This window comes from Cynocephalus volans, chromosome 5 (genome assembly GCF_027409185.1).
Source record: "Cynocephalus volans isolate mCynVol1 chromosome 5, mCynVol1.pri, whole genome shotgun sequence".
Taxonomy (NCBI): Eukaryota; Metazoa; Chordata; class Mammalia; order Dermoptera; family Cynocephalidae; genus Cynocephalus; species Cynocephalus volans.
In genome coordinates, this window is record NC_084464.1 from 164,715,318 (window position 1) to 164,786,659 (window position 71,342).

The 71,342-nt window shown below is 56.0% G+C and overlaps 1 protein-coding gene across 1 annotated transcript; it reads right to left on the minus strand.

The window, feature by feature from the left end:
* Nucleotides 1–393: 393 nt before the first annotated feature.
* FRMD1 (FERM domain containing 1) lies at nucleotides 394–37,750 on the minus strand. Its single transcript, XM_063098388.1, is given in 19 exon segments — nucleotides 394–639; nucleotides 2,394–2,473; nucleotides 3,373–3,693; nucleotides 4,161–4,335; nucleotides 5,364–5,429; nucleotides 6,081–6,236; nucleotides 7,084–7,134; nucleotides 7,136–7,196; nucleotides 7,198–7,293; nucleotides 15,246–15,322; nucleotides 15,746–15,825; nucleotides 26,094–26,184; nucleotides 31,808–31,903; nucleotides 31,905–32,129; nucleotides 33,315–33,411; nucleotides 33,682–33,869; nucleotides 34,240–34,420; nucleotides 37,327–37,411; nucleotides 37,669–37,750. Coding segments are annotated over 19 exon segments (2,454 nt in total).
* Nucleotides 37,751–71,342: the final 33,592 nt, after the last annotated feature.

Genomic DNA, 71,342 nt, shown 5'->3' on the forward strand with positions numbered 1-71,342 from the left:
CACGAGGACTCCAAGGAGCTCTCTGCTTGGTCTGGGCTCCCCTGTAACACCTGCTGTCCCAGACTGGAAGCTACCTCAGGGGCTGCCACCACCACTGACCTGTGACCTCCCAGAAAACCGATGGCCAGACTTTGACTTTTGGCCCCTGGAGGCCTCAGTGGGAGGAGCTCCAGGCAGACCATGGCTGCCACAGGGAGCATGGGACCTGCCCATCACCTCCCAGGGTGACGATGGCAGAGCTGGTGCCACACCTCTTATGGGAGAAGACAGGGAGAGCCAACTGGGGAGGCAGGGAATGTCCAGTGGGCAGGAAGGGGTGAAGCCCTGGCCACGTGCAGTGGTGCGGTAGGGGCTGAGCCACCCCCAGGGCTGGCGGGGCTATGTGGACGGCGTCTACACCACAAACTCCTTTGGCAGCGGCTCCTCCCCGAGCAGGTCCAGGGAGAGGCAGTTCATGGGCCTCTTGCTGTGGAGGGTGGCCCTGGTCTCGCAGGGGGCGGCCAGCCCTCCCTCTGGGGCTCAGCCAAAGGTGCAGCTGTGTGAGGCGGGTGCAGGGCATGGGGCCGGCCGGCACAGACGCACGTCGTCCAGGCTGCAGCTGTGCCGTTGCTCACTGCCGCTGGCTTTCACATCCCCGACCTGCAGGGACAGACCATGGGCTGTGGCCTTCTCCCCTCCGGGGCTGCAGACTCCATCCATGCTGGTCTAGCTACAGAGCTGCACCTGCCTGCCGACGTCCACCTGACCTGGACGGCTTCTCTGCACACGCTCGGTCTCGGCCTAACGGGCCGTCCCACCAGGGATGCTCACTCGGTCCCAGAAGCCAGGCTGCCTCCTCCCTCACCTCCCCCGGCCTCCTGGCACACAACAGCACTGCAAGCCACCTGCCTCAGTTTCCCTATAATATTGCTGACCCTCAACATGTCCGCATGGTCGGGGGGCTGTGAGCTCTGTAGAGCAGGGGCTCAGGCGCTCTGTTCCGATGCACTTCGGGAGCCCCGGGGCCCCCGTCCCCCGCAGAGAGCCCTGAGGGGGCCTCCGGCCCTGGCCCCCGGGGCACTGGCCGCCTGCAGCTTCTCTCCCCAGCTATGCTCTTCCTTCTAACTCACTGGGCCAGATGCTCTCTTTTTGCTGCGCTTTGGGAACAGGCTCCAGGTGGTGTCCCCGCACACAGCTCCAGAGCCACCTGGGACAGCAAGAGCTGCCCTCGCTACACACCGGAGGAGACTGTGTTCAGAGTGGACTGTCCCAGATCCTGTCTAGCTGGGCGCGTCCACCACCCAGAGGTGATGCCTCACACGGGACTTCTCTGCCGCGACAGCCCCGCCATCCTCCTTGAGGACCCCCATGTAGCGCACAGGCAGACGTGTGGCAGCAGCTCTGATCTGCCTTCCACGTGCTTCTCCTGTTTCCGATCAACACTGTTTTCAAGAGCAGACGGTCTCTGGCCACAAGCCCCAGCTGCTTTGGGAAGGCACCATCTCCTCTGCTAAACGAGCTGCTCTGGATTTGGGCTGGCCTGGCCCTGCTGTCATAGCCCCACTCGGGACATGCGGCCTCTTCTCCCCTCCTCCCTGCATCTAGCTCTGACCCCCTCTGAGTTCAGCCTCACGCTTCCTGCTCAGCCACACCACGGTTTTCTCTTTCTTTCTGGAGGATTCATCATGGGGCTCACCGGAGCAGAGGCCCCACTCTCCTGGGGGCAGGGCCCCGGTCAGCTTGGAGCCAGGCCAGGAACCCCAAGCCCACCCATGGGACATGAAGGACAGCCCAGAGAGCCCTGTACCTACGGGGCCCCCCACTGGATGGTGGAGCTGGATGGAGGGAAGGAGGGTGGCCAGTCTGTGTGCACGGCCACACACAGTGCCACATGTAGAGCCACAGGCAGGGCCACATGCAGGCTGCATGATGCTTCCACATGGGTCCCTCAGGCTGGGCTCTGAGCTCCATAGAGCAGGGGGTCAGGTGCTTTGCACACACAGGCCCCCACACAGAGCACACACGGGTCCACACACAGAGCACACGGGTCCACACGCAGAGCACACACAGGCCCACATGCAGAGCACACAGAGCACATGCAGATCCACATGCAGAATACACACAGGTCCACATGCAGAGCACATGCAGGGCACATGCAGGCCACACACAGACCCACATACAGGCTACATGCAGGTTCATACAACCCCAGACCAGGAGGACCCACACTCCTCACTGAGTGGAGGCAGCACTCACTTGGGAGCTGAGGCCGAGGCTGTGAAAAAGCCCCGAGCTGCCTTGTTCCCCAAGAGCCTCACCCTCCCCTCCTGCCTGGTGTCTCCAGGGGTCTCTGTTGAGGGCCCTTGGGTGGGCCTAGGACGGCGGGCCTGGGAGATGGGGTGGAGTGGGGCCCCTACCTGGTGTGGGGCCTCAGCACTCCGGCCTCTGGTCTTGAGCAGCGTGACTCGCGCCACCGCGAAGGGCTCCAAGCCAGCAGCTATGGGGAGGGGGCGTGAGCAGGGGCCTAGGCTTCTGGGTCCCCTCTAACAGGTGGTATCTCCTCCTTGCCTGGGTGGGATCCCACCATGAGCCCTGAACACTTCCCTGTGGGGCCGGTGGGACCCGGGGCCCTCGTGAGGCCGGGCCTGGGGCTGGGGGAGAGGCTGGGCTCATAGGAAAGGTAGGCAAAGGGCCAGGGCCGCTGCCTGTCCCCACGGCACACTCTGCTCTCGTGCCTTGACACTGTAGCTGCTTTGGTTGACAAAATTCTGATGTCTGATAAAACGGGCTGTCACCGAGCAAATGTCGTGTTCTGTTACTATCCCCCTGGACTGTGAGCCACAGAGTGTGGACAAAGCCTCAGAGATGAGGGCCACCGGTCCTTTACCAGTGGTCCCAGCATTCAAAATTTAATGGTGGACACACTGGTGAGTGACAGAAACTACCTGACCCTGGGTGAGGCTGGGTAGTCATCACTTAGGGATGCTGGTGACCTTAGGTGACTCTGGGTGACTCTGGGTGATATTGGTTGATGCTGGGTGGCCATCAGGCCCTGAGGCCAGTCCTCAGATGACTCCATCACATCCACTGTCAAGGATGTGGGGTTGCCCAGGGGCCAGGCCAGTCCACCGTGGGACGAACTGCAGAGAAAGCTAAGGGACCTCAGCCATTCACACCCCAGGACACCCCACTCCTGTCCCTGACCCTGGCCATGTGGCCACCCTGCGCTGGTTGGGATGCTGATGGCAGGTGGCAGGCAGCTCCACCCTCCGGTCTCGGCCACTTCTGGTATGTTCTGGCACACTTCCTGTGACTCATGGTCTCATGTAGCTTGGTCTCTCTCAGGGGACCAACACTTGGGGGGGCAGGTTGGGGCTGGTGGGGCCACAGACTCACCATCCAGCCGGGCCTGAGTGTCAGCCCGGGGCTGGCCTGTGCTGCTGCTGCCATGGCTGGTGCTGCAGCTGCTGGACGATGTGTTCCCAAGGAGCCCCGCAGCCCCCGCGGACTCGTCCACTGACATCTCCCCAGACTCCGGCTGGGAGTCGACCTCGATGCCGGACATGTGGGAGCTGCTGTGGCTGCTGGCGGAGCAGAGTGAGAGGCGGTGGCGGGGGCACCAGCTGCCGTCCCTGCTGCCCGGGGAGCCCCTGTCGACCGGGTCCAGGTCCAGCTCCAGCGTGTCGCTGACGTAGGACTCCCGGTAGTGCTTCTTCTCTGTGCAGGAGGGAAGCACGCGTGAGAGCCAGGCAGAGACGGCTCCTTAGAGCCAGGCAGACACAGTGGGGACAGCCAGGGACAGGCGCGCGAGCTCCGGTCAGGTGAAGATGAGGCAGAATGAGACGCTGGGCAGGGCGGGATGCTGAGGCTGGACCCTTCCATAACCTGCGTTTCTTGCTCTTTCTGGGGCAAACGATGTGAGCAGTGGGAAACCGAGGCCTGGGATTCTAGAACAATGAACATAGAAGGTCACGGCAGCCCTCAAGCTGTCCTCCTCCCCTGGCCCCCATCTACAGAATCCTGCTCCAAGAAGAGCCGGGGATGGTGGGTCACCACTACCCCCTTGACCGGAACATCTTGAGGGACACGGGAGCCACTGGTCACCGCCCATGACAGGAGAAAGAGAAGGTGCAGCCCAGCCGCTGTATCTGAGCATCTGGCCCGACCCGGGCGGGCGTGCCCACCTTCCGCCGCCTCGAGCTGCTGCAGCTGTCGCAGCGTGGGCTGCAGGCCGAGGTGCAGCTGGTGGCTGCTGCGGAGCAGCTGCAGCAGGTGCCGGGAGCGCCAGGCGCAGCCCGTGTAGTAGACCAGCTTCGGCGCCGACGGCAGCCCGTCCGGCTGGATCTCCAGCTTCTTGCCCTGAACAAATGGGGGACACGCAACTTTACAAACTGAGAACCACCGCCCCGGTGACGGGAAAGAATGGAACGTCAGCATAACCCCAGCCGGGAAGTGGCCGAGGGTGTCATTACACAAATTTGATGTCTGTATGCAAACGGGTTCTGTGGCCGCTGCACCCAGGGTGCTCCGCTCTGTCCTTGGGGATGAGAAGATGCCTGAGCATCCAGAGGAGTTCTCCTATGCTAGAACCTTCCTTGCCCACAGCTGCCTAAGGGGGTGTGGAGAGAAGGGTGGGACGTGACATCGTCGGTCTCACTGCATCCCCCGCATCCCAGCCATGGGTGGCCCAGGGAGCCAGCTCTGGGGCCGGGACGAGAGGGACAGAGGCTGCAACAGGTGCGTGTCCGTGATTTGTCCTCTCTCCCTTTATTTTCTCCACTCAGGAGCCAGAAGTCCTCTTTCGATAAGAACAGCCTCAGGACCTCAGCATGGCCCCGTAATGCTGGGCGCCAGCAGAGCCAGGCCAGGCACAGCCCTGAGGACGGGCGGGAGGAGCAGGGTTTGTGCGCTGAGCGGCGGCAGCAGGGGACCGTGAACCTTGTGGGGATGCAGAGCCAGGGAAGCACCCTGAGGACAGACACAGTGCCCAGGCTCTCCAGGGCTCTAGCAGCATTGAGAATCCCCCAACAGACACCCACCAGAAACACCAGCTTCCTGATGTGGGGCCAGGGGAAGTCGCACAGCAGCTGCCGAGAGTGGCTCGCCTCCTGCAAAACAGGAGATACGGGCATGTCCAGGAGGGGCTGGCAGCGCTGTGATGGAAGGAGGGGCAGTGAGGCCCAACCCTTGTGGGGAGCGGGAGGGGAGGAGGAGGAGAGGGAGAGGAGGGGGTGGGAAGGAGGGGGAGGGGGAGGGGAGGAGGAGGAGAGGGAGAGGAGGGGGGAGGGGAGGGGAGGGGGAGGAGAGGGAGTGGAGGGGGTGGGGAGGAGGGGGAGGGGGAGGGGAGGGGGAGGGTCTCCGTGAGGCTGGCCAGCCTGGCCAGTCACCTGATAGATGTGCATTCCTTGGAGCGTCAGTCCCAGGACAATGGTCAGGTGATCTTCCTTTTTATCCTAAACGCACACAGGTCAGAGAGGTGAAAGTCGTGGACCTGGGGAGGGTCCAGCCTCAAGGGCAGGTGGGGTGTGGTCAGTCCGGCCAGGGGCTATGGACCCTCCAGGAACCAGCTGACTGTGGCCCCAGGCTGGCTCCCAGGACCCCTGTCAATGCCAGAGGCTGCTCACTGCCACCTGCCCCCAGCACCTTCTGTCTTTCAATTCACCTAACATACTCAAGCTCCTTAAACCTCAACGGATAAAACGTCAGTCCCCAAATTCTTCCTGTGCAGGGCTGTCCCCTAAGAAATAAACGCCATGCTGCGTGTGGACGCTGGCAGGAAAATAGTGGAGGCCAAGTCTGTTCACAGATAGTCTCCTTCGTTCCAGTATTAGACCAACAACTCATTTATCACAGCAAAAGCTGAGCGGGCTTTGGCTTCCCAGGACAGTCCACAAAGTTTTCATGTCACCCACCCAAACCCACCGGAGGACCAGCAGTCCCACCTCCATGAACAAGCACAACTTAAACCTCCATCACACCAAGCCCAGCCATGTCCTGAAGACTCACTGTCACCCCCTGTCCTGGGGTCCTGGTCATACTGTCAGCCGTGGGGGATCTGTGTGTCCCTGTGCTGGGGTCGGGCCCTGCCCCCTGCCCCCGGCCACCTTGTACAGCCTGAAGAAGTGGACGGGCACGTCCTCCAGCTGGCAGGCCTCCCTGATGACGTGCAGCTCGGCCTCCGTGGGGCTCAGGCCGCGCTGCTCGCGGTGTAGGGCGGGCAAGTGGCTGAGGATGTAGTCGGTCCCCCTCTTAGCGACGATCTGTGGACGGATGGAGGGGACATCTAGGTGCCTCCACCCGGGTGGTGATTCTGCCCCCAACACACCATGGCTCTTCAGAACCTGCCCGTGGGGATGGGACGGACCACGAGCTGGGCACGGGGGAGGCCCAGAGGGACAGGGTGCCGGGAGCGCAGCGGCTGTGCAGGAGGCCCAGAGGGACAGGGTGCCAGGAGGGCAGCGGCTGTGCGGGAGGCCCAGAGGGACAGGGTGCCAGGAGGGCAGCGGCTGTGCGGGAGGCCCAGAGGGACAGGGTGCCGGGAGGGCAGCGGCTGTGCGGGAGGCCCAGAGGGACAGGGTGCCGGGAGCGCAGCGGCTGTGCGGGAGGCCCAGAGGGACAGGGTGCCGGGAGGGCAGCGGCTGTGCGGGAGGCCCAGAGGGACAGGGTGCCGGGAGGGCAGCGGCTGTGCGGGAGGCCCAGAGGGACAGGGTGCCGGGAGGGCAGCGGCTGTGCGGGAGGCCCAGAGGGACAGGGTGCCGGGAGGGCAGCGGCTGTGCGGGAGGCCCAGAGGGACAGGGTGCCGGGAGGGCAGCGGCTGTGCGGGAGGCCCAGAGGGACAGGGTGCCGGGAGCGCAGCGGCTGTGCGGGAGGCCCCGAGGGACAGGGTGCCGGGAGCGCAGCGGCTGTGCGGGAGGCCCAGAGGGACAGGGTGCCAGGAGGGCAGCGGCTGTGCGGGAGGCCCCAGGGCAGCTCAGAGCCCGGGAGGGCACCGTTCCGGGTCACACACGAGGAAACCGAGCAACCGAGACGCAGCGCCGGCGCGGCGGGGCGAGGACCCCACAGGCGGGAAGAGACGGCGCGGCGGGGCGCGGCGGGGCGCGGCCTCACCCAGGGCGGGAAGTAGGCGCTAGGCTCGAAGTAGCGCCGCGCGCACCGGCTCGCTCAGGTCGTCGAGGTCGCCGAGGTCGCCGAGGTCGCCGAGGTCGGCCTGCAGCGCGCACCACCAGAAGGAAGTAGGCGTCCTCCCGGTGCGCGCGCTCGGAACTCGGCACGCGCTCCCGCAGCTGCACGTACAACAGGCGCCGCGCCGCGACGTCCCTGCCCGTGGGCGCCGGCGGTGGGCGAGGGCTCGGGCTGGGGCAGGGGCAGCCACCCCGCGCCCCTCCCCTCGACCCCCTCCACGACCGCCCCTCTGTCCTCCCCGCGACCACCCCTCTGTCCTCCCCGCGACCTCCCCTCTGTCCTGCCCGCGACCACCCCTCTGTCCTCCCCGCGACCTCCCCTCTGACCTCCCCGCGACCTCCCCTCTGTCCTCCCCGCGACCTCCCCTCTGTCCTCCCCGCGACCTCCCCTCTGTCCTGCCCGCCACCTCCCCCCTGTCCTCCCCGCCACCTCCCCTCTATCCTCCCGTGCCCTCCCCATGCCCCTCCTGTCCACCCGGCCAGTGCCCACCCCGCACCCTCCCCAGGGGCCCTTCCTCTCTGCAGGGCCAGCCCAGCCCGCTCCTGCAAGGCGCCCTCCGTGAGGCCCAGACGGAGCTTTACCCTCCAGGCCAGGGCCAGGCACCTTCCCTAGTGGGGGTCGCTGCAGCGCCAGCATTTGGAACCTGCTGACCCCAGGGCAGACCAGGTCTCTAGAAGCGCATTCCCAACAGATGGGCACGGAGCAGGAGACAGGCTCAGGCAATCTTAATTCCAGACTTTTTCTGACACTGTGATATCACCCATCCTGCTGAGCCCCACAGCACAGGGTCTGCCTTCCACACAACCACACATCCCTCCTGCTCCAGACCCTTCCACACAACCACACATCCCTCCCGCTCCAGACCCTTCCACACAACCACACATCCCTCCTGCTCCAGACCCTTCCACACACCCACACCCCTCAATCTCTAGAACCTTCCACACACCCACACATCCCTCCAGCTCCAGACCCTTCCACACACCCACACCCCTCAATCTCTAGAACCTTCCACACAACCACACATCCACACATCCCTCCCGCTCCAGACCCTTCCACACAACCACACATCCCTCCCGCTCCAGACCCTTCCACACATCCACGCCCCTCAATCTCTAGAACCTTCCACACAACCACACATCCCTCCCGCTCCAGACCCTTCCACACAACCACACATCCCTCCTGCTCCAGACCCTTCCACACATCCACACCCCTCAATCTCTAGAACCTTCCACACAACGACACATCCCTCCCGCTCCAGACCCTTCCACACACCCACACCCCTCAATCTCTAGAACCTTCCACAACCACACATCCACACATCCCTCCCGCTCCAGACCCTTCCACACACCCACACATCCCTCCCACTCCAGACCCTCCCACACAACCACACATCCCTCCTGCTCCAGACTCTTCCACACACCCACACCCCTCAATCTCTAGAACCTTCCACAACCACACATCCACACATCCCTCCCGCTCCAGACCCTTCCACACACCCACACAACCCTCCTGCTCCAGACCCTCCCACACAACCACACATCCCTCCTGCTCCAGACTCTTCCACACATCCACACCCCTCAATCTCTAGAACCTTCCACACAACCACACATCCCTCCTGCTCCAGACCCTTCCACACATCCACACCCCTCAATCTCTAGAACCTTCCACACAACCACACATCCCTCCTGCTCCAGACCCTTCCACACATCCACACCCCTCAATCTCTAGAACCTTCCACACAACCACACATCCACACATCCCTCCCGCTCCAGACCCTTCCACACAACCACACATCCCTCCTGCTCCAGACCCTTCCACACATCCACACCCCTCAATCTCTAGAACCTTCTACACAACAACACATCCACACATCCCTCCCGCTCCAGACCCTTCCACACACCCACACATCCCTCCTGCTCCAGACCCTTCCTCACAACCACACATCCCTCCCGCTCCAGACCCTTCCACACAACCACACATCCCTCCTGCTCCAGACCCTTCCACACATCCACACTCCTCAATCCCTAGAACCTTCCACACAACCACACATCCCTCCCGCTCCAGACCCTTCCACACACCCACACATCCCTCCTGCTCCAGACCCTTCCTCACAACCACACATCCCTCCTGCTCCAGACCCTTCCACACATCCACACTCCTCAATCCCTAGAACCTTCCACACAACCACACATCCCTCCTGCTCCAGACCCTTCCACACACCCAGACATCCCTCCTGCTCCAGACCCTTCCTCACAACCACACATCCCTCCCGCTCCAGACCCTTCCACACAACCACACATCCCTCCTGCTCCAGACCCTTCCACACATCCACACTCCTCAATCCCTAGAACCTTCCACACAACCACACATCCCTCCCGCTCCAGACCCTTCCACACACCCACACCCCTCAATCTCTAGAACCTTCCACAACCACACATCCACACATCCCTCCCGTTCCAGACCCTTCCACACACCCACACATCCCTCCCACTCCAGACCCTCCCACACAACCACACATCCCTCCTGCTCCAGACCCTTCCACACATCCACACCCCTCAATCTCTAGAACCTTCCACAAAACCACACATCCCTCCCACTCCAGACCCTTCCACACAACCACACATCCCTCCTGCTCCAGACCCTTCCACACATCCACACCCCTCAATCTCTAGAACCTTCCACACAACCACACATCCACACATCCCTCCCGCTCCAGACCCTTCCACACAACCACACATCCCTCCCGCTCCAGACCCTTCCACACATCCACACCCCTCAATCTCTAGAACCTTCCACACAACCACACATCCCTCCTGCTCCAGACCCTTCCACACAACCACACATCCCTCCCGCTCCAGACCCTTCCACACAACCACACATCCCTCCTGCTCCAGACCCTTCCACACATCCACACCCCTCAATCTCTAGAACCTTCCACACAACCACACATCCCTCCCGCTCCAGACCCTTCCACACATCCACACCCCTCAATCTCTAGAACCTTCCACACAACCACACATCCCTCCTGCTCCAGACCCTTCCACACATCCACACCCCTCAATCTCTAGAACCTTCCACACAACCACACATCCCTCCAGCTCCAGACCCTTCCACACATCCACACCCCTCAATCTCTAGAACCTTCCACACAACCACACATCCACACATCCCTCCCGCTCCAGACCCTTCCACACAACCACACATCCCTCCTGCTCCAGACCCACACATTCACACCCCTCAATCTCTAGAACCTTCTACACAACAACACATCCACACATCCCTCCCGCTCCAGACCCTTCCACACACCCACACATCCCTCCCGCTCCAGACCCTTCCACACAACCATACATCCCTCAATTTCTAGAACCTTCCACACAACCACACATCCCTCCTGCTCCAGACCCTTCCACACACCCACACATCCCTCCTGCTCCAGACCCTTACTCACAACCACACATCCCTCCCGCCCCAGACCCTTCCACACAACCACACATCCCTCAATTTCTAGAACCTTCCACACAACCACACATCCCTCCTGCTCCAGACCCTTCCACACATCCACACCCCTCAATCTCTAGAACCTTCCACACAATCACACATCCCTCCTGCTCCAGACCCTTCCACACAACCACACATCCCTCCCACCCCAGACCCTTCCACACACCCACACATCCCTCCTGCTCTAGACCCTTCCACACAACCACACATCCCTCCCGCCCCAGACCCTTCCACACACCCACACAACCCTCCTGCTCCAGACCCTTCCACACAACCACACATCCCTCCCGCTCCAGACCCTTCCAAACAACCACACATCCCTCAATCTCTAGAACCTTCCACACACCCACACATCCCTCCCGCTCCAGACCCTTCCACACAACCACACATCCCTCAATTTCTAGAACCTTCCACACAACCACACATCCCTCCTGCTCCAGACCCTTCCACACATCCACACCCCTCAATCTCTAGAACCTTCCACATAACGACACATCCCTCCTGCTCCAGACCCTTCCACACAACCACACATCCCTCCCACTTCAGACCCTTCCACACAACCACACATACCTCCCACTCCAGACCCTTCCACACACCCACACCCCTCAATCTCCAGACCCTTCCACACATCCACACCCCTCAATCTCTAGAACCTTCCACACAACGACACATCCCTCCCGCTCCAGACCCTTCCACACAACCACACATCCCTCCCACTCCAGACCCTTCCACACACCCACACCCCTCAATCTCCAGACCCTTCCACACAACCACACATCCCTCCCGCTCCAGACCCTTCCACACAACCACACCCCTCAATTTCTAGAACCTTCCACACAACGACACATCCCTCCTGCTCCAGACCCTTCCACACATCCACACATCCCTCCTGCTCCAGACCCTTCCACACATCCACACCCCTCAATTTCTAGAACATTCCACACAACCACACATCCCTCCTGCTCCAGACCCTTCCACACATCCACACCCCTCAATCTCTAGAACCTTCCACACAACCACACATCCCTCCTGCTCCAGACCCTTCCACACAACCACACATCCCTCCCGCTCCAGACCCTTCCAAACAACCACACATCCCTCAATCTCTAGAACCTTCCACACACCCACACATCCCTCCCGCTCCAGACCCTTCCACACAACCACACATCCCTCAATTTCTAGAACCTTCCACACAAGCACACATCCCTCCTGCTCCAGACCCTTCCACACATCCACACCCCTCAAACGCTAGAACCTTCCACATAACGACACATCCCTCCTGCTCCAGACCCTTCCACACAACCACACATCCCTCCCACTTCAGACCCTTCCACACAACCACACATACCTCCCACTCCAGACCCTTCCACACACCCACACCCCTCAATCTCCAGACCCTTCCACACATCCACACCCCTCAATCTCTAGAACCTTCCACACAACGACACATCCCTCCCGCTCCAGACCCTTCCTCACAACCACACATCCCTCAATTTCTGGAACCTTCCACACATCCACACATCCCTCCCGCTCCAGACCCTTCCACACATCCACACCCCTCAATTTCTAGAACCTTACACACAACCACACATCCCTCCTGCTCCAGACCCTTCCACACAACCACACATCCCTCCTGCTCCAGACCCTTCCACACATCCACACCCCTCAATCTCTAGACCCTTCCACACAACCACACATCCCTCCCACTCCAGACCCTTCCACACACCCATACCCCTCAATTTCTAGAACCTTCCACACAACCACACATCCCTCCTGCTCCAGACCCTTCCACACATCCACACATCACTCCTGCTCCAGACCCTTCCACGCATCCACACCCCTCAATTTCTGGAACCTTCCACAAAACCACACATCCCTCCTGCTCCAGACCCTTCCACACAACCACACATCCCTCCTGCTCCAGACCCTTCCACACATCCACACCCCTCAATCTCTAGAACCTTCCACACAACCACACATCCCTCCCACTCCAGACCCTTCCACACACCCACACCCCTCAATCTCTAGAACCTTCCACACAACCACACATCCCTCCCACTCCAGACCCTTCCACACACCCACACCCCTCAATCTCTAGACCCTTCCACACAACCACACATCCCTCCCTCTCCAGACCCTTCCACACACCCACACCCCTCAATCTCTAGACCCTTCCACACAACCACACATCCCTCCCACTCCAGACCCTTCCACACACCCACACCCCTCAATCTCTAGAACCTTCCACACAACCACACATCCCTCCCACTTCAGCCCCTTCCTCACACCCACACCCCTCAATCTCTAGAACCTTCCACACAACCACACATCCCTCCCACTCCAGACCCTTCCACACAACCACACATCCCTCCTGCTCCAGACCCTTCCACACATCCACACCCCTCAATCTCTAGAACCTTCCACACAACCACACATCCCTCCTGCTCCAGACCCTTCCACACAACCACACATCCCTCCCACTTCAGACTCTTCCACACAACCACACATCCCTCCTGCTCCAGACCCTTCCACACACCCACATCCCTCAATCTCTAGAACCTTCCACACAACCACACATCCCTCCTGCTCCAGACCCTTCCACACATCCACACCCCTCAATCTCTAGAACCTTCCACACAACCATACATCCCTCCCGCTCCAGACCCTTCCACACAACCACACATCCCTCCCACTCCAGACCCTTCCACACACCCACACCCCTCAATCTCCAGACCCTTCCACACAACCACACATCCCTCCCGCTCCAGACCCTTCCACACAACCACACCCCTCAATTTCTAGAACCTTCCACACAACGACACATCCCTCCTGCTCCAGACCCTTCCACACATCCACACATCCCTCCTGCTCCAGACCCTTCCACGCATCCACACCCCTCAATTTCTAGAACATTCCACACAACCACACATCCCTCCTGCTCCAGACCCTTCCACACATCCACACCCCTCAATCTCTAGAACCTTCCACACAACCACACATCCCTCCCACTCCAGACCCTTCCACACACCCACACCCCTCAATCTCTAGACCCTTCCACACAACCACACATCCCTCCCACTCCAGACCCTTCCACACACCCACACCCCTCAATCTCCAGACCCTTCCACACATCCACACATCCCTCCCGCTCCAGACCCTTCCACACATCCACACCCCTCAATTTCTAGAACCTTACACACAACCACACATCCCTCCTGCTCCAGACCCTTCCACACAACCACACATCCCTCCCACTCCAGACCCTTCCACACACCCACACCCCTCAATCTCCAGACCCTTCCACACATCCACACATCCCTCCCGCTCCAGACCCTTCCACACATCCACACCCCTCAATCTCTAGAACCTTCCACACAACCACACATCCCTCCTGCTCCAGACCCTTCCACACATCCACACCCCTCAATCTCTAGACCCTTCCACACAACCACACATCCCTCCCACTCCAGACCCTTCCACACACCCACACCCCTCAATTTCTAGAACCTTCCACACAACCACACATCCCTCCTGCTCCAGACCCTTCCACACATCCACACATCCCTCCTGCTCCAGACCCTTCCACGCATCCACACCCCTCAATTTCTAGAACCTTCCACACAACCACACATCCCTCCTGCTCCAGACCCTTCCACACAACCACACATCCCTCCTGCTCCAGACCCTTCCACACATCCACACCCCTCAATCTCTAGAACCTTCCACACAACCACACATCCCTCCCACTCCAGACCCTTCCACACACCCACACCCCTCAATCTCTAGAACCTTCCACACAACCACACATCCCTCCCACTCCAGACCCTTCCACACACCCACACCCCTCAATCTCTAGACCCTTCCACACAACCACACATCCCTCCCACTCCAGACCCTTCCACACACCCACACCCCTCAATCTCTAGAACCTTCCACACAACCACACATCCCTCCCACTCCAGACCCTTCCACACACCCACACCCCTCAATCTCTAGAACCTTCCACACAACCACACACACCACTTTTTGAAGCCAACGGCCTGAGACCCGTACCTGCTTAGGGGATTCCTGGAAGACCCAGGCCCTGCTCACGTGTCCTATTGATAGCTCTGGTCTCAGAGTGGATCGGGGTCCTCAGGCAGCCCCGAGGGAGCTCTTTCTTTACCTACAGCTCTAAGGAGACGCTGAAGAATGGAGCCCCCAGGTCTACAGCTCACCCATGACCATCCTGGGAACCTCTGTGGCCCAGAGGCCGGCAATGGGGGCAGCAAAGAGCAGGAAAAGCCCAGCAGGAAGCACAGCCCGACTTAAAACAGACTCTCCTAACCCCACACCCAGGTAGAAATACTCGCCCTGGAGAACAAAACACCTGTGTTTGAAGAGCTCTTATCTTCACAGCATAATTTTTATAAGTTTCAATCATGAATAAACTATTGTGCGCGGCCCCCCAAAGCAAACAGCAAATATAATGTGCATTCTTTTTTTCAGAATAAATTCAGATCTAAGTGTTTGGCCTTCCCGTGACTTGTATGTCACCTGGCGGATTTCCACGATCCCAGGGAGTGCCCTTGAAAGCCAGTCACGGTTACCTGATGAGCCTTCCATTCTCCATGTAGAACTGCACTCTCAGGAAGACCACGAAGGGCGCCCTGGGTTTCTCATTTCCCTGTCGAGGAAGGGAAAGGAAGCGGGAAAGGCCACATGAGTGAGTGACTGCGTGGAGCCTGCCCCTGGTATTTTTCCATACCCGGCTGTGAGCTTAAGCTGTGGCGATTCATTAAAGAAAAAAAACTAGTGGAGTGTTGTCTACGGCATTCAAGAGCATTGGCACAGATGGGCGTGGGAGCCCGCTAACCTGCCACCATCAGTCAACTCCCAGGACAGTCACGCCAGGGGACCGTGGGGACAGCAAGCATGTCTATCAGGTGCTTACCTCTGTCGGCAGGGGTGGCCCCTCCAGGAGCAGGTGACCACGGCAGTCACAAGGAATGGTCCTGGTGCCAGTGCCCTTGGGAAGCCTGTCCCAGGGGTGCAGCAGCAGGTCCCCTGTAGTGACCCACCCTCTCTCCCCTCTGCCCTTTACACTTACTTTACATATTTCTCTCTTCCAGTCCTTTGAAAAGTATTTGCTGAGTTTTTGCTCCAAATCCATAAATATATACTCATGGTCTAAAAAGAAAAAAAAAGAACTTCACAGAGCAGTCCCATCATTCCCTGGCGTCACAGTTCGTTAAAAACCAACTCGGCTTTGGGTGAGCCTGTGCGCAGCAGAACCGACGCCGCCGATGCAACTCATGGGCCTTCTCAGGCTGTCGGCCGGAGGAAGCATCTCCGACGTCCACATGTCCAATGCGGCTCATTTGCTAGACTGGTCTTCCCAAGCAGAGGGAGGGATGTCACCGGCTGATACCTAAACGGGCGCGTGCTGCAGGCACACCTTCGGGGACGCAACAGGACAGTGCGTGTCCACACCATCTCGCCCTGCCACCCCAGCACCCTCTCCCGGCTGTAAGAGAGGATAAGTCACTTAAAAGTAGCGATGTCTACAAGCCGGTATGAAGTTGGCCAACTTAACGTGAGCGACCCAAGATTTACCTGTTAACCTGGTTACCCTGGGAGGGGATGGCAGGAGAGCCTGCTTTCTAAAATTAGTAATTTCTCTACTTTTGGAATGTTGCCACCATGTGTTTCCTGTAAAAGCTGGAAAGAAACTAAACGCCTATCCTAGAGAGTAATAAGCCCAGGGAGAGCCCTCCACTACTGTCAAAGCTCAGTGCCTAGAACGGGGGCGAAGCACAGCCCCTCGAATAAACTCGAGCGAAAGGACGACCCCGGGGAGCCCAGGAACAGTTGCTGGTGGGAGCTGTCGGAGCCCAGTCGGCTGAGCTTGACTGCAGAGAGCTGTGTCAGCAAGGCCAGTGTGGCAGGTTTATTCTTGACACTTTTACCCTAGTCTGTGGACACCAACCACCCCCAATTTCAGCTGCCACCTTACAGACGCCTGGCTGTGACAGGTGGAACTGGGGAACCAGCAGACCAGCCCGAAACATCTATCCTGGGCTCCCCAGGAGGCGAGGGTCCTGCAGGCCTGGGTGGTGAGAGACAGGGCCCCCCCAGAAGGTGGCTGCACAGGGGCAGGTGGTCATCCCAGTTTGTGATCTGCCTGCCTCCCTCGCGCCTGAGCCCAGCAGACCTGACAGGCTCTGGGAGTTCCCTGTGTCCCCAGCCTCATCAGAGGCTCCAGTGCTGTTCCTGTCAGGACTGAATTTTGCTCCCCGCCCCAAGTTCATATGTTGAAGTCCTAGCCCCAGGACCTCAGTGACTGATAGTACTTGGAGACTGGGCCTTTACAGAGAAAATCAAGTTAAAATGAGGTCACTAGGGTGGGCCCTCATATGACTGGCATCCTTACAAAGCGTGGAAATTTGACACGGAGAGACATGTGCAGGAGGAAGGCGTGTGAAGACAGGGAAGTCGGCTGCTGCCATGCCAGGGCGGGAGGCCTCGGAAGGGACTCCCAGCCTCGAATGCCTGTAGTGTGAGCTGCCCGTGCATAGCAGCCCGAGCAGACTGACTGGGTCGCCCACTGCACAGAGGACGCTGAGGAGGAGCTAGGAGGCCACGGTGGCCCTGAAGACAGCATGTCCTCCAGAGAGTTCTTGGGTTCTGTGCCCACCCTAGGCCTCTGAGGCCTCCAAGTGCAGCAACTCGCCTGGTGTCCTCAGAGCCTGGACAGACTCCTCTGCTGGCCCCTAGGGCTGACTGTCCCCACCCTGGGCTTTGACAGGCCCGACTGTCCCCACCCTGGGCTTTGACAGGCCCGCAACCCCAGCCAGGTTACCTCCTGGCACAGGCCTTGCTTCCTGCTTGCAGGAGGCAGATCTGGATCAAAATCTTTAATGTGAGCTGAGCTTCAGCCAGTGATGGCCACATAGACTGCAGGGCAGCCGGACTGTGGGATGTGTCAGCGCTGAAAAGAAAGGGAAGCCGCAAAGCCACGTGAGATGTGGACAGACTACCCTCAGATGCAGGTTTCTGCACACCGTATGATTCCAGCCACATGACATTCTAGAAAAGACAAAGCTAGGGAGGCAGTGAGAGGACGCAGGATTGCCAGGGGCTGGGGGCGGGGATGAAAGGTGGAGTGCAGAGGGTCTTCAGGGCAGTGACACTGCTCTGTGTGGTGCTGCAGTCGTGGACACGTGTCATTGCGCGTTGTCCAAACCCACAGGACGTGCACCACCAAGAGAAGACAGTGGACTCTGTGCGATGACAGTGTGCCATTGCAGGTCACCATCTGCAGTGCGTGCACGGCAGGGGTGTGGACAGCAGGGCAGGGGCATATGGGAAGTGTCTGTACTTTCTGCCCCATTTTGCTGTGAACCTATAACCGCTCTAAAAAATGAAGTCCTAATGTCTCTCCCAAGTCTACAACACGAGGCTACTCAGGAGAAGAGGATTTGCAACCCAATTAGTCACAAAGACCTTAAACTGCTCGCGTGTGACTTCAACACAGGGAAGGCCGTGGTCCCCTGCTGACTCAGAGTCCCGTAACCTCAAAGGTAATTCACATGGGACAAAGGGCACAGTTATTTCCCATCCAGGCGGCTGGGAAAGGCCTGAAAAAATCCACGGGGGCTCCTCTTTAGGTCCAAGAAGCCCCTATGGCTGAGGGCGAGCTTCGGGGGAGACAGCAGGGGCTCCACAGAGCCCTGCCCTGGGGTGTTGCATACCCAGGGCCACATCCTGCGTGGGAGGCTGCGTCCAGGTGCTGCAGACATGGCTGGCTGGTTCTCTGTGTGTGGGAGGGGGGACGCCCTCCCCTCCCCTCTGCGTGCCCCCACCCAGGAATGCGGCCACATTCCAGATTTAATGCCATTCCTGGCTGGGATGCCAGCTGGCTGTAATCTCTGGGGCTTGTGAAACAAAGCTGCCCTTATGTTGGGGACAAAGCTCCAGGGTCTGCAAGAGGTCAACTCTGAAGGAACAGGGAGCCTAGGGGCTCCACGCAGCCAGGCCTGGCTCCTCCCAAGGCTTCTAGACCCACCAGGCTGGGCAGAGGTCACAGCAAGGGCTAGACACTGGGTCTGCACTGCCCCAGCCATCACCACAGCCGCTGTGCCTACCCTCAGCCAGGAGGGGACATGCGGGATGGGTGGCACAGCCTCACGCCACCCTCTCAAACCTCTGCCTCCCACTGGGAGAAGAGTGGGGCCTGGGGGATGGAGGGGCTTTTGGTTGAAGACCCCCCTTTTGTGCTGTCTGACCCCTCTGCCACGCTCGTGTCCTGTGCTGCCAATGTCTTAATCCAGTAGATGAGAAACAGTTCCCAGCCGGGGCAGGAAGAGGAGAGTGATGCCGACGTCACACTGGGGTCTGAACGGGGCCCCAGCCCCTCGTGTGGGGCCTCTGCTCGGGGACAGGCCACCTGGCTACCGCTCCCGAGTCTCAACATGCTTGTGACAGCTTTTCACAACGTGCAAAGGAAAGTGTGAAGTGTGGCTCCGTCAGGCTCCAGACAACATACAGCTGCCGTCACGTGCACTTTTGATGGCACCAGGCCCCTTCCAGAGTGTTAGTGCGAGGTCGTGATCTCATGAGCAGGAGAACGTATGATGCACAAGGACGCTTGCGGCAGATGGCCAATGCAGGTCCCCCCACCGCCCACCGGCAGGGGGAACGGCGGCAGGTTTGTCCCCAGCAGACCCTGCACACCTCAGGCCCCCAAGGGCAGGACGGCCTCTTCCCAGCCACGTCCCCACTGTGGACAGACCGCGAGGAGGTGGCCTCGTCAGCAGCCACCATGAGAGCAGGGGACTGTGATAATTCTAGTAGTTAACTCTCGCAGGTGACAAGACACAACGTGTGTTCTTATTTATACTATAAAATTTACAGTCCAGACAATGAAGTCAACCACAGGAGGGTAACACAGTATTTCCTTAAAGCCACCCAAATTATGTATAAACATATACCCTCCCCAAGTGCTGGCATGTTCTGAAGATAAATTGAAGACACGATGGGGAAGACACTCACGCAGAAGGGTCTGCGGGTGGGCACTGTCCTGGAGGCAGGTGCCTGGCCCCACCTGCTGCTCGGCCTTGTCTGTCTTTCCAGTCCTTACATCAGGCTCTTCTCAGCCACCTAAGACCCAAGGCTGGGAAGTCACCGACCCCGGTGTTCTTTTGTGTCAGGGAAGGGTGTGACACGTGACCACATGAGCAGCAGCACCGTGAACACACAGCTTGAACACCGCGTGCCACTCCTCCCTGAGGACTCCGAGCCGGTCCCTACATCTTTAACATGACGGCACTGTTACCTGTCCCCACCTTACAGATGGAGAGGTTGAAAAACACACACAATCACATAGCTCATGACGTCTCGGTAGGGGCCACTGGGGTAGGTTCCCCGCCCCAACCTGTTCCCAGGCCAGGGGTAGAAACTAGGGCCTGGCCCAAACCTGACCAGCCGCCTGTCCTTGTAAATAAAGTTTTGTTGGAACACAGCCCCGATCATTCACTTACTTGAGGTCCATGGCTGCTTTTATGCTGTAAGGTCAAAATATTTACTATCCAGGCCTTTACAGAAAGAGTTTGCTGATCCCTGGTCTAAGCAAACAGCATTTTAAAAAAATCTAGATCGTCATTCTTTGCTCCCGACTCTCCTTAAAGCGGTCGCAGGCTGTGGCCTCCACCACCGCACCTGCTCACAGCCCTCGAGATCGGACCCGGGCAGCGTCTGCAGCCTGAGCTGCAACTTCCAGCGGTATTTGTTAGAGGGCCTGGGGGCTCTTTTTGTCTTGGGAGCTCTGATCCTGAGACTCAGCCTCAGCACAGGCCAGCCAAAGGCCTCTGTCTGCACATTCGTAATCTAAATCGCGCTCCAGCCTCAGCCAGGCCTCCCCTCAGATCACAGTAACCAGGAGGGAAAATGAATTAACCTCAAGTTCGACAAAAAAAGTCCTTGTCATGACACTTCTGGAAGACAATGCCACTTGTTTCTCAAAATTAGAACTGCCCACCAGGTCCCAGCACCCGCGAGGGACAGCAGACATCAGCATCCCGCAATGACACACCCGTCTTGGCTGTGCTGTGGTGCCTGGTGTTTGGCCAAACTCCAGTGCACGTGTTGCCGGGAGGTGCTTTCCGATGAGATGGATGTTTACATCTGTCCACTCTGAGTGAAGTGACGCCCCTCACAGTGTGGGTGGGCCCCACCGTGGGCCCCACCCGATCAGCCTCCTGCCTTGGATGGGAGCTGCAGCCTTGGCACGTCCCCCGGTGTCCAGCCTGCCGCCTGCCCTGCAGCTGCAGACACACCAGTCCCACAACTGCATGAGCAGTTCCTTAAAATAAGTCTCTCTCTGGTTGTGTCCCTCTGGAGGGCCCTGACTGACACACATACTGTCTTCGCTTTAGGAAGGGAATCTTGCAGCTGGGAGGGGAAAGGACTGCCCATGTCCTCTGGCCTTAGCCACAGGCTCCCTCAACCAAGCAGGGGACCACACCCAACTTCAGAGTCTCCCCAACCCTCTCCCCCTCAAGGGTCATCCTCCCAGCCCCTGAGCAGGCAATCAGGGCACGTCGTGGAGCCCAGCAAATGCCTATTGACTGAACAAAAGACCCAGACTTCCTCCACAGTCCCCCGTCACCCTTTACACCAGCATGAAGGACATGAAAGCCCGGGCCACCGCAGGGCGGGCCCAGGGTGGACATGAGGTGACCTTGCTCACAGTTGTAGGATCAAGCACCTCAAACTCAGGACCAGGGCAGGTAAGGCTCAGCTTTGTGCCCCTGTCTCTCTGCCTCTGTCTCTCTTGTCCTGCTCTGCCTCCAGATCCAAGCCCCAAGTTGCATGCAGAGGTCTTATCCTTTGCTTTTTGCTATAGGCCTCAGCTTTTTAAATGTGCACAAATTACACTTTATGAACAAACAGAAGCAAGGAATCCAAGACCTCCCTATTTAAAACGTCCAGATCTCCAGAGTCAGGGCTCTGGCCACATGCCAAGAAGGGTTTTCTGTGGCCAAGCATCAGGTGTATGACAAGCTCCACAGGTGCTGGGCGAGCTGAGTCTGTCCTCCTGGAACAGGAAGGAGAGTCCTGGGTTCTCCTGGGAGGAAAGGTGACCCCAAATTCCTTTCTCAAACTTGCCTGCCCACTTGTTCTCTGAGGCTGGCGAGCTCGGCCATAGGCTGTCTCAGATGTCCAGTGTCACAGGAGATAGCAAGAAAGGGCTGGTTGGCAGGAGTCGAAGAACCCTCTCACCTGGGAACTCCCTCCCGGAGCAAACACACCTTCTCTAAGAAAACACCCCTGCATGCGCCCACCAGTCCCCCTTCTGGGTGCTCACCTCCTCCTGGCAGGGGGTGCCAGGCCACTGGAGCCGAGCCCTAGGGGAGGCTCTCCCTGTAGGTCCCCCTCTGCATGAGGTCCAGCCCCGGCACTCTGGCCCCTCAACCCGGGTTGACCCTCAGGACTCAGGGTCCTCCCTCCTCACCCACTTTTCCATGACTCCTCCCTGCGGGCTCTGCCACGCACACGTCAAAGATCCAATCCAGGAGCTCTACCTTCAATATCTGGGCAGCTCATGTGTGGAATTTGTGCCTCAGTCAACAGAAAACAAGACAGGAGCCGGCTGACCGTGCTCACATCTGGGTTCTGGCTTCGCACGGTGAACAGCCTGCAACTCCCTGACACCAAAGATTGTCGCCGTGCTAGAGACGGGGAGCATCCCAGCCCTCAGGGACCTGCCCCGCCTGAGCCACTCTGCATCCTGGTGGGCCTTCCACGGGCAGGGTTTGTGCCCCCCGCTGAGAGTAATGATCCCGCCTTTGTGAGCCGCAGCTGGACGCCCCCTTCAGTGTGAGGAGCCCACCCAGGGCTCTGCCAAACTCCACTTCCAGGACCCCGACCTATACCACCTGCTGTTTCTAGGCTTCCGGAAGATCAGGGCTCTGCAGTGACCCCCACCTTTACCCTCACACCCGCACCCCTGTAGAACTGCATCCCCAAGAGACCCCTCTTGAGCACAGAGACCCTCTCCCTGCAGAGGGGACTTTGAGGCCACAGCCATCAGTCCCACGGGGAAGGAGGATGCTTTAGGGCTTTCCCCCACTTTTGAAAGCAATACAGTCTCAAAGCAGAGAACTGGGAACACACAGAAAGCAGAACGGAGCAGTGACCCCAGCATTCCCACCACCCAAAGATGGCTGTTTCCAACTCCCCATGTGTGTCTTGCTACAGCTGATCTGACCCACACAAAAGCAGTGACCCTCTCCCCGGGTTTCCTGTGCTGCCCCTAAACTCCCTCATGAAAATACAGGATGCCAAAAATGGGGCCACAACACCGCAACTTTCTCCCCACACTTTCCTCCAGACTAATTTTTATTTTATTCCTAAAGTCACAGAAGGTGACACCAACCACAAATGGAAGGACAGAAACAGACTCCCTAAAGTAAACATCCTGGCATCCCCCGAGTGACTCTCACTGCGATTTAAGAGCAGGGGGCCCAGCATTTCTGCTTATCCAGAGAAGCAGTGTCCCCTGGGGTCCTGAGAGCCACAGGTGCGTGGGGCGGGGAGAACCTGCGGCTTGGCCCAGCGAGGTGTCCAGCCCCAGGGGTCTTCAGGTTTTTCTCTACTCCTAGGTCTGGAGGCCTGGAGTCCACGAAAGCACACCCACCCCCTCCTCCTTTGCCGGGAACTGTGGCTGCCTGAGCCCAGGGCATTCGCTGCATGCCCGTCGGCACACACCCCACACTCAGGTGCCCTGGAGGGGCCCCATGGTGGCCAGGTGGTGGCAGAGCTGTGACCTCAGCCAGGTGGGCAGACAGAGGGCTGGTGGCTGCCCAGGACGAAAGGGGCCTGGAAGTGGCAAGACCACACAGCCACGTGGCCTCTAGACCACAGAGATGTGAGCTCAGGAAGATGGATGGCTGGGGTCGAGGGCACCATCACCCCGACCCTGTCCCAGTGAGGCAGGGCCCCAGAGCCTGCACCCAGCCCCTGGCTTAGGTCTAGAAGAATCCCAACAGTTAGCTCACCATGTGGGGAGGTCCCTCCCTGTGCAGTGGGCTTTATCATGAGGGTGTCTTTAGTCCTGTAAGACAGAGACCCTCGATGCGAGGTGTGTGGGGGTCACGGCCCAAGGCCCCAGCCCTGTCCCTGACGCGGTCGCCCACTACTGGCCTCTCCCCAGGCTGGCCCCACCAGGGCCGAGGACGCTGGGAGGCTCACTCCGCGGTGATGCTGGCTTCAACCCCACCAACTAGGGACGACTTTAGGACGAAATGTCACGTATGGAGCATTAAAGCCCTGCCGCTGGCGCACGCCCCCCTCCCTCCAAATAAGTCAAGATCCTACATTATATATAAATATGTTTTTCCTTCCACTTGTTGCCTGTGCTGACACAGACACACAGCACCGGGCATCACACGGTTAACAGTGGATGTAGACAAAAACTTTATATTGGGACAAAGCTTTCCCTGCAAATTGGGGCAAGTCCACTAATATTCAGATTTTACAGCAAAACCAGTGTGTGCTCCCAGACGAGCCCAGCACTGGGCACTGACCCTGCCTGCCCTGGCGTGGTCTGTCTGCTGTTCCCAAAGGCTATCTGAGCCCCCAGATGGCGGGGGGGCACAGTGCCTGACAAACACAGCAGAAAAGGGAGGTGTCCCCAGAGCTCTACCCCACCCCTGCAAGTCCTACCAGCCCTGCATCAGGCTCACTGGGGTCCTCTGTGGGATTCAGGATGAGGTCTAAGTGTGCAAAGTCTCGTGAACACAGTTGACCCCCAGGTCCCCACCATGTCCCCTCTCTCGGTCACAGTGGTTCTCCTTCCCCAGGTCCCGAGTTGGGCCCTCCACCTCGGCAGCCATTGACATGGAGCAATGGATCCCGGCACCAAGTGATTTGAGAGAAAGGAGACAGAAGACACCTGCTACAGACAGTGCCCCTGCATCTTGGGCACAGAGGAGCCTGGCAGCCCCAAACCATGCAGAACCACGTCTGCCCAGCTGGCGAAGGCTGACTCTTGTCTATACTCGCGGAGCGGGAGGGAAACATGGGATAAAACCCCAGGACTCTGCAGGAGGGTCGCAGCAGGATGGTTTCATCCAGAAGTATCTTAATGTCTCACGTGACCTTCACTGCTCAGGACGCAGCACTACAGGTCACTGAGGGGGAGCAGGAATCCTGCTGTTGTCCCGTGCAGACCCCCTTCTCGCCCACCCCTCGGGCACTGGGGCTTGCTCTGGCTGGAGCGCCCAGGAGGAAGTCTGCTCAGCCCTCTCCCATGCGGGCACCCTGGGGGGCTGCTCATCCACCTGGCCAAGGGGGAGGGGCAGAAGCCGGGACAGTCCGTGCAGAGAGTCAGCAGCCGGAGCTGACCCTGTGTCCCTGTCCGTGTCCCGTGCAATCTCCCTCTTCAACTTGGCTGGGGACAAGGGGTCTGCGGTGGTCTACAGTGGTAACCCCACGACCCTCCAGTCATAGATGGGAACCACCCCATTTATAGAACTGCATACACGTGGTGCCACCCACTTCCTCAGGCAACACAAAGTGCTCTGGCGTCCTCAGCCTGAGGCCAGCTGCATACACTGTTCCCAGTGGCATCAGGGGTGTGGGACTGGGGGCCATACTGGCCTGCTGGGAATCACCCTGCACACACCAAGCACCTCGTGGTTCATGTGGCTCATCCATCCACCTGCAGGGTCCATGGAGTCCTGTGACTGGGGGCTTATAGGGGACACCTCTGGACAGGGAGTGCAGAGGGCTCCGGCCCCACCTCCTGCCAGCACATCTGCTCTGACGTTTCAATGCATGAGAATTCCAGGTAAGATTCCATGTAAGTCCAGGGTTCTGCTCCTGGACAGATGCTTCCAGAAACCCCTAGAGACAAATGCCACATAGAACAGCAGAATCGGAGGTGCAGACCTGAGCCAGCAGCTCCAGCCGCGGTTTTTCTGGAAAGAATAAGAGCAACTGAGAAGGGAGGCGAAACCATGTGTGTGATGTGTGCGTGTGTGTGTCTGAGTGTTTCAGTGTGAACACACGTGTGATGTGTGAGTATGTGCACGTGTGCACATGGATGTGAGTTCATGTGTGAGTTGTGAATGTGTGTCCTGTGTAAGGATTGGGCAAGTGTGTGCGACTAGCACATGGTGTGTAAGTGGGGGAGGCATCCCCTGTGAGTCTGTGAGTGTGTAAGATGCAAGTGTGGGTGTGTGTGCTGTGTGTGCCAGTGCGCACATGTGGGTGTGCATGCTCAAGCGTAGACGCAGCATGAGGTACCCCACATCCTGCTGCATGTGCTGGGCCATGGCAGACACCAGCAGTGGGAAGTCACCAGGCCTGAGTCCCGAGGACCCATCCCTGCACCCCAGAGGCAGTGCGGCCACCGGGCAGCCCTTGCTGGGGCCGGTCTGGGCCTCACTTACTTCTGACAACGCAGAGGCCAAAGAAGGGGGCATCCCTGATGCTCATCGTGTCGCACACTTGCTGGAAAAGCTCGCGTCCGGTGGCCTTCACCTGCAAAAGACGTGGTAGCGGTATTAAGGTCCAGCAGCTGCCACCAGCCAGGTGCCCAGACACGTCGCAGGCCCAGCAGGGAGTCGGGGGATGTCAGGGGGGTGACCGAGTCAGGCGGCCTAGTGAGCAGTGCCTGCTTAGCTCAGTCTGCTCCCCACCTGGCAGGGGTCAGGGGTCATGGGTCAGGGCCACCCACTGGCTGCCAAAGCTGAAGACTAAATATGACCCCCAAACCCACCAGAGCAGCCTGTGAGGGGGGAGGGTGTGGGCGTGAGAGGGTGGGGGTGGGGAGGCCTCCCTCCATCCGTGTCTGGCCTACACGTGGTGTTTCCCGAGACGCGCCAGTGATACCATTCCTGAACTCGGGTTCTTTCTGAACCGCAGAAACAGGCATCCGTGGCTGTAATGGGGATGCTTGGGGTTGGGGGAGAGGGTCCCTGACCCAGAAGGGTGAACATTTTCTTGGGTGGGCTCTATCCAGCCACCTCATTGTCCCTGCTCTGGGCACTGCCTGCAGTCTGTGCCTGGCCTTGGAGGAGCCACAGGCCAGTGACCTTTGCTCACGGTCCCTTGGGAGACTGTGCCGTTTCTCCTGCAGGGACGTCCTGCTGGAGCCAAGCCAGGGGTAGCGCCCTGTCCCCAGCAGGAACCATTGCACCCCTCCACCACCACCCACCTCCCCGCCCATCTCACACACGGTGCCCACATCCTAGGCTGTGGTCACAAATCACACACGTGTTACTGAACGTGGTGCCCACGTCCTGGGCTGCGGTCACGTGTTCCTGCACACGCTAATGCACCCACAGGCATTTTTCCTCTGTGTATATGCAGGTAAGGGCTTGCGCTCTCTTTCTCTCTCGACATAACCTGTCCTCCAATCTATTTTACATCATCAAAATGATGCTTCCAACACTTAAATATTTAACAATAATCTCTTAATATCAAACATCCACATATTGTCCGTTTTTTTACACTCTGCTTTTTGAACCAGGACCCCCAAGTAGTCCCTGGACTGGGATGCACTGGCCTCTCCCCCTCTGCAGGGCTTCCCCTTGGGACTTCTCTGCTGAGGTGCCCAGATGTCGGGGCACATCTGCTGGCTTGCCCCTCTGTCCTCTGCGTTTCCTGCAGTCGGTCCTGACAGGTGTTAAGCTCCCGGCTGGCTGTTCAGCATTTGCCAAATGAAAAGCCCTCCCTTCCCTCGGGCAGCTGAGGGTTCTCAACCACATAAGAGAGGAAGCTTCCCAGAGGAGGTCGCCTGTGCTCCAGCCACCACGCGATGTGCCGAGTCCTGAGGGGCCGCCGTTAGACTTTTCTGAGGAACCTACCCGGTTCCACTGTGAAAGCTGCCACACCAGGGGTAGCGGGGTGCCTGGGACTTGGGGAAGGCTGTTTGAATTAGCAGATCTGTGTCACCTCAAGTCAAACAATGTGCTCCTGCTTTTCCATGACACATTGCGGGAGGATTGGCTTTGTCATTATCCACTCAATTTGGCGGGACGTTGGGTCCACCCTACAGCGACAGCAATGCCTATGTGCAGCATCCGTCTTTCCAGGCCACACTTTCCTGCTCCCTGGACGTGGAGACAAACGTGTGGCTAAGTGACGGTGGTGCTGCAGTTCCTCCCTTGTGCCAACAGATGTGCACACACCCCGAAGGAAGCGGGCCTGTCGCTGCATGTTACAGGACCAGGTAGGGGCTGCAGGAGCTTTAGACACAACGCAGTGGGCACCTCAAAAACCAAGAGGCGTGTCTCCATCCAGGGGGTTCACACTTGGTTCTGGGTGCACAGTCTTTCAATCAAAATCTTATGATGAAATTCAGCGAGGGAAACAGAAAAGTGGGCTGCTCTCATGCTAATGAGCAGGGTCCAAAGCCCAGCACCGACCCCCGACCCCGGTCCTCTTACCAACCCCTCCCCACGGCCCGAGGAGACTCTGAAGACGCCAGGAAACTGCTGGAAAACCCTCTGCTCAGTTCCAGCATGTCCTCACCTGATGGGGACACGGAGGCTTAGGGAGACGCTCCCACAGACTTAAGTGTTGGCATTTATGCAAATACAGAAACGTATCCCCAGGCAGACAAGAGATTCCAGGGGGCTTATAGGAAGATATTACAAGTGTATCAGTCTGTTTCTGTTTATACCAAAATACCTGAAACCAGGTAATTGACAAAGAAATAAAATTATTTCTTGCAGTTTTGGAGTCTGAGAATTCTACAGTCCAGGGATCACATCTGTTGAGGGTCTCGTGGGTGGTGGCTTTACTGCAGCGCAGGGTGTCACATGGTGGATAGCTGAGCAGAGAGCTCCTCCTGCACTCCCCTTTTAAAGCCGTCAGAACCACGCCCACAACCACCATTAAACCATCAATGGATCTATCCTTTCACTAGGGCACGGACCTCGCAATCTAGTCACCGTTCAATGACCATGATGGGACTTCCCAGCCTCTTCACACTGTCACAGTAGGGATTAAGTCTCCATGAGTTTTGAGCGAGTCACACTGTGTCCTGGTCTGTGTTCCACCTCATCCGAAAGGTGGGTCGAGCCGCGGGAGCCGCGCTCTCCACCAAGCCCCCCACGCTCACCGCCGCCCCCTCGTGATCCGCACTGACTCTCAACCTGAAAATACATCTCAAGGGCCAGCCGGCCTCTTAGGGCTTTCCTGTCCGTCCGCGCTCAACTAAATCAGGCAGGTGAGATGAGAGCAGCGAGCAAGGAGAGGAGCAGAGGGACCCACCATCTGCATCGGACCCGACAGCCCGAGTGGCCAGCGGCACCGCCAGACACAACCACTTCCACCTGGAGAGCAGCGCCCCCCGCTCTTCCCCCAGCCTTCCTGGGGGGACGTGTTGAAGCCACGACTGGCTTCTCTCAGTCAGCAACGTCCGCTGCGATTCTTCCCCTCACGGGCCAGCGAGAGGGCTGGCGCGTCCCAGTCCCCCCACAAGACAGCGTCCAGCGCAAGCGGAGTGGGGGGTCCTGGAGACCTACAGGCACTTAGGCCGTCTCCTGAGGCCCCAGGCCGCACAGCGGCAGGGTCCATCCTCTCTGGGGTCCGGGGTCGGCGAGGCCACGTGCTGCAGAAAGCCCAGATGGGTGTCACAGACCGTCCCGAGTTCTGGTCCCAACTCAGCACGTGGCAACGTGGCTCAGCTGTCACCAGCTTCTGGGCCTCAATTTCCTCACTTGCAAAACAGCTGCTCATAAGAGCCACTGGCTGAGAGTGGCTCAACACAGGGCAGCCGTCGCTGTAGGAAAGGGGGACACTGCTTTCGGGAGTTGATGCATAAAGAGGATGGGCAGGGGCCCATCGAGGCACGGGCCTCGGACACAGCTCAGAACCCCCAGAAGAGAGCAACAGACAAGAACTGGGAGTTACTTCATTTCTCATTCAAACAACTGGTGAGAAGCACCTGCGGCCTGTTTGCATGTGGCAGTCACATAGAAAGAGGAGCCAGCAATAAAAACGGCCTGTAAGAAAAGCAAGCAGTCGAGAGGTCGGACGTGTACCCGGTACCTGGAATAGGGCACAGGAGACAGGGAGGACCACCCCACCACCAACCAAAGCCCCCCCAAAAAACCCCTGGCTGGAACTGGCTTGTCCTTTTAATAGATCCCTAGACGTGAGCAGCAGAGCATGTCCACCGGCCCAGGCCAGGTCCTCCTGCCCATGGTGGGCAGCTGGCATGGAGGAGCCCCTGACAGTGGGAAATGTCCTGTGCCACCTGTGGAGGAGCCGGGCTCTGTCACCAGCTGGCATGGAGGGTGAGTTCCTCAGCTCTCACTGGCATTTGGTCTCAGACTCGTCCCCGTCCATGGCAAGAGCTGACGTCAAGTAAGAAGACCGTCCACTCCCCGTCGAGGCCCGTCTGCGGGGGTCTCCTCTCTGCCGTGCCCGCCGCACTTCCTTCGCCTGCAACTCCTCTGAGGAGCCAGAACCGGGCCCTGTCCCTGCGCGTCTCCACCGGGGATGGAGGACGGGGCACGGCTGAGCCTGCGGTGGGCTGCACACGGGGCCGGGCCTCACTCTAGCCCGGGTGGCAGTGGCGTGGCAGGTCAGGTAGTGACACAGCAGACTGCGTGAAGAGGTCAGGACCACACACACAAATGACAGGCTGTTTCTCCGGGGAGTGTGGGCGCGGACAGGGTGGGTGTCCGGGTAAATCCTGGAAGACGGTCTCGATGGGATAGATGGCAACCGCTTAGCTGTCCAGCTCAGGTTTTCAGCCAGCAGAATTATCGGATGGGACTTTGCAGAAGTGCCACACACCTTGTGAAGAAAGCCTGCATGACATGTCTTGGCCCTTCGCTTTGGTTTTTGATCTCCGCTTACACAGGGTTCAGTGGAGGCCGACGGCTGAGGTGGCTGTCAGGCCAGCAGCCGTCACAGGGCATCGGTGCTTGTGGCCTGCGCCAGCACCTGTGGTAGCGCCCGCCGAGTGCTCGTCAGATCAAGCTGTGCATTCACCCCTCTCAGAAGAGGAAGATCTGAGTGGCGTGGCAGCTAAACAGACACCTCGTACCAGAAATTGTTAAAGGGAACCCAGTCACGCTGGTGACTTCCGGCGTAGCACCCAGTGTCCGTCCTCCCATGGAAGGTGGGGAGCCGGTGAACAGACCACCCTGGGGTAGGGAACGGGGATTCGCCCACTGCACCTGAGGGTGAAGTGACATTGCACCCCTGGGGGTGCCCAGGGCCACGCAGGCCCTCACCCAGAGGGACGGGGTGGGGCGGAGACCTGGAGAAGGAAGAGCAGGTTCCTTCTCAAGATGCTGGCACGGGACCCCGTGGACGTCACATCCCTGATGACACAGACACAGTTGGAGAAGCTGAGAGCCCAGTGTGGACAGCAGCAGGAGGAAGGTTAGCAGGACCCGAGGGCAGGTACCAAACCCCACCCCAGAGCCACCGGGCTTGTGTGGCTGCTTTGAACGTCCCAAAGTGCTGCTGCAGTGGGCTGAAAAGTGCTACGTACATTCAGTCTCTTGCCGTCTAACGGCGTCACGTCTCTCTCCGGCCTCTCGTGGCCCTTCACTGGCCTTCCCACTAGGTCTGCACAGCCTTCTCTAGAGAGGACACATGGGAAGCTGAGCCTTACAGCCTCCTGGTCACCAGGGACAAAGTGCGTGGCTAGATTCTCCCCTCTCAGATCACCCTTCCCAGATCACAGCAACAGGCTCAGAGGACAGTTTTCAGAGATTGGATCAGTCCTTCAGAACAAAATCAACCAGGGGAGCACCAGATACTGTGTGGGGGGCACCGATCAGTGCCCAGCCCCAGGACTCTGGTCCTTGCAGGGGGACCGGGCGGTCCCAGGACACTGGATACTGTGCGGGGAGCAGGCAGCCCCAGGACACTGGACTTTGTAGGTGGACCGGGCAGCGCCCAGCCCCAGGAGGACACTGAACACTGTGGTGGAGCGGGCCACACTTAGCCCAGCAGGCTGACAATGTGCACCCCACAGTGAAGTGGCCCCTTTGATGCTCCCTTATACCCCAGGTGCCCCCATCCCCAATACATGGTGCCCACTGTTCCCCTGGTCACAACCTGGACACATGACCCCCACTGTCCCACAGTTACCCCACGGCCATCACCTGGCCACCCCCATGGCCCTGCTTACCCCCACGACCAGGCGCAGATGCTCCTGGGTGGGCAGCAGCACCAGGACGTCCCTGTGCTCTGTAGTCATCTCGCCTGTCCCAAGGGCTGGCTCCCACCCGGCTGCACGCAGGGCTCTCAGGACCAGGCTCCGTCCACCACGCCCCTGCAGGAGAGATCATGTCAGGGTTCATCCAGGGAGGGGCAGGATGGCTGGATAGCCCACGTGCCTCCCTCTCAGGTGGCCCCACCACGCCACAGTCACCCAGGCCCCCCACCTGGCTGCAGGTGCTCAGCACCTCCCAAGCTCTCCAGCTGTGCCTTCCAGGGCACTGGGAGAAGGACTGAAAGACAAGCAGCAGGAATTTAGCTGCGGCCACCACAGGACAAGGGTCAGGCCTGTGAATAGCTGGGCGTGGGAGGTTGGTTGGAGTAAAAATAAACAATCTCAGGCCGGGCACCCGGCCACGCACCGCCCCCGTACAGGGTGAGCAGCCCAGTGCAGGGCTGAGGACCTCCATGGGACCCCGGCAGGCGGGGCCGGGACCCTGACTCCCCCACGAGGTGACCCCACAGTTCCTCAGAGGTCCCCTGCCAGCCCGCAAGCCTGCTCCCCTTTCCACACAGGCCTCACGGACGCAGACACCCAAACCAGGGCCCCAAAACAACACAGCATGGAGGCCGCGCCAGACCATGCCTCCAGGGCCCTCCGGCTCCCATCAGCAGCTGGAAGCTGAGGACGATTCTGTTCTTGCCTGGGCCAGCCGACCCCTTCCTGTCAGCAGCGGGTGGGAGGCCAGGAGGCAAGTCAGGATGGCTCGGGGTGGACGTGGACTTGGATGTGCAGAAGTGTCGCCCCCAGAGCCCTGGTATCCCATCTTCTGTCATCCACTGCATATGAGACGACGCCTTGGAACACTCCAGATTTGGTATTAAAAAGGGGGGATGGGACCCCAGGAGACCAGTGGCCCTGAAGACAACCAGCCCTTTAGGGCGGTTCAGGTTCAGGGAATTTCAGTTCCCACAGTCCTTGGCCAGCATCGCTGAACCTGTTTCCTGTCCCTGGGTAAGTCCTGGATGGTGTCCTGAAGACGCTCCTCTTTAAGAGAGAGTCTGAGAGTCCTTGGTTTGATGAATGCACGAGGCTCTGATGGGGAGCTGCTCAGCCTTAGGAAGTTCACGCTCCAGCTGCCCCTGAGGCCTTGGCCCTGTGGGCTTTGGAAGATTTAGAACGCTCAGACCCCACCCTCCCTGACTGCCTGGTCTGCCCGCAATGTCCCTCCTCCTGTCAGACCGAGGCCCTCCCGGGCCGCACCAGGTCACACACGAATCTGAGCCGGCTGCATCATTCTCTCTCCAGAGCCCATGCAAACCTTTCGTCATTCGGAGATACATGGATGCTTTCAGCAGAGAGCTTAACAATTTAAAGAAATGGCTGAACAGCCCCGGAAAGCAGATTCTGGATTCCCCTCCTCTTTACGGCACTTGCATTCTTAGCAGTTCAATCCCCTGGCTGGATGGCCTGTCACCCCCCGGCTGAAGGTCACCAGCTCTAACGTTACAGTAAAGGACAGGGGTAGCCGCTCTTTTCCACGGGTGAGAGGCGCCGTGCGGAGCAGCAGAGGCCTCCACAGACAGGCCGAATGGCAGTCTCCAGGGATCCCCGGAGGTTGTGGGGAACCCAGTGCTCCCCAGGGAGAGGGCCAGGAACCCAAGGACTGGTCTTGTGCTGGGCAAGTCCATGATCGGAAGCGACAGAGCCCTATTACATGTGTGGTGCTGGCATGTCAAAGGTGATATTTGGCAAATGAGCTCCACACATCTCCAGTCACAAAAAAGGGAAAGGAAGAGAAACCCATGTGTTCTCGTCGGTAAATGCCATAAATGGATTCTCACCGGACTTGGAGGTCTCCAGCCCCCGCTCTCCTCTCCACCGCACGTCTCACGAGGCTACGCCATGCAGCTGCTCCGTTAGTGGCCAGGGCTGGGGTGCGACTATGCCTCTGGTCTAGCTCCACACTTACTCCCTTGCCCATGTCATCTGCCATGTCCTGGGTCCTCTCCCTGCTGCCACCTGACCCCGTCTGGTTGAAATCCAAAAAGAGGAGCCAGGGCCGCCTGCCCTTGGTGCTGGTGGCCGCTGCTATTCTGTAGTATCCTGAGGTCTCACAGCGCTTCATAAAGTACTTTCCTTTTGTCATGTTTTTCCTGGAAAGGAATGCTGGCCAGAAGCAACGCATTTTGCTTATTTTGTGAGTAGGGAAACTGAGGCACAGAGAAGCTAACAACTTGCTCGGGCCCCCCGCCACAGCACTTATGAGACCCGTGTTAGAAGCTCTCATTCTCGTTAACAAACCCGCCGTGAGTCCCGTCTCCTGGAACTACTGAGGTCAGTGTTTTGGGAAACACCCAAGTGGACGCTGGGGACAGGATGAGCTGGCTGTCCCCTCTCACCTCCCCTGGGCACTGCAGGCCAAGGTAGGGCCCCCAGGAAGTGCTGCAGGCAGCCACAGGAGCTGAGGAATCCCAGCTGCTGCACAGGACAGTCACATCCAGTCGCCTGTTCGCATCTGGAGCTGGGAAGAGCTTGCCAGAAAGGAAGCAAAGGGCAGCTGGGGACGGCTCTTTGCTGACACTGCAGGGTTGTGTTTTTGCTTACTGCCCACTCAGAACTCTTAACCTCAATTAAGGCAGGCTGGGAGGATGAACCTGGCCAAGTCTACCTCTGGTCTCTGGGCACAAGCTTCTTTGCCTTTTTAACTGAACTTTGGCTGCAGATTCCAAAGTGACGAGTTGCAGGGGGTCCCTGCTGTCTTGCACAGAGTGGCTAGAAAGACCGTGATTTTACACATTCCTTTTTCATCTAAGCAGCAAGCACCGCTGCACCCCACATTCCTGCAGGTGGACCCCATGTCCCTGCAGGTTTATCCGTGTTCCTCAGGGGCACCCCACGTCCCTGCAGGTTTATCCGTGTTCCTCAGGGGCATGCCACGTCCCTGAAGGTTTATCTGTGTTCCTCACGTGCATCCCATGTCTCTGCAGGTTTATACATGTTCCTCAGGGGCACCCCACGTCCCTGCAGGTTTATCAACATTCCTTGGGTGCACCCCACGTCCCTGCAGGTGCACCGCATGTCACTGCATGTGGAGGCAGCTGGGTGCTGGGCTTGCTCCCCCAGGACTGGATGCCCACAGTGACGCTCCCAAAAGAATGCATATTGGCATCCCAGGCAGGACCCCACCTTTCCCTCCAAAAGAGTCCCAGACCTCGGCATTCTTCCTTTATTCTGATTTGTAAATGCAGCTCCTGTAGGTCAAGCTCAGTCTGCCCTGTGGAACTAAGACAGTGCAGAATTTTGTGGGGAAATCCCCTCTCAACCCCTCTGTGTCATCCTCCCAAGACCAGGCTCTGCAAGACACTGGGGGTGGGACACACACATCAGGTGTGGGGGACACCAGGGGTGAAGACAGGGCCTCTTCCAGAGGAAACGCCCTGCAGTGGAGCAGTCACGCCTCCTCCCTGTCAAAGGGGATAGGACAGTAACTGCCTGGTGATAAAACAGCCAGGACACGAAGCTCAACAACAAGGTGGGAGCCGTGGGCACTCAGGAAAGGGTGCAGGGCATCAGCAGTGGTCTTCATCACCATGGGGCTCGGAGGGAGGGCCGGGGAGCGCGGGCCCCTCTGTAGGTTCCCCCACACATGGGGGTAACCATGCTCCTGTGCCTCCTGGTGTGGCAGGGTGGCTCATCCCACAAAGGGCAGAGAGATCCCTCTACAGAAGGGCATAGCACTTTCCAGGACCCTACCTGGGCCCCCTCAGTGCATGAGAGAGGGGCAAGGGGGCCCCAGGCCCAGCCTGCCCCAGCACTGCTGAGTCCTCACAGCTCCCAGCCTCCGGTTAAGAGGGGTTTGGGGCAGAAGATCACCCCAGGAGAGTCCGGAGCCACACTGTTATTAAATACAGACAGGGAGGCAGAAGCTTGCCCTGGCCTTAGAGAGCCAGAAAGCCCCACCCCGAGGGCGTCGTGTCTGCAGGAGCTTGTAAGGAGCAGGCTGGGTGGGGGTGGAGGTGCGGGCCTTACTGGCCCAGCTGCTGAGAGGCGTGGAAGTGGAGGAACGTACCCATCAGCCTAGCAAGAAAGCACGCAGCCTCATGAACTTCCAGAAAGCAGGCCAGCCTTGCCCCATCCTGGGCTGGGGCCCTGGCCCCCTCCACAGGGAGCCAAGACAAGGTGGGAACCAGCACAGGCACTGGAGGAGTTAGCCCAGGAGGGGCCGAAGCTGGGCTGGAGCGAGGATCAGTTGCACAGACAGAGGTGTTAGTGTGGGCAGGGTCCTGCGTGTCTCCCAACCCTGTGGGCCCACCTGTCCCACAGGCCCCCTCTACTGGTCCCCGAGTCAGCCTGACGGGCCTCCCACCCCATCCTCCAACAGGCTGGAGGGTGAGATCTTCATCCCCATTTTAGAGATAAGAAAACCGAGGCTCGGGAGGCTGTGTGGTGTGGGCACATCAGAGTGATTCCCACCTCTGGGCTCGCTCCACTGGGGACTGGGTGGGGCTGCCACCACCTCCCACCTGCCACTGGCACCAGCCCCCTAACTGGTCACAGAGGAGCCCTAGGATCACTCTGGGTCAGTCCTTTAGGTTACTCCCAGAGTGACAGACCATCTTATTATTTTTCATGCCTTGGAAAGAAACTGGGGGCCGGAGGAGGGGTTGGGAGAAAGGGAAGCGGGAGAAGCAGCTCATTGCAGCTGCAGGAGCTCCGGCTTCCGCCTCCCTGAGCCTTCAGTGCTGCTCTTTCAACCCGCACAGCAGATTCTTAGAATTCCCTCCGCACACCTCCTCCAGACCTGACCTTCCCGTGCACAAACACTAACTTGGCAGAGCCTTGGCTGCTTCTGCGGTTAACTTAGAATTTAAAAGTCCTCCACCCGCTTGAGAGGAAGGAATGAGCTGGGGCGGCTGCCGGCTTTGCCCTGAGCTGTGAAGCCCAGACGGCCAGAGGCTCGGGAGGGCTCAGCCTCCCACGCAGGCAGCCCAGGCCGGTGGGCGAGCTGTGTGGACAGACACCCTCCAAGGTTCCTCCCCACCCTGGCCTCCTCCACACACCCCCAGCTAGGACAGCACGTGCCTTCAACTCAGTTTAACACAAATTTTAATCCCTTCAAATGATCTAAACAGGTGTCCACGGGACTTGATGGTCTGCCTGTCTCCCCTGGAAGCAAAGCTGATCACACCCGCACTCCTGCCTCCTGCTGCCGGGAGCCCATCTGAGCCCACCGTGTGTGCTCAGCAAACACCTGCCGAGCTCAAGTTCAAGTTAATAACGGTCCCTTGCCTGCTGCACTGCACACGTCGCTCTTGAGTGCTGGCCAGTCTGGTTCTCAGGACCCTCTCGGTGGCCTGTGCTTTCCACTTCCCCCACTTGCAAGCCCAGGCTCAGAGCCGACTCTGGTGCCCAGGTCTCCTGGCTGCCACCAACTCTGACCATTTGCTGGAGCCTTGAGGCTGTCAACAAGCCTTCCCCCGCCCTACCCGGGCTGGGCTGATTCCCTGAGGCCCAGGAGGAGCTGCTGCCTCCGCAGGGGTCCCCGGTCCCCGGCCCAGTCCCTGCCCTGGGCTGCAGGGAGGGGTGCCCACAGACCACAGACCGTTACTACCCTGAAGGCGCATGTAGACTTGTCAAGGACTTAGTGCAAAACCACAAAGGGCCTCCCATATCTTCCTGGTTCTCGATGACTGAAATGGTTATTCCCACCTAAAGCCCTTTCAGCTCAGCCACTCCCACGCTCCTGTCAGTCACAGAGCAGCCAAGAGCTGCACCGGAGGGCCCTGGCAAGTGTCCTTCCCAACAGAGGCCGGGCCGCGTCCTCTCACCCAGCTCTGCTCGTTGCATCTCGGAAACTGTTCTGCCGGGGACGTTCTCTCCACCCGTCCTCCCGCCCAAGTCCTTCTCCATCCTTCAGGGCCTCCAGCCTGGCCCCAGCTCCTCTACAGATCCTCCTGCCCATCCTGCTTCTCAGGTCTCCTCAGCGCCCTGGGCCCTCAGTCGGACGTTAACAGGAAGGCCTGGATCTGACCTCTCCTGCGTCTCCTCGCCACCCCTACAGCAGTGTTCCTCCAGCTCTGCTGGGCACCTTCATCACCTGGGGGCTTATTGCAGCACAGAAGCTCTGGGAGCCTCCAGCAATCCCACGGAGAGGGCCCAAGAATCTGCCTTTCCGGCAGTGCCCGGTGCTGCTGAGCTGCTGCTCAAACTGCACTAGAGGACCCGTTCACAGCGTGACACCTGCACCCGGCAGGTGCCTCCCTGCTTGGACTGGGTCACAGAACTCATCTGATGGAGGCCCCAGTGTCAACTCGGCTTAACTGAAATGCAAAGATTCATCAGAAACCAAATGGCCTTTGTTCTGCACCCCCACGGGCCACACTAACAAACAAAATGGACCCTGCACTGGCCCGGTCCCGCTCGGTCTCACTCTGGAACAGGTGTGTCGCTAACAAGAAATTGTGTTGGGAGTGGCCTGTTAGGAGCAGCCGCGTTTCCAGGTTTCCACCGCTGACTTCCCCATGAATTTCTTAAGCCGAGCTGCAGCCGGCTGAGTGCCATTGGCTTCCTGGCCCTCTGCCTCAGCTGCTCTCAGAGCATCTTTGTGTGAGCGATGTTTCGATCTTGTCTCAGCTCGAATGTCATCTCTGTGGAGGGCTCCTCTGACGAGGCACCCACACACCTTCCTGTTCCCGTCTGTTCTGAGACTTGATGGCACCACGATGTCCTCGTTCCTTTGTTCCTTGCTGTCTTGCTTGCTGAAACACGGCTCCTCCACAGCCAGTCCTCGTGTGTCTCCAGGGCTTTGAAAAGACTCACTGGATGGGTGGATACATGACTTAATCTATTCAGAGGTCTGAATGTTTGTGTCCCCCCAGAACTCATATATTGAAATCTTCACCCCCAAGGTGATGTTACTGGGAGGTTGAGCCTTCGGGAGGTGATCAGATCATGAGGGCGCAGCCGCACGAATGGGATTAGTGTCCGTATGAAAGAGGCCCTGGAGAGCTCCCTTGCCCCTTCCACCATGTGAGGACACAGTGAGACAGTGCCATCTATGAACCAGACACCGAATCTGCCATGCGTTGATCTTGGACTTCACCAGCCTCCAGAACTGCAAGAAGTAAACGTCTGTTGGTAAGTCACCCGGTTTCTGGCATCCTGTTACAGCAGTCTGAACTACCTGAACAGAAGGCCACTAGGGAGACCTCCTCGCAGTGGCCCTGTGAGGCAGACCAGGCCAAGGACAAGAGGACAGGGGCAGCCTCGACTTGCACATAACACACAGCATCTGGCCAATGAAAATGGTTCTTAGGATCCAGTGCTCTCAGAACTCAAGGTGGTGGTCACCACTCGTCATGCGTGCGCCCATCCTGGCCTGATGAGCAGAATGTTGACTGCAACGAGCAAACACGTCCTGTAGTACACTTGGCCACAGCCAACCCCAAGTGGAAAAGTCATTGCAGACATGACAAGGAGCCTTCCAAGTTTACACATGTGTTTAACTTTTACAAGGGGACTCAGATTTCCCAAGGTTTCCACTTGCTCGAGGTTATAGTCGTATCCTAGAGATTTAAACCAAGACAAAGTCACAGTCTTCTCACAGAGCCTCTAATGTGGTTCTTAGGTCTTTGTAGTAAGCAAATCATGGGATTTAGAGGCCAAGGAGTCCTTGGAACTATTGGGAGACTGTGTTAACCGTGTGTCTGCTCCCAGCAGGAGAAACGTAATCTTCACCTTCATGACAGGATTCTCTGAACAGCCGACTGGAGAGAGGCTCCTCATAAGTGACCAAGCCCTTCCGCTCCCTCACTTGCGAGGAGAGGAGTCCCTGCGCAGGTGCACTGCAGCAGAGGCGAGCTTCTCCTGCTGGAACGTGAAGGGAAACCTAGGTTTTTTGTTCCCCTGTGTTGTGCTGGGTGCCGTTGTGTTGTGAGTTTAAACAGTGAGCCTCGCTGCATCTTAAGAGATGCTCACGCTCTATAAATGCCCAGAGTCCCTGCCCAGCCACACACTAGCAGGTGACCTTGGGCAGGTTAGTTAAATTCCCCAGCACCTGGCTCTAGAAGCTCTGCCCTGCTCGGCAAAGCCTGGCCTACCCCTGTCACGGCCTCCTCCCCTCTCCTCAGACAAATTGTGGGTGTGTTTTTTAACAGATTGTATTTTTTAGAGCAGTTTTAGGTTCATAGCAAAACTGAGCAGGACGTAGAGTTCCCGGGTTCCCTCTGCCCCAGCCCCGCACAGTCTCCCACACTATCAGCACCCTCATCGAGTGGTGCATCTGCTGCAGCTGGCGAGCCCACGGGGGCGCGTCATCACCGCCCGACGTACACAGCACACACTAAGGCGCCCTCTTGGTGTGGTACCACACGGAGTGGTTCCACTGCCCGAATTGTCACTCTGGGGAGCACAGCTAAGACCTCATGTTTATATGTTGCTTGAAACTTTTTCAAATGCTTTCACAAGTGCAATCCCATAAGAGCAAAAGCTTCATATTTTTTCCATTTTACAGTTGGAGGAAACTGAGGCCCACAAGGAATAAGAAACAGAACCAACCAATGAAACTAGAACAAAATACGCAGCCGGGCTACTTCTGCAGCCCCTCCCAACACTGCAGCCCAGGTCTGTAGTAGAGACAGAGACTCCTCGGCCTGGAGGCCCCAGGGCAGGTCCTAAATTCTCACGGGCCTCAGCAAGCTCTAGACCAAAGGATGTCCTGGGTGCCTGGACAAGGGCACAAGGAGACAGGGACTTTCCAAACCCTGCCACCATAAGTAGAGGTGCTCCCGCAGTTTCAGAAAGAATCAACAAAAGACTGGTCTAACAGAAGCAGGACGCTGCTGTTTCTCTGTGCTCAGCATCACGAATTTACAAATCAGGGTTACAGATATAGAGGGGGGTACTGAGTCACCAGAATAATGTGGCGCTTTGGCCACCATGGGACAGAGCACTGGACTCGCCCAGCAGGACACCAGGGACAGCACTGTCCACTCCAGGTCCCTCCAGAGGGACCTCTCCTGCCAGAGAGGCACAACCGAGGTAACAAGGGTGCCCTCCTGGGCAGTGCGGCTGCAGAGCCGACCTGCTCCCTCTCACGGAGGTCATGAAACATGAACCTAAGCAGGGCCTTCTAGAGGTAGAAAGAGCTCACAACTTGAAAAGCAAGGACAGAAGGGACGGCTGAGTCTCTGAGGTCACTCTGGCCTGGGCTTGGACTCTGCTTTTGCTGCTCTGGTGTGGTCTTGGGCACAACAAGTCGCTGCTCAGCCACAACACCCAGCACAAAGAGTCTCAAAGAGGGCCACTCACAGCCCCGCAGGCCTCCCAGGCTCTGGACCAGGGTCTTCCCAGTGTCCTTCCATCCACCCACGGTCAGCAAGCACAGGCCCAGGGGGGCCTTTGTCACACTCCTGAGCTGATTTCCACGCACATCCTTACAAAATGTGGCACCCACGTCCCTGGGAAGTGGGCCCAGGGCTCAGCAGTGTTTATACACAAACACTCATCGCATAGGTTGAGAAGCCGGTGCCTCGTACCTGGTCTCCTTCAGCAAACCAGGAAAAGCAGCCGCGACAGGTGCCCTCAGCATTTCCAACATGTGGAAGGAGACGACGAAACCAAATTTTGTCATTAATGGGAAAGTATCAAAAACAATTTTAAAAATATGCACATGTTAGTCAACACTATCGGGTTAAATTAAAACCCGACCTACTGCCATTCATGGAACGCTGCCGAGTGACAGCAGAGCCACCGCGGGGCCGGGGCGGTAGGTGCCATGTCCTCTTTCATCTGAAGTCAACACAGCTGCTCTGCTTTGTCCTGCGCAGATCTGGTTTCTCCAAACGCCTGCTATTTACCAGACCCGCTTCCTGGGGTGCACAAAGCAGCAGCAGAGGGACACAGGGACACAGGGACCCGCCCGTCCGAGGGGCCGTGGTGGGCACCAGCACTGGGGAGTGGTCTCTTTCGAGAGAGTAACTGCAAGAGCCGCATCTGGAGGAAGGACAGAAAGACAACGCACGTGAGGCAGGGAAGGGGACGAAGGCTCCTCCTTCCTCCCACCTCCCACCTGGGAAACTGCTCATCAGACTTAGCCAGCTGGTCACCTGGCCAGGCCCCTGGACGAGCAGCTGCTGGGCCTCAGTGCCCAGACACCTGGGCAAATGCCAGTGCAGACGCTGCTGTGAAGGTGTCCTGCAGACGCTGCTGTGAAGGTGTCCTGCAGACGCTGCTGTGAAGGTGTCCTGCAGACGCTGCTGTGAAGGTGTCCTGCACATGCTGCTGTGAAGGTGTCCTGCAGATGCTGCTGTGAAGGTGTCCTGCAGACGCGGTGAACACTGAGATCGGCCCACGTTGGGTCAAGTGGGTGCCCCACCCCGTGCAGGCGGCCTCGCCGGTGGTCGAAGGCCTTAAGAGCAAGGATGCAGTGCCCTTGGGAAGGAGGCAGTCCGTCTGCAGGTGTCCGCAGATGTCTGCTCCTCCCGGGCCTCCCCTTCCCAGCGCAGTTTGGACGCGCCAGCAGCCACCATGCAGGGCCAGGCCCTTCACACACGTCATCTTGGCTCTTTTTTCTAGGGAGCTCTGATACCCTGGACTCCATGCCTACTTGCTTCCTCATCCAAACACATGTTCCTGCACCCAGGTAGCATCCCACGGGGACCCCTCCTCCATGACGCAGAGCCCAGCTGAGGCCAGGTGGCCCTATGCTGCTCCGCCCTTCTGCACCCCCACCATGGGCTATGCCCCACCCTGCAAAGCCATACATGCCACTCCCGCTGTGTGCAGCCCCTCTGCCCTCTCCGTCCAGCTCCACATCCAACTGGGTCTATGCCGCCTATGCCTCCTGCTTGGGCCACTGAGGCAGCCTCTCCCTCCCTTGACCGTCCCCTTCCCCTCCCCACACAGCCGCTTCAGAGATCTTGAAAACATCAGGTGAGACACGGCCTCCCTATTAAACATCTAGTGGCCCCACTGCACCTGGGCTCCTCTGACCCCAACCCCGACCCTAGGCCATTTGACAAATTGTTCCCTGTCCCCTGTCCCAGGACGGTGCCCAGTGCACTGCAGCTGCTTGAAAGACAAGTACTTGGGAGGCACACAGCACGGCACAGCTCTCCAGAGCACCTGCACTGCCACAGCGTCACCTGCATCTGCAGATTTGTGATGAAGGCTCTGTCTGTCCCCCAGACCAAGGGCTGAGACCAGAGCAGAGTTCCTGCTCTCCGCAGGCTCTGCCCCCTCATCTAACAAATGGCCTGTAATATGCACTGGTCATTGCATGTCACGCACAACCTATAGAAAACCCGATGAAGTGACTGGGCAGGCTGTCCTCTCTCTCCTCTGATCCTTCCCCCTTCTTGTGATTGTAAAGTGCTAAGTTCTGCTGGCTCTCTTCGGAACAATGGGTCTCCCCAGTTGTAATCATTGTATTGGCTGCATAAAGCCTGCTACGTGTATCTGGCCTCAGTTTCTTTTTTGGGCCATCAGAGTCAGGTGTAGACACTCGACACCTGCTGCCCACCCCAGCCTGGAAGCCGAGGTCACATGTGTAAGAGGATGGGAGAAGAGCTCAGGCAGGGTGACCATGACACTTGTGAGTGGTGACTGTACTGGGACAACAGGTGATGTCTGAGGATGTCCCCAGGCAAAGCTGAGCTTGGGCTCCAGCCTGTAAAGAGGAGAGTCCTGAACACCATTCAAAACTGTGTTGTTCTGAAAACAATGCAAAGTCCACATCAAATCCAAGGTGCCTGTCTGCATCTTAACGACAGCACTTCAAATGGGATTTAAGGAAGCAGTTCTTGGGTAGGAAACCACTACCCTTCATAGAATACTGAGACTGCAGAACCCAGCGCACCTTGGAGTTTTAAAGAAAATAACTCCACTGCTCCTAAACAAAGTATTTGTGAAACTTTGAGCAGAATCTGCACTGTAGAACACGCTTGCCCCTTCACCTCTTCTCTGCTGGGTATTTGCCCAATCATGTAAAACCCCAGTGACAACACCAGGGACCTCTCAGACGGGATTAAATAAGCAAGCACGTGAGCGTGCTCCTTCTGTTGGAGTTTTACCTGCAAGAAACGAGCTTAGTCCACTGATCAAAGCTCCTCAGAACTTACAGCAACTGCTTATCCTTAGCATCACTAAGGGCAGAATTTCTCCTTTCTAGAAGAAATGAAATGCAGCCCTACTCTAGATCCTCGTTAGCAGGGGGAGGGGCAGGGTACATGGCTGAGGGATCAGGACCAAAGAGGGTCATCGCGGGTCAGACCAGTTCTAGCTCAACTGGACCCAGGGGTGATGGTGACAGGTGGCCAGGCCCTGCCCCCGACCCAGCCCCCAGGGCCCTACTTCTGCCAGGTCCTGCTGAAAAACACCCTCGAGTCCTCAGGTTTCTGTCTTCTTTGGTCTATGGGTGGGTTAGGATTTCCTGAGCTCAAGTTCATGTCTCGTCACTGAAGGGGGTTGGCAGGGTCCAGGCCAGAATCCTATAGAATCAGCCGGTGATGACAACCTTGTTGTCTTCAGAAAGCTCTCCATGGGGCCCAGACAACCTCCTTACTTCTGGAGCACATGTCCCCACAAAGGCCCACCAGGCCATCCCTACAAAAATGCCCTGCAAACCCCAAAAGGCGTCCACTCCACATAGCCAAGGCCACTTCTGCAAGTGTGCCCCGAGTCACCAGCTGCAAACTTGCCACTGTCCTGGGCACCAGAAAATCCTCGTAAAGTGCAAGGGGGGTAAACCAGACACAAACTGTGCCAAGTGGTGAGGCAGCTTACGGGGTCCCCTTGTCAACTGCGGGTTGGGCTCCCACACATGGGTACCGACTGCTCTGCAGGGAAGCACCCGAGGCCTGGCAGGCTCTTCGGCCTGCGGCGTGGGCTGGGGCCGCTCCTCCGCGCTTCCCCGTTCCTGCTCCTAGAAAGACGAAAGACGGGCTGGATTTATCTGCTCCCACCATGCTGGAATTCACTGGGTAGGTGTGGGCACAGATCACTTTTGTCTCCAGCCAACTTTTGGTTAATACTTAATGGGGGGAGAGGGGCACAGTCCCACAGAAAGGAGAGGGCGGAGTTCCCAAGCTCGGGATGGGGTGGGCTTTAGGGTCACCCAGCAGGCAGCTCCCTGTCCCCACTCACCCAGAGTGACCCAACTCCACACCTGCAGACCCTCATCGGTGCCAGGTCCGTTTTCACTGACTCTCTGCCCAGCCTTATTTTCAGGGAAGGAAGAAAGGAGGGCGTTAGGGGATCTCACGGAACAAAGGCAGTGTCCTCAATTTCGTAGTTAAATGCTTCCATGGCACCTTGTCACCTCTGTCAGCACTGTGGGGTGGGGTGCACACAGACACCCAAACCTGCGGCCTGAGCCCCTGAGCGGCACCCTGCGGGGTGCCTGTCTTGGGGTTTGCCTTCCCCGCCTTTGGTAGCAGCCACAGGTACAGCAACTCCTGGAAACCGGGGAAAACTCCACCCGGTGCTTCTAGAAGACCCCCAGCAGATCCCAAGTTCCTCCAGGCCTGTCACAGTCGACTCCCAGGGTCTAATGCCCTCTTGAAACATGCTCAGAAAACCCCCAATTCCCAGTCCCCGCCACACCTGGATCCATGGTGACCCTGGGCCCTGCACCTGCTCACAGACACCGGAAAGGAGGCATGGGAGGCAGAGGGGGGAGTATGGGAGGGGAGACAGGAGGTGGCATGCGGAGGGGAGGAGGGGAGAGGGTGGGGGCACCGAGGGAGAGTGGGGGTGGGTAGGGGGCCTGGGGTGGGGTGGGGGGTGGAGGGCCTGGGGCTCTTCCAGAAAGGCAGGCAGGGTGCGGGGCAGGGACCCTGTGGGCCGGCCTGTCCTCCCTGACCCAGCCTCACAGTCATGGGCCCATGGTGGCCAGAGTGACAGCTGTCCGCGCCCCCAGACCTCTTCCTCCTGGTCCCCTCACCTGTCGGCGCCCCTGCCAGTGGAGACAGATGCGCGCACCTGCAGGGGTCAGGTCAGAGCAGAGTCCCCGTCGGGCTCTGGGTCCTGTTCCAGGCTCAGGGTCAGGGTCCCACGGTAGCGGAGTGGACACAGCTGTCGCTTTGTAGCCCCCATGGTGGAGCCGCGTAGAGGGTGACGCGTCCCGGCCTCAGGATTGGACCAGCGAGAGGGCATGCCACGTGCTCCCAGCCACTGTCCCAGGGTCGCACAGTCCCAGGATTGCCCCATTCTGGGGTTGCAGCGTCCTGCCCTCTCCGCACCCCAAGCGCCCACCGCTCGCTTACTGCAGCCTGCTGACCCCACTGGCCACGGCCTCGCGTCTGCCCCTGACCTTAGGGCCTTGACTGCCAGCTTGTAACAGCCCGCAGCCCTGGGCCAGACCCACGCACGCATGTGGAAGCGATTGCTGCCTGCCTGGTGTGGGGGACTGTAGACACCAGACAGCAGAGAATCACGGAGGGGGAAGTCTGCCCGGAGACACAGAGCCACCTGGATGGGGCGGTGGCTGGGGAGTGGGGTGATGCTGGTGTTTACATGAGCTGCTGGGCAGGCTCAAGCCCGGGGGGCATGAAGATTGCTCAGCCCAGGGGCTCTGGGAAGGGAAGGGATGTTACCACCAGGACAAAAACAGGCCCTGGCCTCCTGACATTAAAGCTTCATTGTCCCCGGGGTGATTCACCCCCTCCGGGCGTGACCGGGGAAGATCCCTGGTCTGGTGACATCTGGGCAGAAACCTTCAGGAATGAAGGAAGAAGTCTTGGGGATGTCTGGGGGAAGAACGGAGAGTGAGCAATGGCAGAGGGTCTGGTTCCAGAGCCTGAAGGCTGCATGCAAACCTGGCCTTGCTTGTGCTGGATGCCCTCGGCTGCCAGGGGCCCAGGCGCCCGGCCTGCTCCTCAGCGAGGCCTTCTCTCACTCTCCTTTTCAAACTCCTGCTTCTCCTTGTCCCCGCCTGTCCCCACCCCATCTGTTCCCAGCTTCGTTTCCCTTCCGAGCCCTTTTCATCTTCCCGCGAACCCTGTCACTCACTCATCAGCTTCGACTGACTCCCCTACTTAGAGTCTGAGCCCCAGCAGGGCAGGTATTTTTGTCTGTTTTGTTTTCTGCTGAACCCCAAGCACCTGCAAAGCTGCTGGCACTGGAGAGTGACCTGCTGAGTGAATGAAGTCGTATGTCGGGGCCAACCTCAAATGCGACAACTCGGGTAGAGCTCACCCAGCTCCATTTAGTCATGTTTTGTTCTGGACTCTCCAGATACTCAGTTCAGTTATACCACAGATTCATCTACCAAGGAATTGCTTGTGTCTTTCATTTACATTCAACTAGGACAGCCTGACAGTTGGGTACAAGTTGTGGTACAATAAAACGCATGGAAATGGCATTGGTTGCTGGGAACAGGAGATCCCACACCAGCAAGATCCAGAGACTTCCCATAGGGCTTGAGGTCCCAGGTGTCACGATGCCTAGACATTGCCTTCATCCTGGTGTTTCTGGTTTTTGCATTTGTTTATGAGCTTGTCACGGAGAGTTGACAACTCCCTTGTTTACCCGAGGTCATTGTGTGGAAGAAGCCCTCTTCATATTGTCTAACTAGTCTGCCCTGTTACAGGTCGCGGTGGTTTTCAGGTGGCCCTCAAACTGCTTTCACCTTTTGGTCATGTCTCCAGTGGAGGTGGGGCTGATGGGCTCGGTGCTCCGCAGAGCTGTCCATAGCACTCCGCCACCTGCTGGGGTCCGCTGTGTCTCTTCGTGGAGTCCAGTAGCTCAACGCTGCCTCCTCTTCTCTGAGATCTCCTTTTTCTCTGCAATGTCACCACGAGCCCTTCATGCAATAATTACGTTGTTTTGTGAAAAATGTCATAAAATGTCAAGTATTGTTAATGTTAATGTACGTAAGTATGTCAATGTACATAAAGAGTTATCACACATAGCAACAATTATTTTACATGGAGAAGGTAAATCCAAATTTAATTTATGACCCTTTTCAGGTCACACTAACCGGACAGCAGTGAACTACTCCGTTATAAGACGCACGGCTTCACCAGCCTCATCTCGCCAGAAGTGCTCAGATAACAGCTGCTGCTGCTGCTACCTTGACATGCTGTGTTTAACGTGCCCCTGGCCTGGACACACTGTGCGTTAATGTGCCACCAGCCTGGACACACTGTGCGTTAATGTGCCTCCAGCCTGGACACACTGTGCGTTAATGTGCCTCCAGCCTGGACACACTGTACGTTAATGTGCCAACAGCCTGGACACACTGTACGTTAATGTGCCACCAGCCTGGACACACTGTACGTTAATGTGCCACCAGCCTGGACACACTGTACGTTAATGTGCCACGAGCCTGGACACACTGTGCGTTAATGTGCCACGAGCCTGGAGGCGCAGTTCTTTGGCATGAGGCAATTTCTTACAGGATATTTATGTGGCAAAACAGCAAACAGGTCTTAACCTTTTTAGGTGGGAGCTTAGTGATTCTCTCTCCATAGAAAAAGATAAAATTTCCATAGCTGGGGTAGAGGAGGAGGAAAGCAAGGAAATCACTCCAGATTTTAATGGAAAAGGCACCAAAGACACTTTGTAAAAAATACACATTTACAGAGAAAAATGTCTGGATGAAAATACATCAAATGTAGTAAGACTTCAGGTTATTTTTTGGTTGTCAAATTTTTACACGAACAGTTTTTATTTGCATCATAAGAATTAACAAAGAGAATAAAAACAGTAGCCTCATGAAAGAGTGATGCTTTAGATCCAGGAAACAAGGTGGGTTGCTGGTGGGCTTCCCTAGTCTCCATTTCCGGCTGCAAGCACGTGGAGGAGCTTTAGGGCGCTGGGCTGCAGCCTCGCCCGGGAGGCGTGAAGTGCACTGGTCCAGCCTCAAGGCGCAGAACTCTGCTCCACTCGATCTTCACACCTTCCCCTGCCAGGAGAGGCGGTGGTCTCACGTTTGATGGACTGGGTTCTAGCGACCCCTGAGTCACTTGCCTGAAAAACACCTGTGCAGGTTCTTGTCGTCAGTGTGGATTTCCTCAGTCAAACTTGGCACCAGGTGTGTTTTATATTGTTGCCTGAAGGACTCGCCATTGCCTTTCTCTGGATGCAAGCTCTTGTCTTTAGACCCTTGTGAACCCCTCACCCACCCCGAGTCCATGTTCCAGACATTGTAGAATCTGCTGCCGATGCCTTACCAAGTGATGCGTTCTCCTAAACGGAACAGGTGTTAAGAAAAACACTTTGTTTTCTTTGTAGAAGGGGAGGTACAGGAGCTCTCATCCATTGCCTGCATAAGTGCAAAACGGTGCAGCTACTCTGGAAGACAGTCTGGCACGTTTCTTACAAAACTAAACGTGCTCCTACCATACAGTCCAGCAATCACGCTCCCAAAGGAGTTAGAAACTTTTGCCCACACAGAAAGCTGCACATGGATGCTTGTGGTAGCTTTATTTGTAATTGCCAAAACCTAACCGAGATGTCCTGCAGTAGGCGAATGAACTGTCCATCCAGACGAGGGAACGCCATTCAGCACTGAAAGCAGATGAGGTGTGCAACCATGAAAAGGCGAGAAGACGCACGTGCACATCGCTAAGTGAGAGCAGCCGTCCGCAAAGGCTGCACACTGCATGATCCCAGCTCTGTGACATTCTGGAAAGGCTGAAACTAGGGCAGGAGGGATGAACAGGCAAAGCACAGAGGATTCTTAGGGCAGTGAGATGACTGTGCATGACACTAAAGTGGTGGGTACATGTCCTTATTTACTTGTCAGAACCCACAGAATGCACAACAGAGAGTGAACCCTAACGTCCACTGTGGACTTTAGTTAATAACGGTGCATCGACATTAGCTCATCAAGTATAGCAAACGTCCCACGCCAGTGCAAAATTTTCATAAGAACAAAAATTGGGGCAGGGTAGTGGGAACGCTCTGTATTTTCTGCTTAATTTTTCTGTAAACCTAAAACTACTCAAAAAAAAAAAAAGTCTATTAAAAAAGTGGGTAGTGGGGAGGTTGTGTTTTTGGTTACCAAGGATACGTGTCCCTGCAAAAAGTTTTAAAAAGGAAGTAGATTAGAAGAGAGCATTTTGAATATTTAAAAGAAGAGTTAAACAAACAAACAAACAAACAAAAACAGGTGATAGGGCCTTTGAGGGCAGAGGGTGTCGGGGGTCTTGCCAGGTGACTGCTCCTGTGCTGCAGGCAGGTCCCAGCCAGGCAGAGGGAGCCTGGAGAGTGGGTGGCATCCTTGCTCCTGCGATGGAAGGAGGCGTCAGCAGAGAGCCAGGGAGGAACAGGAACCCTGGCCATGCCCCGGTTGGGGCTGATCTCTGCATGGGAGGAAAGAACCAGAAGGAAGCGTGGGCAGGATAGAGGGTAGAGCAGGGATGAAGCTGGGGCTGCCTTAGCGCCTGCCCCCTGTGTCCTGCAGGTACCAGTTCAGGTCTGGTGGCTCCTGGAAGAAAGTCTCCCGCTTCCATTTTCCAAAGAGTATGTCAAAGCAACCTAAAGTATTCCCAGTTTCCTGCATCGACTACCGGAGGACATGTCACAAGGACAAACGTTCCTTTACAGGAATTCCTCACAGATGGACTGCAGGACTTTGTCTGCCACACAACAGAGCAAGCATGTTGCTAAGTACCGAAATGCCTCCTGGTGGTTGGAATTTTCATAACACTTGCATACGTCTCACTGCGTAGCACGATGAATTCATATGATGAATACGTATAGATGATTTGAAAAAGCATAAGAGAGCTGGTTGATTTCTCAACAGCTTGCAGATGTCAAAAGCATCCTTTCTGCACCAATCCTCTGATGACAACTCTTTCCCCCTTCTCATTTGTACGATGTTCTTGCTGGATGTTGGAGAGGAAGGTGGCGTGTGACTTGTGTTTAAATTGTTACATGCAATTTAAAGAACAAAGCAGCTGGGAAAGGAGGAGGAAGAAAGGTGGGGGATTCTGCAGTCACCTGGAGCTCTGGCTGGCTGGCTGGTGTGTTTCCAGGACAGCACAGCTGTTAGCAGGAGACCCCAGAGCTCTGCACCACTGGGATCTTGGCAGGCAGCTGATTGTCCCCTCAGGGGGCATTCGCAAAGGAGGCGAACAAGAATCCACTCACCTTCTTTTCTGAATTTTTTATGTTTGAGAGAGACACAAGGAAGACGCATTTGTGTTGTGGATAAGGCATTCTCCCCCAAATTAATAAGGCTTCTGTAGGACAAAATCCAATTATTTGCCTAATAAAAATCCCTGAGAACATTTCATACCGACCTTTCTTAAAAATAAATGTAAAAGCTGGTGGGGTTTTTGAGCCATCTCTTCCCACAGTGTTGGTCAGGCTCACGTGCTAGGTTTGCAGCATCTTGGTGAAATCCACCAACTTGCAACTTTCTGCAGCTGGCCCCAAATGTCGTCAGCATAGGCCGGGTTCAGTCACAACTGAGATAGGCTTTGAGTGCTTCCAGAACATCCAATCATGTATTTCTATCCCCAGGAAATATATAATAGCATTTCTTTATTACACTAGCATTAGAAGATTAAAATTTTGTGTGAGTTTACCAAATTAGTCATGGTATGTCACTTTTTTCTAATTACTAATTTGTTAATCTTATCCAAAATTTTAAATGAAGCAAGATTTCACAAACTCTTAATTCTGATTAGTAAAGTAAAAAATATTTTTGTTAACTAGAGCAATCTCCTGAGTCTTTACAAATATCGTCTTGAAAAGTGGAGGCGTGCCTCTAGGAAATCTCACGGATGTAATTTTGGAGAGTGACCCAACTTTGAAAAGGCACTGGCATTTGCATACACGTTTCTGAGAAAGACGGAGAGAGAGAGAGAGAGACAGGGTAGCTCTGGGAAATCCAGGGGCCAGGTCACTCTGATGAGACAAGGCTCAGGCTCAGGGACGGTCCACTATACCTGGAGCTGTAATGTCCAGGCGCCCCAACGCCACCTGCAGCTGTGGTCTTCCTAGAGAGTCCGAGTGTTCTGCGCGGTGGCAGGCACTTGGCCAGCCTTGGGTGGGCGGCTAGGGTGTGGCTTCAGTTGGGAAGGGAGGTGGTAACAGTTTTTATTCCAACAACCCCATAAAACTTTTCCATTTCTAAAATTATTGTTCTAGGAGATGCCTGGTCTTATGTGCTCAAAGGATTAGCTTTTTACCTCACAGGTACAAACTGCAGCTAGCAGCCCACGGTGTCCATTTCCTAGGGCTGCTGAAATAAAGAGCCACAGACCGGGTGGCTTAGAACAACAGAAATTCATCCTCCCACAGTTCTGGAGGCCAGAGGTCTGACGAGCAGGTGTTGGCAGGGCCAGGCTCCGTGTGCGGGCTCCGGGCAGGATCCCCCGCACCGGCGCGTCCTGGTTTCTGGCGTGGGGGCATCCTCGGCCCTCCTTGGCTGGCACACGCATCACCCAGTCTCCACCCTCATCACAGGGCTGTCTTCTCTGGGCGTCTGTCTCTCTCTTGTCCTCTTTGATAAGGACATCATCGTATTGGAGCAAGAGCCCACCCTACTCGAGTGACCTCGCCTTAACTAATAACATCTGCAGCATGACCCTGGTTCCAAGTAAGGACAATTTCTGAAGTCCTGGGGTTACTACGTCAACAGATCTTTTTGGGGGCGGGGGCACAATTCAATCCATGACACACATCTCAAGGAAATTCAGTTCTTCGTTTCTCGTGCTCAGGGGTGCCCTCACTCGAACAAGGGTCGAAGATGAGGAAGGGCACAGAGAGGGACAGAAGAAAACGCCACTTGCCAGGCTGAGTGGATTGATTCTTCTATTCAGGCTTGCAGCAGAGTTTGCGGCACTAATTCCGTGAACGGGGTGCCCTGGTTTCTCTAGACCAGACTGACTTTGGGGCCATATTTTCTAAGAATGGACCCGGCCTCTGACCCAGCTGAGCCGAGAGATTCGCTGCGAGACGCTCCCAGTGCCCGGCGACGCTTTCAGTGGGAGCCCAGCTGGTGGCTGGCCTGGTGTGGTGCCCAGGGGACCCACTTCTGCATCTTTGGTTGGCCCCACCAGTAGCATAGGGTGACGCTTCCAGCCTAGGAGCAGAGTGACATTATCAACGCCATCCTGGGAGTGAGTGCTCGTGCTCAGACAGAAGGAGCTCAGAGGGAACTTGAGGGTCACATTTGGGAGGCAAAGCCATGTTCCCCGCATGTCCAGTGAGGGGAGTGATGGTGGGGGGGGTGATGTGGGGGCGGGGGAGCCCTGCGCATTGTGTCCTCCCCAAACAGAGTAACGTTAAGTTGGGACCAGCCTCTGAGGGTCATTGAACTGAGGGACAAACCAGATGGAAGTCACCTCCGTGCTCGTATCTAGAACTGGGAAGGTTACAGGAAAGCATCCCCGGGAGACGAGCAAGTGCCTCTGGAGCGGATACGTAGTCAGTAAACTCACAGCTTCAGGACTGTCACCCACTACAGACGGGGAACTTGGTGGAATTACCCGGAATACACGGGACACATGTCTGCAAACCAGCACGGGGCTCTCGCTTTCCCCGCTGTGGCGTTTCCCCTGAAACGCTAGTCCCTCATTTCTTGGTGTGCAGGACACCGCTCAGGTACACTTGGGCCACCCCCCCACCGCCACTTCTCCCCTGCAAAAGCCATGATCCCTCACACGTGTCTGTCCCCATCCATCTTGGCACCCCGCAAGAATCCACCGGCTGCCGCCGAGCTCCGGGTGCTGTGGGGCGCTGGCTTCACGGGCACGACTCCCCTCTGCGACGGACGGGACGTGGCAGCTTTGGAGCCAAGTTCTTTATGGGCGACCGGCTGCTCTCATTCCTCTCTAGGGGGCTGCTACTGTCACCTGCATGCTCGGACCACATGTGACACACAGAATGTCAGTAGTGGGTAGTATGGGGACTGGAAGGTCGTGGCCAGCTGCAACCACCTCCTCCTCTCTCTCCATTGGAGTCTTCCAGGCTCCCGGACACAGGGCTTGGCGTGGCATCGGCCCCATGGCAGCCACCTGACCAAATCCCAGCCCTCCTCCCTGTCCAGGCTGCGCGTGGCCCCCAGCACAGCCCCAGGCACCATGCAGACACCTGGCGCGTCCTCCCCAACCAGCCGGGGCTCGCTCAGACGGTTCACCTCCTCAGCCAGTCTCAGCACCGTCTCGAATGGGTTTGTTTCCTCGGTATTGACCTCTCTAACTAGACTGGGGTCTCCCATGAGCAGGAAATCTGTTCCCAGCCGTGTATCCCCAGCACTGACTGCCAGCTGAGCAAATGAACAAAAGTCACGGCCCCTCAGAAAGTTCCAGATACACCAGGATCTCCCTTTCCACACTGTGGCTGTTTGAGTTCAGATCATGCTCTATAATGGGGCCATCCTGGGCACTGCAGGTGCTGAACAGTGTCCCTGGCCTCAACCTACACCATGCCAGGAGCTCCCCCCAGTTGTGACAAGCACAGATGTCCCCAAACATGGCCCACTGTCCCCTGGGAGCAGAATCGCCCCAGGTGAGATGCACCACCCTACGCCCAAGTGCCATCTCCTACATCTCTCCTGAGAATGGCCCAGCTGATCAGAAGGGAGCGAGAGGCTGGTGGACCCCCCCAGCTCACTGGCTTTTCCAGTGCGACCTGAGGCCCCCACCCAGAAAGAAGGGGCAGGCTGGCATCAGAACCACGCAGAGAACTTTTCTCTGTAAGGACAGCAGGACACAGAACATGTGAGCACTGGCTGCCTGAGAGATTTCCCTGGGGACAAAGGGGGGGACACCATGCTGGAGAAAGTCACCTGGAGGGCCAGCCCGTGGCTCACTCGGGAGAGTGTGGTGCTGATAACACCAAGGCCACGGGTTCGGATCCCTATTTAGGGATGGCCAGTTAGCTCACTTGGGAGAGCGTGGTGCTGACAACACCAAATCAAGGGTTAAGATCCCCTTACTGGTCATCTTTAAAAAAAAAAAAAAAAAAAAGGAAGTCAACTGGAAGATGCCCAAATACAAGAGCCACGAGAGAGGAGCCAAAACCTACAAGTATGTGATATCTTTTGTTTCCTTCTTTTTTTTTTCTTATTTTATTTTTTTTGTTAAAGTACGTTAATATCTTGTCTACAAAAGCCATTCTCCAAAGTTTCACAGCCTTAAAGGAGGTGCTTATGACTTGGATGAAACATCCTGTTCCTAAACAAAAGATCTGTATTTAGTCAAGAAATTTTGCAAAGATTAGATGCTTTGGAAGCAGCAGTGTCCTGGTCGCGTGAACATCTATAAACTCTCTGGACTCAAAATCAACTATTACACAGAACAGAACCCCATTCCAGAGTTTCAGCAACTGGCAATAACACCCCAATTCACACCACCAGGAATGATGCCCGTGCAACAGCCCTGAGAGACAACGACATCATCAGTCCCCACCTGGGATAAATTGAAAAGGACCCGCCACGCTAAATGATACTAACTTTGCTTTAATAAAATGTTTTTGTCTTAACTGTGAAACCTTGATCTATAGCTTTTGCTTTAAAAAATAAAATAAAATAAAACAGCAGGAAATGTGGAGAGTACTAACTTAATGAAACAAATGTATTTCACAGGATCTAACTTTTTAAAGTTACACATAGTTATGTTAAGCTTGCAAAAGACAGGAAACTTTCCCCAGACTAAGGTCTCTGTTGTAGATAAAGAATTGTAACACAGCAAAATTGCTGGCTCCAAGGGCAGATGTCCTTGATGCGACTAAACCTAATGACTGTTGCCATGACAATTATCTTACTGTTCTTTTGTAACCACCTATGTTCCTTTTCTGTAACTTTCCTGCCTGAAGAATAAATATGGAGAGAAGACCAGAGTTCGGTGTTAATTTTCCGAGGAGGAATGCCTCTCTCTTGAGGGTTCCTGGAAATTAACCCCTTCGGGGTTTCTCACCGCTCAGAAGAAATGGGCTTTGAGTAATCCTTTGCATCTCCATCACCCTGGTGGAGAGATGACAGTATGTGATATCTTGAAAGGGTGAAAGCAACTGGTCCTCAGGTGCCATTTGTCCCTGTGGACAGGTAGGAATGGGGCTCAGGCAGCCCCCCAATGCCAGGGCAGGGAACACCTGGCTGTTTCAGAATAACAACCTCCCACTCAGGTGGTTAGAAGTGCCATGTTACAACACCAGGGTCAAGGGTCCAGATCCCCATGCCTGCCAGCTGCAAGAAAAAAAGAAAGAAAGAAAGATAATTCTTTGTTCTGGGACCTATTCTGTGTACTATAGGATGTCTGCCAGTATTCCCGGTGTCTCCTCTCCAGATGCCTGTGGCACGTCCTCTTCCCATAGCACTTAACACATTTTATAACTAATTTATTGTGTTCATTTATTTATTGCCCATTCCCCTCGCCCACCCCCAACACCAAAGCATAAGCCACAGGAGAACAGAGACCTTCAGGTGTCTGGTTTGCCGAAGTGTCCTCAGTACTCTGGAGAGGGCCCAGCACAGAGTAGGTGCTCAGTAAGTGTTCACTGAGTAAATAAGAAAGGATAGGCCACCACTCTGGGTCTGAAGCCAGCTCACAAGAGCCTATGCTCCTAACCACCAGGCTACACTTCCCTCACGTTCCTTTCTTCTTGGACCTGATCACCCTCGTCTCTTCATCTGTGTATATTTGTCTCCTGTTCTCTACTTCCCCTCCTCTGGGTCCCATTTTCTAAGGAAACACAGAGATGCCCTCTCTGCTGTGGAATCCTGGATGCTGACAGGCACCTCTGCAACATGTGCTAAAACTCAGGCAGCAGCTGGGCAGACAGCCCCAGCTCTGCACACTGTCCCAGTGGCCCCTGGCTGCAGAACCTGAGTGCCCACCACTTCAAACCAGCTAGTGGACTGAAGTTTGTATGAATCCATCTGCACATTTCCCTACCTCCAAGGAGAGCTGTTCTAACCAGCACACACACACACGTGTCTGTGCTTTGGCTAAAGCCCTCCAGATAGTGAGATTTTGCTCAAGGAGGAACAAATACCCATTTAAATCACAAAGGGTCATGCTTACACTTTCTGACTCTTTAGCAAGTCAGCCACTTGGGGCAAGGATGGTATCACAATCACTCTGAGGAGGCCCCAGAAGACAGGGCACCCTGAGTCCTCAGCCAAGCAGGTGGACAAGCTCTGCTCAAACCCACCTGCAGCTCCAAAGCAGGCTCAGTACTTGAGGGGAGACCCCAGGAACTCAGGGAAGAGCTGTACAGCCGTTTTTGCTGTGAGCAGAGGGGCTGGGGCATTCCAGGAGCAGGCAGCTGAGAGGGGCAGCAGGGTTGACAAGTGAGGAGGCCCAGGAACAAAATCCAACACTCCTATGGGAGAGGACACTCTCCAAGGCCTGGTTGCTCCTCTGGAGTCCTGCTCCTCACCTGGTTTGCCCAACAGCATCTGCCACATGTCCTTGATGTCATTATACTCATGAAGCTGGGAAATGTGGTCCCCCAGTTCATCCACACTAGCTCCTGGGGTGAGGGATGGAGAGAGAGGGAAACACAGACTGTTAAGTAAGCTGATGAGAGGGGCTGACCCGTGGCTCACTTGGGAGAGTGTGGTGCTGGTGACACCAAGGTCATAGGTTCGGATCCTATGTAGGGATGGCCGGTTGGCTCACTTGGGAGAGCGTGGTGCTGACAACATCAAGTCAAGGGTTAAGATCCCCTTACCAATGAGGCATCTCAGGCTGGTCAGTTAGCTCACTTGAGAAGAGCACCGTGCTGCCAACTCCGAGGTCAATGGTTCAGATCCCTGTACCAGCCAGTTGCAAAAAAACAAAACAAAACAAAAACCCAGTAACGCGGCATCTGTTCAACTAATGTTCAGTAAAAGCCTACTAGCTGCCAGGCACTGGGGATGTAGTGATGGCAAAATAGACCCAGTCCTCACGAAGATCCCAGCGGGGCAGGGGATCTGCTCAGCTCCTCACCCCTGGCAAATGCACCCTGTCCCCTTATGGAGGGGTCCACAGCCACATTGGTTCTATGTGACCCTGGCCACAGCTAAGGGACTCAGGGATGGGCACACGATCCAAGAAGCCAGGCAGAGTCCCTCAAGTGTTTCCTTGGGCTGAATATCCCGCCAAAATTTAATCCCCACTGTAACTGCTGAGGGTTGGAAATCCAATTAGGTAATTAAAAGGTGAGGGCTTGATGAGGTGATTAGACTGTAGGACTGTGCCATAGTGAATGGATTAATAATGGGGGTCAGGGGTGTGGTTCTGAGGGCTTTAAAGGTGGAACATGTAGAGTCTCTCTGCTTTCTCTGCTTCTACCATCTTGCAATGTGAGGGGTCACTGTCACCACCACCAGATGTGGTCCTTGGACTTTGGACTTCCCTGCCTCAGAAACAATAAGCAACAAATTCCATTTTTCTTATAAATTACCCAGTTCTGTGTATTTTGTCAAAACAACAGAAACAGACTAATACAAGAGTGAAATGCACATTCAAAGGCTGCTCAGTCTCGGCCATGTGGATGGAACGAGGGGCATCGGGAACTCCAGGAGCTGTGGAAAAGCCGCTTCCCCTGCAGACTGATGCCCCATCTGCAGAGAGGAGGGAGTCTGTGTGCAGATGAGAGCAGAGGCAGAGAGCGTGGGTCTGGAGAGAGACAGGGACTGTGACAGCCTCCATTCCCAACAGCTTCCCAGTTCCTAGTTCTAGGCCCTCCCCAGGCTGACACCTCCCTACCCGCGAGGCTGCTCAGGCACCTGAATCCGACAGCACAGTCCTGCTTTGATGCAGTTAGTGCGACTGGGTTTCAGTCACTGGGCACTGGGTGAATGTCAACCACGCTGACGAGCCCAAGGGAACTTACTCAGACACGAGTCGGGAGATCTCCTGGTCCAGCGTGTCCCTCCTGGTCCAGCGTGTCCCTCCTGGTCCAGCGTGGCCCTCTCCTCCTTCGGTTTCTGAACGTCAAGTTGCAGATTCTCCTCGCTGGTCCCACCAGCCTGGCCGCTGAGTGGCAGAAAAAGGCATCTGCCGGACTGAGTGGCTAGCCACAGTTCCGAACCTACCGGCTGTCCCCCCATTGGCACTCCCTGCTGCTGCCTGGTCACAGGCCCCTGCCCCACAGAATGAGATGTTATCTCCCAGCGTCCCTTGGAACTTGGTGTGGCCCTCTGAGGAAGTTCTGGCAAGTGAACTTAGAAACGGTGTATGGACATGTGAAGACTGTCCTTCCAGGGACAGGGCATGCCTGTCACTGGCCTTCTGCCTTTCTGCTGGTGGGAATGTGGATGTGACACTGGAGCTGCACAGCTGTCTTGGGCAATAAGGTAGAAGCCACACACCAAGGAGGTGGTGGAAAAAGACGGGGGCCTGGGTCCCTGAGAACAGTTTAAGCCACTGCTATTTGGGGTTTTCTTTCCCTCCCAGCCAAACTCAGTCCTAACTAACGGGTCAGCCCTGGCCCCCAACCAGACCCCCGAGAGTCCACCGCAGGTGTCCTTCCTGCATCCTTCTCTCAGGTCTGTGGTGTCCCTGGGTTTATGATCGCACTAGATAGCAGAACCCTTCTCAGGGCTGCAGTTCTCTTCACACTTTCTGCCTCTAAAAGCTGCAAAGGCCAGTGCCTGGTGCACAGCTCATCTTCCGGACACGTATGCTGGATGAGCTGTCCACACGCGATACAAGGAGAGACCGAGGCAGACGCGGTTCCTGTTCTCAGGTCAGTGGCTTGTAACCAGACCCTCAACGAATAGCGAGCGAGTGCCATCTGCCAGGCCCTGGCAAAGGCTCCAGGGGGCCAGCAACAGCCAAGACATCCAGCTGGCCCCAAAGAGAAAACACCCCACAGTTACGTTCTTCCTCCAGATATCTCCGTCTGAAGCTCTGCTCACATGTCGCCTCATCAGAAGGGCCTTCCCTGACCGCGCCGTCTAACACGGTAACGCCTCCGTCCCTCTGTCCCGATGTATTATCTCATTCTCACCAGCTGACATGTTACACATTTTATTATCATTATTTTCATTGTCTGTCTTCCACCATTGGAGGGTATGCTCCGTGGGGGCAGCGACTGTTTTGTTTGCTGCAGATGCACAGTGTCTGCAACGGTACCTGGCACGTAGCAGGCACTAAAGAAATACTTGCCGAATAAATGGGTGAATGATAACTAATCCACTAATCCTAGGCCTGAAAAGTGCTTTGAAGCTGAGGGACAGTGTGCTAAGGGGGTGTCTAACGGGGCACCGGGACCGAGTCAGGAGGGGGGTCAGGCTTCTCCGAGCAGGCCGAGCTCTAAAGGAAGAGAAGGCGTTAGCTTGGCAGAAAGTTAGAGGAAGGTGTTGCAGACACAGGCGACAGTACGCGTATCCCAGTGCCCTAATGCAGAAGTGGCACATGTGTTGAGGGAATGAGTGGGGGATGGTGGTGGGAAAAAGACAAAAGCAAGCCCTCGTGGTGCTGTTAGAGCGGAGGGCGGCAGAGCCCACGTCCAGGGCCCGGGCACCAGCGGCAGGTGTGAGGAGCCGCCTGTGGTCCTGGTGAGGGTGCGGGTGTGGCTGTAGACTTGGCAAGTGGGAAGGGAAAGCTATTCTGCAGGCAGCTCTGAGCGTCCAGAGAAAGGCCAGGCTGGAGAGAGAGGGGAGGACTGTGAGCCCTGGGCTGAGCTGAAGGCATGGCGGTGAGGCCTTTTTTTTCCCTTTTTTTTTGCAGCGGGTGGCTGGTACACGGAACCGAACCCTTGACCTTGGTATTACGACGGGTGTGAGACCTTTGTGGGGCGTATAGAAAGAGAACAGTGGAGAGAGAAGAGTAGAACCTGCCAGAAACACCCACATTTACATAAGGAGCAGCAGGAGGCGGAGGAGGTGACCTGGGACAAGCCAGGAAGCCACTTCTTCTGCAAAGATTGTAGGGCAGGAGGAAAGGGAGGGAGGGACTGAGAAATGACCTGCAGGTTCTGGCAGAGTCGTTCTGCTGGGACAAGCCCCTGAAGAGGGCTGGGGTGGGGTGTCGGCTGCTGTTGGGATGGAGAAAAGGGCTGGGGACAGCAGTGACTTCCACAGGAGAGGGCTGGGGGCACCAACTTCCTCACAGGGGGTCAGAAAGCCCCGGGCAGCTTCGGCTGAGTCCTGGTTCAGTCCTGGAGAGGCGTCTGAGGGGAAAGCGTCTGGTCTGATGGGACCCACAGCCCGTGTTCTTCTGTGGAACAACTCTCTGGGCACGTAAATGACGATGGGTCCCTCTGGGGCACAGTTAGGGAATGGTGCTGTCCCCAGGTGGGCATAGCCTCCTGTGGAGATGCGCACTGTGCCCTGAGTAGACCCCTGCCGGGGCCCTTGTGCAGTGAACACACCGCACAACTGTGCATGACTTCCTCGTGCTCTGCTCTACCTGGTGTCCTAACTACGATCCACTGGATCCCCAGGGCAAGGGATCTCTGCTGGTCACAGACACACCTCCAATGGAAACCACAGGGTCAGTGCCCACGGCAGTGGGGCTGTGTGCCCCGTCATCCCCCACACCACAGCTGAGTCCTGCCCAAGCCCCAGGTCACCTCATCACAGGTCAGAGACAGCTCGTTCCTGCCACAGCGACAGACAGGCCCGGAGCGTACCCCGGAGTGTGCCCCATCGTGGGACCTGCAGAGCTGCACCTTCCAGTGCTGCTGAGGAGGGACACAAATGACAAGGAACACGGACACCAGGAGGAGGGGCTTTCTCTGACCAGCTGGGTCCATCCCCTGCAGCAGCGTGAACAAAACCAGAGGGAACGTTCTGAGGACGCAGCTGCGGCTTCGGTAACCGGGGGAGCCCGGAGGGAGACACGAGGCCCGTCCCCAGGGTGCAGGCGGGTCTGGGGGCTCGGGCAGCGGCCGCACTCACCTTCCGATGACGGGCAGTGCGCGGCGTGCCCGCCCTGTCTGTCTGTCTGTCTCTCTGCTCGGTTGTCCGTCTGCTGCGGGGCCCAGCCCGGCCCCGCCCCGCCCTCGCCCCGCCCTCCGCGCCTTCCCATTGGCTGCCGCCGCGCCTCCTGCCCAATCGCAGGGCTCAGCGCCAGAATTCGACTCTCCGTCTTGGTTTGAATCTGGCGGACGCAGGGGTTGGCGACCTGGGACGGGCGGCCACGTGGGGACACGACTGGCTGTGACATTCAAGGTCATCTAATTGTCACGTCCACAGCGCCGTTATGCCTCCAAAATAGGACTTTTATGCTTTATCTGGCTTTTTCCTGGTCATGTGCTGGGCGTTGGGCTGTTGTAACATCTATATCCTGACGAGAAGCTGAAGGCACATGTGTTGTTCTTGCGTTTGTTTTTGTTATAAAAGATGACCGGTGAGGGGATCTTAACCCTTGACCTGGTGTCATCAGCACCATGCTCTCCAAGTGAGCCATGGGCCAGCTCTATATGGGATCCGAACTCGTGGCCTTGGTGTCATCAGCACCACCCAAGTGAGCCACAGGCCGGCCCCACATTTGTTTTTGAACAGCTTTTATTGAGATGTAATGTCCATGCCATACAACTCACCCATTTAAAGTGTGTGATTCGATGGATTTTAGTGCACTCAGAGTCTTGCAATCATCACAGCAATTGTACAACCCTTTCATTACTCCAAAACTAAATCCCTTGGCCATCATCCCCGATTACTCCATCCCCGCCGACCCTAGGCAACCATTAATATGCTTTAGTTTCCTACAAATCTCCTCATTTTGGACATTTAATAAAAAGGGGATCATACATTATGAGGTCCTTTGTGACTGGCCTCTTTCACTGAGCATAATGTTTTCAAGGTTCATGTGAAGTTGTAGCATGTGTCAGCATGCCAATGCTTTTTATGACTGAATAATGTTTATTTACATGGATGTCCCACATTTTGTTTATTCATTCATCAGTTCGTGGACACTTGGCTAGTTCCACCTTTGGACTGTTGTGAATAATGCTGTTATGAAGATTTATATTCAAGGTTTTGTGTGGATGCATAGTTTTCTTTCTCTTGCCATATACCTAGAAGTGGAATTGCTGGATCATATGGTGACTCTACACCGAAACCTTTGAGGAACTTTCAGGCTGTTTCCAAAGTGGCTGCACCATGGTACAGTTTTCCCAGCCGTGTGTGACGGTTTTAATGTCTTCATATCCTTACAACACTGTTTTATGCATCTTTGTGTCTATAGCCATGGTAGTGGGTGTGAAGTGATATCTCATTGTGTATTTGATTTGCGTTTCTCTGATGTCTACTGATGTCAAACATCTTTTTATGTGATAATTGGTCATTTGTATATTTTCTTTAGAAAACCGTGTATTCAGATTTTTTGCCAATTTTAAAAAATGGGATATTTATCTTTTTGTTATCAAGTTCTAATCATTTTTATATATTCTGGATACAAGCTCCTTCTAAGATATCAGATTGGGCCGGCCCGTGGCTCCCTCGGGAGAGTGTGGTGCTGATAACACCAAGGCCACGGGTTCAGTTCCCCTATAGGGATGGCCGGTTAGCTCACTGGGTGAGCGTGGTGCTGACGACACAAGTCAAGGGTTAAGATCCCCTTACTGGCCATCTTTAAAAAAAAAAAAAAGTGATGAGATATAAGATTTGTAAAATTTTTCTCCAATTCTGTGGTTTTCTTTTCACTTTCTCTGTGGCATTCGTTGAACCACAAAAGTTTTTAACTTTGATGATGTTCAGTTTATCCATTTTTCTTTCGTCACTTGTGCTTTTGATGTCACTCCTAGAAAGCCATTGCCTATTCTAAGATCATGAAGATTTACCCTTTGTGTTCTTCTGAGAGTTTTACAGTTTTAGCCCCCCCCGCCCCTGGTTTGGTCTTGAGGCATCCAAGGGGAAAGGCTGATGGGACCCAGAGCCCGTGCTGGGAGGAAGCGGGTGCTGTGGGGTGTGAGAGGAGGAGCAGCTGGCAAGCAGGAGTGACCTGGATGGGACCCAGCTGGGAGGGGGCAGCTATGCTCCCGGGATCAGTGTAGGGACCCTCGAGGAAGGGGGCAAGTGGAGAAGCACCTGGAGGGCTGGATGGGGGTCTTTGGAGGTGGTTTCTGGGATAAGAAATTCTGGGGCAGAGCTGTGACGAGTCTAGAAAGGGACTGTGAAGTGTCGCACTGTCCCCTGCTGTCCATTCCTTGCCCACCCCCTGAGCCCTGGGGTTCTACGCCTCGGGTCAGGGGTTGAACTGGCACAGGAGGGGCCAGGGCTGGGGCTGGACAGTGGCCTCTCTGCTCTGCCAGGTGCCTTGAATTCTCTGACAACTGCCATGAAGGGTCACACAGGAGCTGCATGGACACCAAGTGAAAGCCCCGCCCATTTCCCCAAGGGGGGGTCTCTCCTTGGGGTGGGCGGGGCCAGTGACCCTCAGCTGTCATTGTGACTCCATCCTTCCCTGTGTCCTGGGCATGCCCCCATTTGTTCCATCTTTCTCACTCACCAATGAGCTGTAAGCATTGAGGACACACCTACTGCAGTGTTGCCTGGCACTGCCCGCTCCCACCAACTCTGGCTCAGTTGCACATCTGCGCTGTCACCTGAAGGAAGCGAGTCCCCAGTGCCTGGATGGTGGTGACGCGGCCCTCCTTGCCTTTTCCCTGCCTCGAGATGTCGGAGGAAACCTGACAGAGGAAATTGGCTGTGGCCAAAAATAAGGTACAGCATGTTGGGTCACAGGCCCCAGACCCAGCCCGAGGCCCCTGTGATGGTGGGACAGGGGCAGGACTCGGTGTCACTTCTGAGGCATATGGGGTTTGTCCTTCTGAGCCTATTGACTCCCCTCACCAAGTCTTCTCAGCCATCTCTGCGCCCTCAGCCATCCCAGCCCCTGCCCTTGCCAGCTGTCCCCTGTCATTACTGCCTGGAGCCCGGCCTTTGACCTGATGGCCCAGTCCCCTAAGTGTTTTCACCATCATTCCAGCTTCTCTGGTCTTGGCACAAATTTCCATTTGGAAGGGCACTCAGGACTAGGGGAACCAGGACCGAGAGGTTTCTGTCTCCCTCACTCCCTTTACTTAGACATTTACTACCTGAAAATACTACATATCACCAGTGGGCTTGAAATGTTGACAATATCTCTGGGTGCCAATTGGGAGAATGGGTTTGGTTTGGTTTTCTCCCAGGTTTCTACTCTCTAAAGACACTTTAGATCTCATTTCTGAGTCTGTAGCTCACATTAGAATTCCCTAGGATTCTGGGACCAGAGCGCCTGTCAGTCAGGGCCCTCTGGAGGGAGATGTGCTTATCTTCTGTGGGACAAATCCTGAGGCGGTGCCACAGGACTCACAGGGGGCATCTTTCTAAAGAATGAGATTTGCTCGATTCTTTTGAGAGAGGAAAACTCTATTAATGAACTCAGGTGTGACGTTCATCTGGATTTGCAAGATCGTAACAGACTTCTCTGAAATGATGCTTGGGCTGTCCTCTTTCTGTTAGGTCCCCGGATCCCTAGGGGTGTGCCCTCGTGACTTCTGCCACTAGGATACATTGACGTAAACATTTAAGAAGCACTAGTGTGCACTTCTCACAGCTCTGTAAGAGAGGACCCCGAGGTCTGATTTGTATTTTGCCACCTGACAGCTGCTGATTCATGACAAAGCCCCAGAAGAGCGAAGTTAAATTCCATTATTGCCTTTTTTAAGTCATGTTATCAGTCCGTTCCTTCAGCCATTTAGTGATCATTACAACACCTTGTAGGGTTGCTGGTGGCATTAAATCAGATGGTATAAGGAAGAATGTTTTGGAAAAGTGTAAAGTAGGATGGAGGTAGAGGGGCTTATAGGTCTCCTGAATATCACTGCTTCTTCCTTTCACAGTTAAGAGGTCACCAATGGAGAAACAGCCCTGGTGGTCCTGCAGAGCAAAGAACAAAATGACAACTGGCAGTAGCCCTGATTCAGCCACTTCTGGGGGTCACCATTTGCCTAAGGAGGTGAGTCTCAGCTGGTCAGGCTCTTGGAAACAGGGGGCTCAAGAGGCAGTAGGGGGTAATGGTAATGATCACAGAAGAAGTGTCAGGGACTGGTTAGGTCTGGGTTTGAATCCTGCAGCTCCCTCTGCTAGGGATATGATTCAGGACTCTGAGTCTTTTCCCTTGAAGCTCTACACACAATGACAGACCATGAGCTTGGCTGTCATTGGATCCAGCTGCAGGGAGCACAGGATGATGTTGACAACACCAAGATCCAGGGCTCAATCCCTATACCAGCCACTACCAAAAAAAAAAAAAAAAAGTACAGGATAAGAGCTGTTCAGGAGGGGAGGGACGATGGGGGAGAGAGACCTTGAAAAGTGGGCACAAAGGGGCTACAGGAGGAGGGCCTGGTCCAGGTCAGGCAGGAAAGAGACTTTGCCAGCTGATGGGAAAGAAAGGACAGCAGAGGGCTCAGCCATTGAGGGGGACAGAGCATCTCCATGTGCACTGTCATCTCTTCTAGCCCACATCATACACCAGTGAGGAAGCCTTTGTGACACCAGTGGGAAAGCCTTTGTGACATCAGTGGGGAAGCCTTTGTGACATCAGTGGGGAGGCCTTTGTGACATCAGTGGGGAGGCCTTTGTGACATCAGTTTACATGAAGGAGCTGGAGGTAAGTGCCCTGCGGGCCAGCCTCTTGACCACCTCCCATGGTGGGAGCTGGGTGCCCCTCTGCCAGCTGAGACAGCCCCCACCCCCAGGCCTAATGGTTGCTGTCTCTACCTCTCCCCCCAGACCTCCTCCACCTCCTCCTCTCTGCACCTGCCTCAGAGCAGATGCCTAGATCTAGCAGTAGCCCGGTGCTCCAGCTACGTAGAAACAAACGTTGAAGGAGCATGATCCAGGAATTGGTAAGAGTCCGGTGGGCTCCCCTGCTTCCACACTGCCAATCCTGAGCTGCAATTTCCACTTGGGGATCTGAAGAAAAGGGGCTGGGGGTTCCTGTGCCAAGGGAGAATGGGATGCTGGGGGACCTAGTTCTCAGCGGGAGGGACCCCAGACCATGTGGCATGGCTCTTTCTGTTGCTGCCCTGTTTGCCCACTCTCTCTTCTCCAGACACCCCTGCTTGACTCCTCGATACATGTGCCCTGGGCTGTCCCTTTGCTGGAAACACTAGGCTGACTGTTGTCAGAAGTCTGTGTTCCCACCCTGACTTAGTTCCTGCTTTGCTTTGTCTTTGGTTTTGGACAAGCCACCTCTCCTGCCAGGGCTTGAGTGTCCTGAGATAGAACTAAAGGGTGTCAAAGGCCCCTTTCAAGATTTCTAGGCACACTTGAAACATCAGGGAGACAGGGATCTTGCCTGTCCTTTTCATACCTGGATCCCTGCTGTTAAGAGCAGTTCCAGTCCTGTAGTGTGTGGTTTGTGGTGAAGACATGCACCGTTGTGAATCACAAGCTGGGAGAAGGGTAGTCTTTCCTTTCTCAGCCTCCATTTCTAGAAGTTTCCATGGCTGTCCTTTAAAGAGAATCCAGATTCAGATGCTCAGCTCTGTAGCTATGAGTGAAAACCAACAAAGATGCAAATTCTCTTTCCTTGGGAGTTCGAGGAGAGTTTGACAATTTGTGTCCCCATATGGTGTGAGAGCTTCTCCTTGAAAATCCATTCCTGTCCCCTGCCCACCACTGTGGTCTGGGGAATGGAGCTGAGGGGACAACCTCAGTCACTTTCCTGTGACTCTCCACACAGAAAAAACAGCACCGGGAAACTCTGGACCAACAGGAAAGAGGAACATGATTTCTTTGTTCGCTCATTCCTTGTCTGATGGGTTTGGGGAAAGACTCAGATGGGGAGACTGCGGGCTTGTCTTGCCCACTCCCAACCTGGAGAAGGCTCAATCCCTGCACCCCACCCTCAGTCCCACAAGGTCCCTGAGAATCTGGTCTCACTGGTGGGCCTGTCCTGGGCCATTGTTGGCATTCCGGGCTCCTGTCCCTTGCTGCTGCATCTCTGCCTTTCCAGTAAGAGATGTTTCTTTCCTCTTTCTACCACAGGAGAGCAGGTGTCAGCAGGTGAACTCCCTGCAGGAACAACTGCAGGTGAGTGGACTGTATGGCATCCCTCATGTCCCCTGGAGAACCTTCCTTTCCCTCTCTCAGCACCCATTTGCCTTTTCTCCCAAAGGCTCAGATTCAGACCACTGACGTCTAAATGTCCGATAAGGCACCGTGGGGTCTGGCAGAAAGCAGGTGTGGATCTGGGCACCCTTCCTCCCTCAACCCGATGCCTTGGCAGGCCTTGGGGAGACCTTTGGGCTCCATCCTGACCTCTGTCATTCCAGGGGAGTGTGAACATCTGGCGAGCTGCCTGTGCTCACTTGGGTGCAGATAAAAGAGATGCAGTGGAGTCTGACCACTGTCCCTGAACAACAGAAGGAGGCAGAGAGGGTGAGTCCAGCCACCTGCCCTCACGCTTGCACCTCCACCCTCGGGGGAAAAATAGCCTTAGAGAGTTAGATAGACCCGGATGTTCACATCCCAGCTGTAAGTGATGTTAGCGGTTAACCTCTAATACTTTATTTCATTTACAAAATGGAGACAGTAATAGTAACTGCCTCCTATGGTGGTTGTGAGGATTCAATGCATTGTTAGCATGGTGCCTGGTGACGCACTCAGTACAGAGTCAAACGATGGTGATGACAGTCATAACAATGACAACCTGACCCGATATCCCTGGGCCTCTGTCAGCCAGCTGTAAATCAGATCTCTCTCCCTGCCTCTTCCACCCTTACTGAGTTCTTAGTAAAAGCACCTGAGAACATGGGCTTGGAAATGCTTGAAAAAGATGTCACGTGTGATTCAGGGGAGGAAATGTCACTGCGGGATGGTTGCTGTAGGTGCTGGTGTTCGTGTGCCCCGACTACGTCTTCTCCCTGCCGAATCCTGACTTTGCCTTTCTGCATTTGCAGTCCTACCGTGACCCGAAGAAAGAGCGAGATTCTCTCCACCTGCACTTGGAGGACAAGAAATAGGAGGGGGACGGTGGCTGGCAGGTCCGGGGGTCTCAGCACAGTCAATGTGGGGGGAGGTGGGAGGGTACAGGTGAGCACGATGAGGGGGACGCACAGGTTTGGACATGTGCAGAGCCAACCTCTGGCCCCAGCTGTGTCAGTGACTCATGTGTAGCCTCAGGCAATTCATGTCCACTCTCTGGACTGCCACTTGTGACTCTTGGTTCCTCGGGCCCCCATCCCATGCCATGGTCCTCTGGTTGTGTGACAAAGTCAGTGCATTGATCATCAAAGTGGTCTTTTCTGTTCCTCGTTCTTTCCGTTCTCCTCCACCTCTGGCCACAGGAACAGCAATGAGGACCACCAGTGTCACCAGCCCCAACTGAAGAGGAAGCTTCAGGTCCCTGTGATGGGAGAAGGTGGCCTTGCAGCTCCAGATGAAGAAGCTCGAGACATCCAAGCTCCTGCCACAACAAGTGAGCGGCTGCAGCACAGGGTTTGGTTTTATGGGGGTGGGGTAGAGAGGGAGGTGACAGCCTGTCCGTTCTGCAGCCGCTCCCTCCATGGCTCAGCCCCTGTGCTCTGGGCAGGTGCACTTCAAGGCAGGAGCAGGGCCTGAGTCAGGTCCAGGAGCCAGTGACCTGTTAGGCCGATGTAAGCAGGTAGACAGGTAAGCTGGGGCTGGTGTGTCCTGGGAGCAGGTGGGGGAGAGAAAGAGGTGTGCACCAGCAGACGGCAAGTCTGCTCACCTGAGCCTCAGTGTCCCCATCTGCAAAGAGGGGTGGGGTGCCCACTGTCAGCCCCCCACAGTTGTCTTGAGCATAGGAATGTGAAGAACTCTGTTTGAAAGTGGTTTGAATGACGGACCATCATCTGGACATGAGGAATGATTAGACAAGAAGCCATGGGCTGGTCGAGGCTGAATTAGTAGCTGTGGGGCAAGAAGAGGGTTTTGTGCAGCTCCAGAGGCCAGAATCCCTCACCATCTGTTTCCTTTCTTAGCTGAGCCTCCACCCCTGAAGCATCCAGCAGGGCCCAGTGAGAAAGAACGGGGGCTGCAGGTGGAAGCTGAGCAGCTGCAGAAGCATCTGGAGAGCCTGGCGGGTCAGCTCCAGGCTCAGGTAAAGGACAACGAGGGTCTGAGCCACCTAAACTGGGAGCAGGAGGAGCGGCTGCTGGAGCTGGAGTGGCTGCTGGGCTCTGAGACAAACAGCACAGGCAGGTGCTGGAGGGCACGCAGTGCCACCATGCCACCACCAGCTCGTGCTGTCCCAGGCCCGTGAGCTCCAGGAGCAGCTGGCTGAGCTGTACTTGCTTCATCAGGCTGGTGCACCACCCACCCTGCCAGCCTACCCTCCACAGTCGCCCCCTGTGCCTTTGTTTCCCCACTGGTGAACTGGGTGCTGGAGACCTCACAGGAAATGGTACCTGGGAAGGCACCTGTGAGCCAGTGCCCTGTGCCCCTTTCCCTGTGCCGTGGGTCTCCAGTGGCATCAGGGGGCCACCGATTGCTTCTCTCCATCCAGACCGATTAGAACGTGGAGGTCCCCAGTGCTGCAGTCGGGGCAGCATGAGAAGATGGAGCTGGCAGAGAAGCTGGGCCAGAAAAGAAAAAAACGAAAATCAGAAAACAAACTAACAAAAAAGACAGAAAACTATGAAGAAGAAGGAGAAAACACCCAAAAGAAGAACAAAACACCCGTAAATGAAGAAAATACCCAACATGGGAAGAAAACACCCAGAACAAGGAGAAAACAACCCCCCAAAAGAAGAAAACTCCAAGCAGAAGAAAACACACCAAATAGGAAAACACCCCCAAGAGGAAATCACCCAAAAGAAGAAAACATCTCAAAAATAAAGAAAGCAACCCAAAAAAGTAGAAAACGCCCATAACAAGAAGAAAACACCCCAAACAGGAAAACCCCAACAAAGAGAAGAAAACACAACATGAAGCAGAAATCCCCCAAAGGAATAAGTCCCCAAAAGAAGATGACTCCAAAAAAAGACTAACAAGAAAAGGAAGAAAAATCCCCCATATAAGCAAACCCCAACAAACAGAAGAAAACTCCATAAAAGAAGAAGAAAAAAAAAAAAATCTAAACAGAACAAAAGCCTAACAAAAAACCTCCAGTTCCACCCGTGGCTCACTTGGGAGAGTGTGGTGCTGACAACGGCAAGTCAAGGGTGACGATCCCCTTACCCATCATCTTCTTAGAAAAAAATTTAAAAAAAAAAACAAACTCTAACAGAAAGAAGAAAACCACCCACGAAAAGAAGAAATGCCCCCAAAAGAAAAATATACCCCCAAGAAAACCCCCCAAAAAGCCCCAAAAGAAAGCCCCCATAAAACAAAATCCCAACGAAAAGAAAACCAAAAAAAGAGTGCCAAAAAAAGGAGAAAACAGAAAAATAGAAAAAGCAAATTAACAACAACAACACAAACCCAGAAAAAATACAAGAAAGAAGAAAAATAGAAAAAAAAAACAAAAAAACAGAAAAGCAAACAAGAAAAAAGAAAGAAAAAATACCATAACAGAGAAAACAAACAAAAAAAAGAGAAAGAAGACAGCAGCCGGGTGCCCTTACCAGTAGTCCAGTCTCAGGGGCCTGTAGGGGAAGCCCAGTGCAATTGGTCCCTTGGACAGAGCAGTCAAGGGGGCACTTA